The sequence below is a fragment of the Globicephala melas genome, chromosome 4, assembly GCF_963455315.2.
Source record: "Globicephala melas chromosome 4, mGloMel1.2, whole genome shotgun sequence".
NCBI lineage: Eukaryota > Metazoa > Chordata > Mammalia > Artiodactyla > Delphinidae > Globicephala > Globicephala melas.
In genome coordinates, this window is record NC_083317.1 from 124,453,017 (window position 1) to 124,525,105 (window position 72,089).

The following is a 72,089-nucleotide window of genomic DNA, read 5'->3' on the forward strand; positions in this document are numbered from 1 at the left end:
AAGCCAAAGGAATGTATTTCTAACAATAAAATATCAGGCATTGTGGAAGGTTGGTAGGGGAGACATTTTGGGGTAAGAAGCATAACTCCTTGTTCCAGGTAGAAAATGATCTCATCCCATAATAATTAAATGTAAGGGACCACCGCTTTTCATATCTTTTTTTTTTTCGTTTCATCCTTACAGCACTTACTGGCTATGCCATCCTACATGAGCACCAAGGTCCTGGCTATATGAGTGTGACCATCAATGCACAGGGTTCAACACCAGTTACAGGCTTGCAGAACTGGGCCAAATAACCACCACCCACAGCAAGAATAGCAGTTTAAAAATTCCAGGCACTGGTCTAAGCGTTCTATACATATTATCTTGTGTGATTCTCACAACAGCTCCAAAAGGTAAGTACTGGTATTACTGTCATTTTGCAGCTGAGAAAACTGAGGCTCAAAGAAGTTGAGTCAGTTGTTCACAGTTACATGCTAAAATGTGGTGGTTTTGAACCCAGGTAATGGGATTCCAACTGCTCTGCTCTCTGCATTCTGCTAAATTGACTTTGGTTAACACACCACATTCTAGGTCAACGACATGATCCTCTGGGTGGAGACTCGCTTATGTGGGTTGCATGTGGCATCTCCATATGTTCTATGGAAATGGCAGATGGATACTATCGTGAACTCCCCACGACCCCTGCGCCCCGCCCGGGAACATTTTGTTCTCCGTGAATCTCCAGGCAAAGTCAGGATTTCAACCACTGTCACTCTCCTGGGAAATATCTTACAAGAAATAGCAAAGTAAATCTTAGCAAAAAAAAAAAAAAAATGCAGCATATTAGAACAGGAGAATATAGCATAACCGCGTGCATTTTCTCTCTGCATCTTCATACAGGTGCACTGCACTGAGGAGGGGCTCTGAGCCCCTTCCTGGAGCAGCATCCTGGGAAAGGCCACCCCAAATGTGGTCATTAGGAATGCGGTTCTCTGACTTTCCTCTTTCTGGGGCATGGCAAGGTCAAAGCTGCACACACCTGCCCCTTTGAGGTCAGGTGTGGCCGTGTGGCTTGCATTGGCCGGTAGAATGTGAGTGGAGGTGACATGTCTCACTTCTGGGTGGAAGCTGTGCTCCCTCTCTCTGCTGCAGGGCTGGCCAGGCTGCAGATGACACATGTTCTGTCAGCCTGGGTCTCAGAGCGGCACAGCCCAGTGGGCAAGTGATAGGCATGCAGTGAGAGAGAGAGTTACACTTTTCTTAAGCCATTGATTTTGGAGTTGTTGGCTACTAGATCATGATCTGGTAAGTCATGACTGATGCTTCAAGTCTGTCTGTCCCCCTGCTGAAGGAATTACCCTAGGTCTCTAATTGATCTAAGGGACAGATCATGCTTTGGGGACTGCTGTAGCTGGATTTGGGATGGACCCATTGCTCACCTCAAAGTCACACTAACCGAAGTAGATTAAAAATGGAAAATTGAAATGAGGATCATAATGGCCCTTGATAGATGCATGGACATTTAATTTTTCAAAGACTTTCTGCATTGATCATAATTTTTGCCCAGAATAACAACAAAAACTATATGTGACAGATTCTCTTTTTCAATATCTACCATCCCATTTGCTCCTCTGCAATGTGACCTTGCCCTTCCTCCATCAAGAGATGAGGTTGATTTCCCAATCCTTGATTCTAGGCTGGACTTAGAGGACTTTGAGTACTTTGACCGATAGAATAAATCCAGTGGACTTTGTGCTTTGCCTGTTCTGGGAGTAGCACTTAATTGACTGCATCTTGTCTGCTGTGTTTAAGCTCTGAGATGAGATACCATGTGGGGGGGGGGGGGAGGGAGGGAGGGAGGGAGGGAGGGGGAGAGAGAGAGAGAGAGAGGGAAAAGATATATTAAGAGGTACTATTGTGCCAGATATGTGAGTGAAGAAGCATCGTAGAACTGGATTCTCCAGCCCCAGAGGCCCCAGCTGATGCCACGTAGGGCTAAGATGAACCACCCAGCTGGATCCTTCCCCAGATGCGTGACCCATATAATCGTGAGCAAAACAGATGGTTGTCTTTAGCCACTATGTTTTGTGGTGGTATGTTATGCAGGATTAGACAACCACAGCTTGAAAACCACAGGAAAACCTGGAGATAGCTAAGGCATGAGTTATTTTCTTCTTTTAAGGGTAAGGAAACTGACATTAAATGACGCTAACTCCTTTGCATGGGATAACAGTGCTCCTTGGTGCAGTGAAAAGGGCTAGAACACACATCTTCTGATTATCAGCCTTGTCCAGGGTTTTTCCACAACAAAAGACATCCTGGCACATAGGATGCTTGGAGCGTATTTTGCAGAGGATCTACGTGACAGGAAAATGAAGCTCAGAGAGACTGAGGGCCTAGCTCAAGCTCACCTGGGGAGTCTGGGCCACTGACCAGACATAATCCCCCGCCTTTTGACTCCAGGGTCCAGTTCGCTGCCCTACAGTCTTCTGATTTCTCTATTATCCGAAAGAAGAAGAGCGAATTGCTTGAACAATTAAAATGTGTTTTTTTGCCTTTGTTTCTTGGTAACACCCTGTAAAAGCAAGATCATTCTCAGGGGGGATGGTAAATAAAAAGCTATGAAAGTATCTCGTGGCCACAGGCTGAACATTTGAAGGGAAATTTGCTGAGTGTGAGCTGTACTTGAAGCCAAGGGAACCGAGGAGACAAGGCAGCAGTCTGTTCCCACAGCCGGAGACCCCAGCCTCACTCAGACCCCCCTTGGCCATTTGTTTTCTCAAGATAGAAATAAAAATATAAATATCTTGACATGCTTCATATATAATATTTAATAATAACATATATTATAATTTATAAATTATATAGTTTATATAATGGTGCAACCATTTTATCGAGTGGTTTAAAGCCCGTTACTGTCTCCAATATGTTCTCTCACATCTTTCTCTCTCAATAATGTTACCTCTAGAAGATTTTATAGCTTTCTGGTCACTTCTTGGTCACAAGAACCCTGTTTTCAGGTGTTAAAAGGTCTAGTCAGATCTAAATAAAACCCCTAATCTCTCATCTCACTTCTCTTCTTCCAGGTTAGAATGAGCCAGACTGAGGGATCCACAGCGGGAAAGGAGGGTACAGGGACCTTGTCCTGCTCCCTTGATGTCCTTCCATGGCCCTGCTGCTGGCTCCCGCTCCCACTACTTTTTCCCCCAAAGGTACACCCACAGCATCTTACTCCACCTGGCAGTCACTGCTTTTGAATGAGATTCCATCAGACTGACTCAAGCCCACTAACTCCTGTGTCCACTGGACACATGGGAATCTCATACATCCTTGTCCCACCAAATGGTGGCAGTGCAGCCACCAACTCTGTCCCATTTCTCCTTGTTCTGACATTATGGGCAGCTACTGTCAGGCTCTGCCCTTATATTTCCAGGCATGAGTCTCTAGGCTCACGTATCACAAATCCCAGAGTAAATTATCAAGGTGTATCAGTTAGCTAGTGGTGCAATAATGCTGTGTAACAAACCACCCGCCAAACTCAGCAACATGTAGCAATAAGCACTTATTCTCACAGTCGTGGGACTTCAGTTCAACTGATACAACTTTGCCTTGTCTGGCAGCTCAGCTTCAAGTGATGGTTCTAGGTGGTCTTGGCTCCTTGCTGCTGGTTGGGCTCAGGTTTGGTTCATGTGTGTTCCTTCAGGGCCAAAACTAAAGGGGGAGCAGCTTCCCTGGGGAAGCTAAACCCGGGAGATGACAGAAGTACAAGAGAACAAACCATGCACACTTCAAATCTCTCCTAATTACCATGTCTGCTAATATCTTGTTGGTCAGAACAAGTCCCATGACTGAGTGCAAATCCAGAGGTGAGGAGGTAGGTGTACTCTGCTCACCATGGGGTCAAAACAAGTCACATGACCAAGTCCAAAATCAGTGGGGTAGGAAAGAACACCCCCATGGAGACGGTTGATTGGAAGGAATATTTGCTCAATAGAAATCTAGTTTACTACAGTCACTAAGATGGGATTTCGTTTCTGCAGCTCAGCTTCTAGCTGGAGAGCAAACTACCAGCCCTCCTTCTTGCAAGCACCTTCAGCCTCTCCAAAGAGTTCTCCTCTTCCTGTCTTGAGCGGGGGCACATCTTCCCCTCCACAGCAGAGGAAGGGAGGAGACCAGTTCTCGAATCCTACTTCATGTTCAATGAGCTCTCTTTGAATGACTCATCTTCTCAGTTATAAGCAGGATGGAGTATTGGTTACTGGACTGGTTTTGCTGTCCTTTAACTAGTCCTGCATGGATGTGTCTAGGGATTCTCTTTAGAATGGGTGTATATGTACCACGTTTTGTTCTAGCTTTGGAGCTTCAGCCAAGCAGAAGAAAAGTCCAATTAGCTGGTCTCTTTCCACAGGATTATCTGTTTCTCCCCCTACTCCCCTGCAACACCAATCAGTGGACACCTTTCCGTGCCAACATATAAACTCTCATTCCTTTTAATGACCTTAGAGTATTTTAAAGTATGGAGATATCATTATTTAAATACCCAAGTTCTTAAATGGTAGGCATTTAATTTGTTTTTATTGTTTTGTTATTTTGAACAGCTTTACAAGAAGTATTCCTGACATGCATCTTTATACGCTTGTTTATTTCCATAGAATATACTTCTAATAGTGGGATTGCTGAATTAGCAATAAACTCCAAAAAATAATTTGTGTTTTTTTCATGGGGAAATTAAAAGCTAACATAATTTTTCCATGCAACATTTCCTTACAACCACTACTGCCAGAGGCATTACTTTTTTACATTTGTGTATACTGGCAATTCTGATGTGAAAGTGGAAAGTCCCAATGGTAAATCTGATTTAGAGTTGAGAAGATACAGGCAAGAAAAACACCTCAGTTACTCCCTTTTCCTTTCTCTAAATTTTGTTGTATACATGCTTGAAAGAATGTATTGCCAGGTTGTAGTGCCAGGTTGAAAGAATATCTTAAGACCCAAGGAGAGACCAGTCACTGGAGTTTCTGGTTCTTTGCAGGATCTCCAGATTCTTTGCTGCAGCAGCATTTTGTGTCTTCTGAGCCAGACTAACCTGTCAAATGCAGGAGTGACAAGGAGGACTGTTCAGATAATACCTAGCCACTTAATGGGATGGACAAGCTAAAGATCATGATTGCATCCAGATTCCCTGAATTCATCATGTACACCATGGAACATAAACTCTTATATTGAATGGTAATAAAAGGTAATATCCCAGCATCTATTCTTCTATCTTTGTTATTTGAGTAATACTATTACATTGTAATAAATTTAAAATATTTTAAACATTTCTTTTCTGATTATTAAAGAAATACAGTCTCTTTAGAAAGTAGAAGAAATGTATAAAGATGCAGAGAAAGATTTACCCCATAATCTCACCACTTCGAGGCCTATAGAATAAATTTGGTGTTTTGGCCCTGATTCATACAAATATTATTGCTTGGTCTGCAAAAAAGGAGTATCACCCCCTGGTGGGAGCTTCCTGAATTGCAGGTAATGCAGGTGATCGATCATTTACTAAGAAAGAAACAACGGAGAAAAGGAAGTGTTAGATTTGTTCACCTTTATTTCAAGACAAACGGCCTTGGAAGATTCAGCAAGAGCTGGGGAGAGGGGATGGAAGAAGCACAGGCTTGTAATCAGAGGAGGAACACAGAGGTGACGGAGAGGGTTTCCAAAAAAGATTCATTTATTCAACTCTCTTGTCCTAAGGCACCTCTGCTTGTTACTATTATTAAATTTCTTCATATTTCATTGGCTACAGTATAGTAAGTTGAAGACAGTGTAAACCTGCTGTTTTTGTTTTTGTTTTTTTTTTGCGGTACGCGGGCCTCTCACTGTTGTGGCCTCTCCCGTTGTGGAGCACAGGCTCCGGACACGCAGGCTCAGCAGCCATGGCTCACGGGCCCAGCCACTCCACGGCATGTGGGATCTTCCCAGACTGGGGCACGAACCGATGTCCCCTGCATCAGCAGGCAGACTCTCAACCACTGCTCCACCAGGGAAGCCCAAACCTGCTGTTTTGATTGAGTAGCTCTTTGGAAGCAAATTGAAACATAGGCTTTCCACATTTGAAAATCAGGCAAAACTATTTAATCTTTCTAACGTTAGTTTCTATAACTTTAAGAGAGCAAGATGAAAGAAAAAAGTAACAAAGACAAACCAACCAACCTAACCACAACCTTTTTCTTTGGGTATTAGATAACTGGCAAAGTGGCTGTGAGGAGAATCTGTGACCCAGGGACCCTGGAAATGGGATTTATTTGCAGGAGCTAAATAAAAGGGGCATGATTCTCTTCCATTTAAACCGTGCTCTAAAAGGTTTCCACTTTAATTATATTAGTCACCACAGGAGGCCCAATGCTCAGGCATTGCCTAGGCAACCCTCTGTCACAGATGCTGATGCTGCACTGGGGGCTGGGGAAGGGCAGCTAGACCATAGCAGGGATTTCTGACCTTGTCAAGTTTGAGGGTCTCCCTAAATGTCGAGCTATTTCTGGTACCTCCACAGGCTAGTGCTTGTGCTTTCAGAAGCTCTTTCTATATTGCATTTGTTCATTGCCACAGCAGCATCAAATTTGAAAAATGCAAGCTCGTGTGTGGAACAGGTGCTGCTACTTTCTTAGGCTGAGCTCACTGCTTGGTGAACATGCCAATTCCAGGGGCTCTTTGGTCGCTCTGTGGCCCAAATACTGGGCCTTTCTAGGCCAGGAGACCTCTGTAAGCCTTTCATGGCAGTGATGGTGACAGCCCTCCCAAGACTGTCCTGGGAAAAACAGCAAAGAGGCCCTCTTACCCTCATCTCAGTGTAAAATTAAAGAGCTCATAGATGGGCAAATTCTCCTAAATGCAGGGCCTTTGATCTTGGAACCCCTGGACTCCCGCAGGGCAGGGCATGGAGGTTGGATGAGGGGCTTCTGGACTGCATCGAAATCCTGTACCAGATCTTGTGTATGTGTGCTTTTCGCTAGGGTCTGTCATTTCTCCAGATTCTCAAAGAGAGTCTAGGAATTTGGGAAAAGTTCAGAACTGCTCTGCCTTAAAAGATGCAGGTCTCACCAAGACACGGCTGAATGGAATGATGGCAATCGCGTGGATTTTCATTGCAATTGTAGCAACAACTCCCAATTACTGGGCATCTGCGTCAGTCTGGCACTGTGCTTGAGGCTGTGGGGATGTATTCTCCTTCTGTAACCCGTGGTCCTCATGAGTGTCCTTCCCGGTGGGTGTTACTCTCCCCTTTCACAGAGCGAACTCCTGAGGCTCAGAGAGTGTCAACACCCCGCCAGGGTCCTGCAGAGACAGAGTGGCAGAGACTGGACAGGGGCCCAGGTCTGGTGCCTTGATGCTGGTGCTTCTCTGGGAAATCACCCTGGGAAGGTGACAATGGCTCAAATGAGGTGTCCTCCTGGGAATCCCTGCAAATGTGTGAGAGATTTCGCCTTCCTATCCTGTCTCTTCCTGGAGAGCTGGGAGGGAGACCTTGTTTTTAGAGTTGGTGTCAATCTCCTGAGAAAATCCACATGTCACAGGCAAAGTCTCAGGTGAGGTCCCTCCAATCAGCAGGTGGGGACTTCCCTGGTGGCGCAGTGGTTAAGAATCTGCCTGCCAATGCAGGGAACACTGGTTCGAGCCCTGGTCCGGGGAGATCTCACATGCCATGGAGCAACTAAGCCATTGCGCCACAACTACTGGCCTGCACTCTAGAGCCCATGAGCCACAACTACTGAGCCCGTGCGCCACAACTTCTGAAGCCCGCATGCCTAGAGCCCGTGCTCTGCAACAAGAGAAGGCACCGCAATGAGAAGCCCGTGCACCGCAACGAAGAGTAGCCCCTGCTCACCGCAACTAGAGAAAGCCCGTGAGCAGCAACAAAGACCCAAGGCAGCCAAAATTTAAAAAAATTAAAAAGAAATCAGCAGGTGGATTCTCACCTGCAAACCCACAGAGTGCTGGGCTGATCCCAAGGGAAGGTGCCTCATTCATTTCTCTAAAGCTTAGCCATTCAATTTTGCCCACACAAGACCTCAGCTGCTTTTAAAGTGGGAAACAAACACTTGAGTTCAGGGTGCTAATGTCCGACACTGGACATCAGTGGCTCTTCTGTCACTGGGGGACAGGGGCCCAAAGCCTCTGCTGAGATGAGACAACAGCACAGAGGAAGAGCCTGTCTAGACCTTGTCACAGGGTCTTGGTTGGTGTCTCTGGGTCCAGGTGAGGACTTGGGCCCCTCTTTCAGTGTCTTTGTCCTGAAGGCCATCTGGATGACTTCACTCACCCTCCATGCCATCCCTCGGGTATCATCTGTCTCCTCTGAGACCCTTTCCCGATTCCCAGGGCGTCTCAGCCCTCCTCCCAACACGACCCAGCCTGCCCTGCACGTGCTGTGCCTTTTTCACCAGGTTTCTCTCCTGAGGGCGGAACAGTGCCCCCCTCATCTCTGTGTCCCCAGCACCCTCCCCCTCCCCCCTCCCCCTACCAACCTCTCACCTTTCAGCTTCATTCTCAGACTAGCTGTTCGTGAGAAAAGGGTGTGGGGTGAAGGCAGAGCCCTCACCTATCACAGCCTCCAGGGCAAGGCTGCGTTCTGTCTCAACCTCTCTGTGCCACTTACAAGCTGTGTGACCTCAGGCAAGTTACTTAACCTCTCTGTGGCTCAGTTTCCTCACCAGTAAAATGGAGATAATAATAGCGCCTACGTCATAGGGTTTTGTGAAAAGTAAATGAGTTCGTACATGTAAAATGCTTGGTACGGTGTCTGGAATAGAGTCATAAATGTTAGCTCTTTTGGTTATAATTACTATTATTCATTTTCAGCTCAACAACATATATATGCTCCTCATTAACCACAGGATAAACTTAAAATTTGTTTTTCATTGACCCCTCTAATCTGGCCACAAATCCCCACTTAGGCTTATCACTCATTGGAGATGAAAAACACATCCCTGTGTATTTTTCCTTCTGACGCTTCTGGTCACCAAATGTGTGAGGGTTTTCCCACACCAGGCAATTGTGCATGACACCAGCTGGGTGTCCTTTAATTCACTTCAAATCTGACATTGTCTACCTGGAGTCAGCTTCAGATCCCACCAGGGAAGGGCTTGGTCCCACAAAACTGTCCCCACTTCAGACCTGTCACAATACCCAGGTCTTTACCTGCATTTCTGAGCCACTGGCTACACATCAGCGTTCCTAAAACCCCTCCTTGGATTTGATCATTTGCTAAAACAGCTCACAGAACTCAGGGAAACAATCACCTATGTTTACTAGTTTATTATATAATAAAGGATACAGTTGAACAGCCAGAGGAAGAGATACAATAGGTGAGGTCTGGGAGGGTCCCCAGTTCAGGAGCTTCTGTCCCCATGGAGCTGGGGTGCACCACGCTCCAAGCACACGGATGTATTCACTAGCCCAGAAGCTCCTAGAACCTGTACTTTTGGGATTTTTATGGGGCGTCATCATGAAGGCATGATTGATTGTTAACTCCATTTCCAGACCCTCTCCCCTCTCTGGAGGATGGAAGGTGTGGTGCTGAAAAATTGCAAGCTTCCAGTCACGGTTTGGCCTTTCTGGTGACCAACCCCCATCCAAGAGCCACGTAGGAGCCCACCCAGAGTCACCTCAATAGAACAGAAGATGCTCTCATCCCTTAGGAAATTACAAGCGTTTTAGGAGCTCTGCATCAGAAACTGGGGTCAAAGGCTAAATGTTAGAACAAAAGATTCTCCTAGAGCCCCTATTTACAAGGGTTTTAGAAGTTCTGTATCAGGAACCGAGGGCAGAGACTAATGTATATATTTCTTTTTGTTTTACACTCATGCATTTGACACACTAGTCCAGCTTCTACCTCCTTCTTTGTGCTGTTCCACTGCCTACTTCTCGTTTCTCTGCCCCTTTAATTCCCTTCAACTTCTGTGACCCCAGCGATGTTGCGTGCCTTCCATGAAACTTGGTCTGGACACAGAGCCCAGTAGGGGTGGCCTTGACTTTCTCCCACTGCTTCAGCTGTGGAAGCCCACGGAGGGCAAAGCCTGCTCTGTCTGCTCCTCTATTTGGCTGGTGCAGTACTTGGTCAATTTTTATGGAGTGAATTTGTGGTCTACTTTGGTGTTCGGAAAGAAACTTCCTAGGCCTGGTTTTATTAAGATGAAAGACTCCCTTTATCTTGATTTTCTTGGAAGGCAAAAAAAAAAAAAAAAAAAAAAAATCAAAGAAATAAACCCTGAAACATCTACAGTTTTATATAAAAGGCATTATTTCTGAGCTAAATGATTTTTTTCCTAAAGGAAAATTTAGAAATTGTAGCTCCTGGTGGAATTAAAGGAATGAAAATGTAGTCATGCATAGATTCGCAGCAGCTGAAGAACTCTGGGACTCTATTTTGCTACCTTGTACACTTTGGTAAAAAATTCAAGCTTCTGGGCTCGGTTCAGCTTTGCAGTAGCCCGTGTCCCTTGGGCTTCTCCCCAAATTGCATCTTTTCCTAGATTCAGTCAATTATTTGCCTTGGAGTGCATTCGTTTTTCTGAGAACTTCTACACAAGCTGACTCTTCCGGTTGTTCACTGGCAAAGAAATCCTTTGATTTCAAACCAGAATGTCCTCACAAATCATTTGGAACCCAGGGTGACAGGGAAATGTCCCACCTTATCCCTTCCATCACGTCAGCCCTTCCTTTCCTCCCTGTTCCTTTCCTGTCACAGAGCTGTGCCTCTTTATTTTTTATTGGAGTAGAGTTGATTTACAATGTTGTGTTGGTTTCAGGTGTACAGCAAAATGATTCAGTTCTATGTGTATATATTCTTTTTTCAGATTCTTTTCATTATAGGTTATCACAAGATATTGAATACTGTTCCCTGTGCTATACAGTAGGTCCTTGTTGTTTATCTATTTTATATACAGTAGTGTATATCTGCTAATCCCAAACTCCTAATTTATCCTCACCCCTCGCCAACTTTCCCCTTTGGTCGCCATAAATTTGTTTTCTATGTCTGTGAGTCTGTTTGTTTTGCAAATAAGTTCATTTGTATCATTTAAAAAATACTTTGAATTTTATTTAATTTATTTTTTTATACAGCAGGTCCTTATTAGTCATCAATTTTATACACATCAGTGTAAACATGTCAATCCCAATCACCCAATTATCACACCCCCACCCCCACCACCCCCTCGCCACTCTCCCTCCTTGGTGTCCATATGTTTGTTCTCTACATCTGTGTCTCAATTTCTGCCCTGCAAACCAGTTCATCTGTACCATTTTTCTAGGTTCCACATATATGTGTTAATATATAATATTTGTTTTTCTCTTTCTGACTTACTTCACTCTGTATGACAGTCTCTAGATCCATCCACGTCTCAACAAATGAACCAATTTTGTTCCTTTTTATGGCTGAGTAGTATTCCATGGTATATATGTACCATACCTTTATCCATTCTTCTGTTGATGGGCATGTATGTGGCTTTCATGACCTGGATATTGTAAATAGTGCTGCAATGAATATTGGGGTGCATATGTCTTTTTGAATTATGGTTTTCTCTGGGTATATGCCCAGTAGTGGGATTGCTGGGTCATATGGTAATTCAATTTTTAGTTTTTTAAGGAACCTCCATACTGTTCTCCATAATGGTTGTATCCATTTACATTCCCACCAACAGTGCAAGAGGGCTCCCTTTTCTCCACACCCTCTCCAGCATTTGTTGTTTGTAGATTTTCTGATGATGCCCATTCTAACTGGTGTGAGGTGATACCTCATTGTAGTTTTGATTTGCATTTCTCTAATAATTAGTGATGTTGAGGAGCTTTTCATGTGCTTCTTGGCCATCTGTATATCTTCTTTGGAGAAATGTCTATTTAGGTCTTCTGCCCAATTTTGGATTGGGTTGTTTGCTTTTTTAATGTGGAGTTGTATGAGCTGTTTATATATTTTGGAGATTAATATTTTGTCCATTGATTTGTTTGCAAATATTTTCTCCCATTCTGAGGTTTGTCTTGTTGTCCTGTTTATGGTTTCCTTTGCTGTGCAAAAGCTTTGAAGTTTCATTAGGTCCCATTTGCTTATTTTTGTTTTTATTTCCATTACTCTAGGAGGTGGATCAAAAAAGATCTTGCTGTGATTTATGTCAAAGCATGTTCTTCTTATGTTTTCCTCTAAGAGTTTTATAGTTTCCAGTCTTACATTTAGGTCTCTAATCCATTTTGAGTTTATTTTTGTGTATGGTGTTAGGCAGTGTTCTAATTTCATTCTTTTACATACAGCTGTCCAGTTTTCCCAGCACCACTTATTGAAGAGACGGTCTTTTCTCCATTGCATATCCTTGCCTCCTTTGTCATAGATTAGTTGACCATAGGCGTGTGGGTATATCTCTGGGCTTTCTACCTTGTTCCACTGATCTATGTTTCTGTTTTTGTGCCAGTACCATATTGTCTTGATTACTGTAGCTTTGTAGTGTACTCTGAAGTCAGGGAGTCTGATTCCTCCAGCTCCATTTTATTCCCTCAAGACTGCTTTGGCTATTCGGGGTCTTTTGTGTCTCCAAACAAACTTTAAGATTTTTTGTTCTAGTTCCATAAAAAATGCCATTGGTAATTTGATAGGGATTGCACTGAGTTTGTAGATTGCTTTGGATAGTAGAGTCATTTTCACAATATTGATTCTTCCAATCCAAGAACATGGTATACCTCTCCATCTGTTGGTATCATGTTTAATTTCTTTCATCAGTGTCTTATAGTTTTCTGAATACAGGTCTTTTGTCTCCCTAGGTAGGTTTATTCCTAGGTATTTTATTCTTTTTGTTGCAATGGTAAGTGGGAGTGTTTCCTTAATCTCTCTTTCAGATTTTTCATCATTAGTGTATAGGAATGCAAGAGATTTCTGTGCATTAATTTTGTATCCTGCAACTTTACCAAATTCATTGATTAGCTCTAATAGTTTTCTGGTGACATCTTTAGGATTCTCTATGTATAGTATCATGTCATCTGCAAACAGTGACAGTGTTACTTCTTCTTTTCCAATTTGTATTCCTTTTATTTCTTCTTCTTTCCTGATTTCCATGGCTAGGACTTCCAAAACTATGTTGAAAAATAGTGGTGAGAGTGGACAACGTTGTCTTTTTCCTGATCTTAGAGAAAATGCTTTCCGTTTTTCACCATTGATAATGATGCTTGCTGTGGGTTTGTTGTATATGGCCTTTATTATGTTGAGGTAGATTCCCTCTATGCCCACTTTCTGGAGAGTTTTTATCATAAATAGATGTTGAATTTTGTCAAAAGATTTTTCTGCATCTATTGAGATGATCATATGGCTTTTATTCTTCAATTCGTTAATATGGTGTATCACATTGATTGATTTACGTATATTGAAGAATCCTTGAATCCCTGGGATAAATCCCACTTGATCATGGTGTATGAGCCTTTTAATGTGTTGTTGGATTCTGTTTGCTAGTATTCTGTTGAGGATTTTTGCGTCTATATTCATCAGTGATATTGGTCTGTAATTTTCTTTTTTTGTAGTATCTTTGTCTGGTTTTGGTATCAGGGTGATGGTGGCCTCATAGAATGAGTTTGGGAGTGTTCCTTCCTCCGCAAATTTTTGGAAGCGTTTGAGAAGGATGGGTGTTAGTTCTTCTCTAAATGTTTGATAGAATTCACCTGTGAAGCCATCTGGTCCTGGAATTTTGTTTGTTGGAAGATTTTAAATCACAGTTTCAATTTCATTACTTGTGATTGGTCTGTTCATATTTTCTATTTCCTCCTGGTTCAGTCTTGGAAGGTTATACCTTTCTAAGAATTTGTCCATTTCTTCCAGGTTGTCCATTTTATTGGTGTAGAGTTGCTTGTAGCAGTCTCTTAGGATGCCTTATATTTCTGTGGTGTCTGTTGTAACTTCTCCTTTTTCATTTCTAATTTTATTGATTTGAGTCCTCTCCCTTTTTTTCTTGATGAGTCTGGATAATGGTTTATCAATTTTGTTTATCTTCTCAAAGAACCAGCTTTTAGTTTTATTGATCCTTGCTATTGTTTTCTTTGTTTCTATTTCATTTATTTCTGCTCTGATCTTTATGATTTCTTTCCTTCTGCTAACTTTGGGTTTTGTTTGTTCTTCTTTCTCTAGTTCCTTTAGGTGTAAGGTTAGATTGTTTATTTGAGATTTTTCTTGTTTCTTGAGGTAGACTTGTATAGCTATAAACTTCCCTCTTAGAACTGCTTTTGCTGCATCCCATAGGTTTTGAATCGTCATTTTTTCATTGTCATGTGTCTGTAGGTATTTTTTGATTTCCTCTTTTATTTCTTCAGTGATCTCTTGGTTATTTAGTAACATATTATTTAGCCTCCATGTGTTTGTGTTTTTTATGTTTTTTCCCTATAATTCATTTCTAGTCTCATGGCCTTGTGGTCATAAATGATGTTTGATATGATTTCAATTTTCTTAAATTTACTGTGGCTTGATTTGTTACCCAAGATGTGATCTATCCTGGAGAATGTTCCATGTGCACTTGAGAAGAAAGTGTAATCTGCTGTTTCTGGATAGAATGTCCTATAAATATCAATTAAATCTATCTGGTCTATTGTGCCATTTAAAGCTTCTTTTTCCTTAATTATTTTCATTTTGGATTATCTGTCTATTGGTGTGAGGTGTTAAAGTCCCCCACTATTACTATGTTACTGTCAATTTCCTCTTTTATAACTGTTAGCAGTTGCCTTATGTATTGAGGTGCTCCTATGTTGGGTGCATATATATTTATAATTGTTATATCTTCTTCTTGGGTTGATCCCTTGATCATTATGTAGTGTCCTTCTTGTGTCTTATAACATTCTTTATTTTAAAGTCATTTTATCTGATACAAGTATTGCTATTCCAGCTTTCTTTTGATTTCCATTTGCATGGAATATCTTTTTCCATCCCCTCACTTTCAGTGTGTATGTGTCCCTAGTTCTGAAGTGGGTCTCTTGTAGATAGCATATAGATGGGTGTTGTTTTTGTATCCATTCAGCAAGCCTGTGTCTTTTGATTGGAGCATTTAATCCATTCACGTTTAAGGTAATTATTGATTTGTATGTTCCTATGACCATTTTCTTAATTGTTTTGGGTTTGTTTTTGTAGGTTCTTTTCTTCTCTTGTGTTTCCCAATTAGAGAAGTTCTTTTACCATTTGTTGTAGAGCTGGTTTGGTGGTGCTGAATTCTCTTAGGTTTTGCTTGTCTTTTGATTTCTCCATCGAATCTGAATGAGATCCTTGCTGGGTAGAGTAATCTTGGTTGTAGGTTCTTCCCTTTCATCACTTTAAGTGTATCATGCCACTCCCTTCTGGCTTGTACATTTTCTGCTGAGAAATCAGCTGTTAACCTTATGGGAGTTCCCTTGCATGTTATTTGTCATTTTTCCCTTGTTGCTTTCGATAATTTTTCTTTGTCTTTAATTTTTGCCAATTTGATTACTATGTGTCTCGGCATGTTTCTCCTTGCGCTTATCCTGTATGGGACTCTCTGTGCTTCTTGGACTTGGGTAGCTATTTCCTTTCCCATGTTAGGGAAGTTTTTGACTATAATCTCTTCAAATATTTTCTCGGGTCCTTTCTCTCTCTCTTCTCCTTCTGGGACCCCTATAATGCGAATGTTGTTGCGTTTAATATTGTCCCAGAGGTCTCTTAGGCTGTCTTCATTTGTTTTCATTCTTTTTTCTTTATTTTATTCTGCAGCAGTGAATTGCACCATTCTGTCTTCCAGGTCACGTATCCGTTCTTCTGCCTCAATTACTCTGCTATTGATTCCTTCTAGTGTAGTTTTCATTTCAGTTATTGTATTGTTCATCTCTGTTTGTTTGTTCTTTAATTCTTCTAGGTCTTTGTTAAACATTTCTTACATCTTCTCGATCTTTGCCTCCATTCTTTTTCCGAGGTCCTCAATCATCTTCACTATCATTATTCTGAATTCTTTTTCTGGAAGGTTGCCTATCTCCACTTCATTTAGTTGTTTTTCTGGGGTTTTATCTTGTTCCTTCATCTGGTACATAGCCCACTGACTTTTCATCTTGTCTATCTTTCTGTGAATGTGGTCTTTGTTCCACAGGCTGCAGGATTGTAGCTCTTCTTGCTTCTGCTGTCTGCCCTCTGGTGGATGAGGCTGTCTAAGAGGCTTGTGTAAGTTTCCTGATGGGAGGGACTGATGGTGGGTAGAGCTGACTGTTGCTCTGGTGGCAGAGCTCAGTAAAACTTTACTCCACTTGACTGCTGATGGGTGGGGCTGGGTTCCCTCCCTGTTGGTTGTTTGGCCTGAGGGAACCCAACACTGGAGCCTACCTGGGCTCTTTGGTGGGGCTAATGACAGACTCTGGGAGGGCTCATGCCAAGGAGTACTTCCCAGAACTTCTGCTGCCAGTGTCCTTGTCCCCACTGTGAATCACAGCCACCTCCCGCCTCTGCAGGAGATCCTCCAACACTAGCAGGTAGGTCTGGTTCAGTCTCCCCTGAGGTCACTGCTCCTTCCCCTGGGTTCCAATGCACACACTACTTTGTGTGTGCCCTCCAAGAGTGGAGTCTCTGTTTCCCACAGTCCTGTCGAAGTCCTGCAGTCAAATCCCACTAGGCTTCAAAATCTGATTGTCTAGGAATTCCTCCTCCCTTTGCCGGACGCCCAGCTTGAGAAGCCTGACGTGGGACTGAGAACCTTCACGCCAGTGGGTGGACTTCTGTGGTATAAGTGTTCTCCAGTCTGTGAGTCACCCACCCAGCAGTTATGGGATTTGATTTTACTGTGATTGCGCCCTTTGTACCGTCTCACTGTGGCTTTTCCTTTGTCTTTGGATGTGAGATATTTTTTTGGTGAGTTCCAGTGTCTTCCTGTTGATGATTGTCCAGCAGCTAGTTGTGATTCTGGTGTTCTCACAGAAGGAGTGAGAACATGTCCTTCTACTCCACTATTTTGGTTCCTAATCTCTCACTGATTCTTATTGAGGCCTTTCTTATATATTTTGCCACCAGGTGACTCCTAAACTGCTTGTTCCAAGTGGAAGGTAGTGTGGGACTGTCAAATGGGGGTCACGTGCATGATGCCCTGCTTTTCCAGCTTCTAGGGGATGCTCGCATTATGTGTTCTGTGACCCCCTTCCAGGCAATGGTTGTGTCACTCCAACCTCTATCTTCACATCTCCTGCTTCTCCATTTGTATCATTTTTAAAGATTTCACATATAAGTGATATCATGATATTTGTCTTTGTCTGTCTGACTTACTTCACTTAGTACAGTATGATAATCTCTAGGTCCACACTTGTTGATGCAAATGGAATTATTTTGTTCTTTTTTATGGCTGAATAATATTCCATTCCATTAATATTTGATTACATACACGCATATATAGTACATTGTGTGTGTGTGTGTGTGTGTGTGTGTGTAAAATTTCACTGACCTTGGAATGGATGACATGGTTCAGATGCAGTGAATGTGGAGCACTTGTGTGCATATATGTGTGTGCCCATATGTGTGTGCATGAGTGTGAGTATATTAGTGTATATGTGTGTGTGTGTGCATGACACAGCTGAGTGTGTGGGTCTGGGTGCTGCTGAGAGTTTGTACCAGGAAGACATGGCAGTGGGCAGAAAGAGGGGTACTTGTGGGTAGCAGTGCTCCTGCCAATTTGGGGTTCATATTATCTCTCCGTTCCCTGCATATACCCCTTTATTTATCTCAGAGCAGAGCAACTGTTGAAATGATATCAATAATTTAAATGATATCAACATTTCCCCACATACCCTGTTTTTCATTATCTCTCAAAGCAAAAAGAGAGACATATAGCACAGGGTAAACTCAGAGTTTAACAACTCAAATCAATGAGCATTTTCTGAGGACCTGTGGTGCCCAGCTCCCCATTCATTCCTGTCTCCCTGCCCTTTTGCAAGCCATCCTTGTGGTGCCCTTTCCTCTGGCCTGTGCCTTGTCCAATTCCTGCCCATTCTTCAAAGGCTAGCTCTGGTCCTACTGCAGCCAGGAACCATCTTCCCACAACTCAGGTCACCATCTAGTGGGTCCCAAATGTTTGCTGGTCTGGGAGAGCGCTGCTCCTCATGATCACCCAGAGGCTTTTAGGAAACACCAGTGCCCAGGCCCCTGTGCTATATAATCTGATCAGTGGCTCTGGGGCGGGCCCAGGGCATCTGTATTTTTAAAACACTCCATCAGTGATTCCAATGCTCACTTGGGGTGGGGGTAGCTCTAGAGACCAAGCAATATGCCCAGTTGCTTTTCAGTTGGCCTTGTGGTTAGGAAGCAACCTGAAGGTGGGAACTAGCTTTATGTCTCTCTGGTCTCTCCTGAAGAGCCTAGCTGAGCTGGGGACAGTTGATGTCATTAGCATTCTAGCAAATCACAGAATCACATTCACTGATGACTCGAGTTTGTGCCCCTAGCCCAGGCCTATCCTTTGGGTCCTAGTCTTACAAAATTGTGCCAATTATTAAGCTCGTGTCTCCCAGCCCCTACCCTGCCTTTCTGGACTCAGTCTCTGATGCTGAGGGTGGGGCTCTGCAGATATAGCTTTTTTTTGCTTTTTTTTTTTTTTTTGCCAACTGTCTCCTTGTGGTTCTGCTACTAGGGGACACCAGAGGAAGACTGGATGCCTTGAAGGGGGTGAAGGCAAGAGCTTCTTTCTCTCTTGCTCCCTTTTCTGGGTGGCATCACTGCCCTTCCCAGTGATGGTCCTTCCCAGCCTGTGGCAGTTTAGCTGTTACTGTCAGTTTCCAGATCTTTTCCCCACTCTCCTAGAACTGGCCTCCTGGAACTCTCCCAGAGACACCAGCACCAGTCTGGCAGTGACCCTCGCTCAGAGATCTGGGCCCCAGCTCAGCAGGGCTCCTCCTCTGAGCCTCTGGTTCTGATAACCCCATCCTCTTCCCTTCATTTCCCCAGTCCTAGGGGTGACAGTGGCTCCTAGGGGTGATAGTTGCCACCTCTGTGTTATCCCAGTGTCCCTTTTCTGTCCTGGGTCCTCCAACATCTATTGAACCAATTCTCATATTCAGTTCTCTCTGTTAAATGGACTGGTGTGTTTTCTGTTTTCCAGACTGAATCAGGCTGATACAATAACCAGCTGCTGCTGTTTGATTCTGCTCACTAGTCCCTCAAGTATCTCCATCCATCCAAGGCAGAACTCTAACATTTCCCCAAACTGAAACTTGTCCATTCTCTCCTGTTTGGATCCATCACCCACCTGGTGCTCAATTCAGAATCTTCGACACCATCCTTGATTACTCTCTCCTGCTCACTCATACACACCCCACTGGTCCAAAAGGGCTCTTGATTCCACCTCGAATCTGTCCCCTCAGCCCAGGTAACCACACTTGTGCTAACAGTCCTCCTGCCTTTTCTCTTGGCTCCCTGCAACTCACTGCCCATACAAAACCAAAAGTAACACTACTGAAATATAAATAGGGTTGTGACATTGCCTGGCTTACAGCTTCCTGAGATGCATGACCTCTGTGATGGCCCACAAGTTCTGCCAAGGCCACTTACCCATCCTTCTCTCCTCCTTGTTTCTTGCAATGCAGCCTCTGGGACTGTGTTCCTGTTTTTCTTCCTGCCACAGGACCTTGGCACCTGCTGCAGCTCTATCAAAAATGCTTTTCTCCTCTGCTTGTCACATGACTGGTTCCTCTCCTTTCTTAAGGAGACAGGTTTAAATTCACCTCTTGGGAGCCCTTCACTGACAGCCTCTGTTTTAGTCCGTTTGGTTGGCTATAACAAAGTATCATAGACTGGGTGTCTTATAACAACAGAAATTTATTTCTCACAGTTTTAGGGGCTGGAAGTCCAAGATAGGGTGCCAGCATAATCAAGTTCTGGCGAGGACCCTCTTCTGGGGTGCGGATGGCTGTCTTCTCATTGTGGTGGAAAGAGAGTGAGCTAACTCTCTGGCTTCATCTTATAAAGGCACTAATTCCATTCTTGAGGGCCCCACTCTCATGGCCTAATTACCTCCCAAGGTAATTAGGAAACACCATCACTTTGGGGTTAGGGTTTCAGCACATGAATTTTGGAGAACACAACATTCAGGCCATTGCACCCTCTTTAGAATCGATACCTCCCAGCTCCATGCTCCTTTCCTCCCTAGCACTTTTCATCATTTCTAGTCATCTATATACTTATAGCTTCACCTGTCTTCCTCATTAGACTATAAAATATGTGGGGCAGGGACCATGCCTGTTGAATTTCCCACTGTGTTCCTTGCACCCAAGTCTCATTACAGGTGTGTTAAATGAATGAATGAATCTAGAGTGAATATAAAAAGAAAAAGAGAAAAAGTAAGAAGAGGAGAGGTGCCAGAAAACTACCATTTTCTTAGCTATCAACTGCACTAATATACTATAAGCTCTTTTCAAGTAGACACTGCACCTAATTATCTGTTCCTATAGCCATACACTGTTGTCTAAAGAAAGACTGATAGAGATGCTGAAATACGTAGATATACAGAGAGATTATGGCTGGACAGAGTGGTGTATATAGATGAATCTCTTTGTTATATTTGGCACATAAATATATATATATATATATATATACACACATACAAACATATATGTACTACTGTGTACATGCAGAATTACAAATCACTATATTGTATGCCTGTAACTTACATAATATTGTACATTAACTATACTTCAATTAAAAAACTTTCCTCCTTAACAGTATTTTCCACTTTGTAACATGCTTTCGTGTATATTACTCATTTGAATTTGACAACAATCCGAAGAAGCAGGGAAAGAAACATTATTCTTATTTAATTAAAGATCAGCTCTAAAATACCTAATCAAACCACATCATCATATAGACAAAGAAACTGACATCCAGGGTGAGAGAGGGACTCACTCAAGGCCATGCAACTGGTTAGTAAAGATAAAGTGCTGGTATTACACCAGATCCTTGCCTCCCTTTTTATACCACAGGAAGGGTCCTGGGAGGGTACACTCTGTGTGAATCATAACCCCAGGGAACAAATGATGTGCAAGGGTTTCTGCATCATTAAAAAATTTCACCTTGTGTTTGGAAGAACAGCTCCGCTACTGCTTAAATGGGCCTCTCAGAGAATCCCACTAACTTCTTGGTTGCTGAATGCAAGTTTACACATTCTCTAGAGAGGCAAGATCAGGGTGCTGGTGCTTCTCTGATTCTGGCCATCCTACTTGGCTCTGTGAGTAAGTGTGATCATTGTAATGCAAAATTCATATCATTCTTTTTTTTCTTTAGTTTAATTTCCTTTTAGTTTATCAGTAGTAAGATCCCTGCTGGCATGTCATTTAATTTGCTCCCCGTGCTAATGATGATTTTGAAGGCTTTTACAGAAATGATTATATGGTAATACCAAATCTGATGGTGGATCCAAGCCATCATTTATAGTAATAGGATCATAACGAAGCTCCCGCGGGTATTCCTTCTTGCAGTGCTGTTTGGGGGTGGGGCAGGAATCTGCTTGGCTTCATCTCACATTATTAAAAGATCATCACTAAGGATCCTTCACAGGGAATGGGGCTTTTCTGGCTCTGATGCTGAGTCTCCGGGCAAAATAATGGGTTGCAAAGCCATGGTCCTCCGGGTGAAGCCAGATGAGCTGGCCACACCCGCCATGGGGCAGCTCATGAAAAGGATGGGATTAGAGGAGGTGGAGACCACTGACCACCGGTCCCTTTCCATGCCCACTCCCACTTCTGTGTGTAGACCCTCATGGTGCAAACTGACCTGTCGGGGATGAGTTCACAGGAAGGTGACTCTGTGTGCCTGCCTTCCAGCAGTAGTTCCTCTGTCCCTGTTATTAATGTGCAATGTGAGTTTCACTGAGCCAGCCACTGGGACAGAATGAATGAGATGCCATCTCTGTCCTAAAGACTGGGGACCAATGAGAGCTCCTGAGCATCACGGGCTGGAAGAGGTGTCTCTGTGGGGGATGGGGTGGGGGAGGAGGGCTCGGGGTTTAGTGAGAACCCAGGAGAGGAAGGAGGTATCATCCCCACTTAAACCACCTGGAGAATCAGCAAAGACTTCACACAAGTGGTTGAGCTAGGTCTTGAAAGACTGGTGGTATTTTCTAGGCAGCAGTGGGGTGGGGTTCAGGAGTGGGTCGTTCCAGGCAGATGGGGCCTTTTCAAGCTTGGGTACTTCACATTGTCTGAAGGGCCTGGCCAAGTTCAGTGAGGCTGGAGCTGACACACGACTCTGCCATTCTTTCCTGCCATGCTTCAAAGAACCATAGGAGGGTGCCTCCCACCAGCCCTTCTACTGCTCTTCCTTTGTCTGGGGATCAGAAAGAGTGAGAAGAGGGAGTACTCTCCTTCTTATGGCTCTGGGGCAGACCTCAGACCATGGGGTTAAAGTTATGGGAAGGCAAGTTCAGGCTCAATAACGAGGAAGCGCATTCTAACAACGTTGGCCTTTTCATATTAAAATAGTCTGCATAGTGAGGGAATGAGCTCCCCATCAATCAGTGACTTGCCCAAACACCGACAGCTAGTTAGACCAGGGTCAACATGCATACCCAGGGAGCCTGACTTCAAAGAGAGTGCCTTTTTAATTTTTTTCAACCAACGCTACCTCATACAAAACACCACAGAATTCTGAGCCTAGGATTAGGTCCGAGCTCATGGAAACGTAGCCACTTGCTGACTTTTGTATCTTAGTTTCTATTTAATGAGCAAACAGCAAGCCATGACATCAGGCATTTCCTTTTATTAGCTCTTAGTAGACTTCTGCTGAAATGGCTCAGATGTCCCGGGAACATGGTCTACAACCTCGTTGAAGAATGTGGGGAGAAAGATACATATACACACGTGTGTGTGTCTACATATGTCTATTCTGTGATATGTCTCTGAGGTTGCTGCCTGCCCTGCGGGGGGCACTCAGAAGCGTTTCTGGAGGGCAATCCGGATATTCTTCAGCAGGCCCCACTTAGCTCGGCTCTTCCCACTCCCATCCGGTGTTACCACCTGCAATCAGAAGCAGAGAGCCATGGCACCAGCCACAAGGGAAGCAGCAGCTCCCAGGAGCCCGGCCCCGGCTGCGGGCCAGGCGCTACACACATCAGAGCATTAGCTCCTCATGTCGACAGCCACATGAGGCCGGTGCCATGGACCCCATTTTACCAATGAAAAAACGAAGGCACAGAAGAACCAGGTAGCTTTCCTGAAGTCCCGCAGCTAATATGTGGTGGCGTTGGGATTTCACAGACAAGGTCCCACTTTTTAAGGCAGTTCAAGGACTGACTGCTGATTACCGTGTTGTGGTTGTGACCCCAGGTGGGCTTCACCAGAGATTAGCCCCAGGGGTCCTCCCCCCAGTCCCTAGAAATTGCTTCTGTCACAGCTCTTATCATTTGTAAATTTCACTGAATGTGTTTAATTAATTTTCTTACCAGACGGTGAGCACCTTAAATGGGGTGTGGAGGCAATGACAGTCTTTCCTCTCTGTAATCCCAACAGTGGTTATGGGACAGAGAAGTTTCTTAGAAAAGTGAATGAAAGGTGAATAGAACCATTATTTGTACATCTGCCAACTGTTTCTCTTCGCAGCATCATACTATCTCTGATCACAGTGAATAGTCAATGCTCCCTAGAAAAGGCAGCTTACATTGGGTAGCAGAACCCTCCTAGAGGTCTCACCAACTCAGCTTAGATGTGGAGCTCCGTGCCTTACCTTGAAGGCGGTGGACTTCTCCACAACTCTGGTCTGGCACCATTCCTATTCCTTCCTAATACACATTTACTGAGAAGGCATTTAGGGAGTGAGGTTAAGATCCAGGTATGAGAGACAGCCCACAGGATCAATCAGGATTCATGGGGCAGATGGGGCTAGGGGTGCAGTTTGGATGAGGAAGAGCGATGTTTGTACAAAGTGTATGCAAAGGCTTTTATGTTTGTTTTCAAAGGGAAAGGGCAAAAAATAGACACCGTTATTATTATGCTCTCTAGTTTTACAAAATTTACTTTTAGTTTTAGAGAAAACAGGGCTTCATGCAAGATAAAGATTATGTTATACCTACGATGTTAGATTATTCATTGCTGGATAAAAATGGACATAACACATAGAGATAATCCTGATAAGGGTGGTATAAATGTGTAAGATATACACACAGAGCTATCAAGGGGCAATGAGGAAGGAATAACAGTGTTATGGTGGGTTGGGAATTGACTCATAAAAATAGGGAATTGAAGTTCTGCCTTAAAGTATAGTCAGGATCTCCAGAGATAAAGACTTGAGTGGGACATGTGAATGGGCCAGTGGGGAATGAGGTGTGTCTGTGAATCAGAGGATCAGATGAAACAGGACAGAAGAAACAGAGAACAGAACTTGAGATACTAAAGAAATTGAAATGATAGTTGGCATTCCCTCCCCTGCCCAAAAGGCTCAGATGGTTTTTCAAATGAATTCTACCAAACTTTTAAGAAAGAGTTGTTCTAGAAAATAGAAAAAGAGCAATAGTTTCCTAGTTCATTTTTCAAGCTAGTAAAATATTGACTCCAGAACCAGACAAAAGAAATATAAGCAAAATATTATAGGTCTGGTTCACGAATGATGAGAGATGCAGTACTCCAAAACAAAATATGAGCTAACTAAAACCAAGTATATTAAAAAAATAATACATCATGATCACATAGGGTTTAGTCCATGAATGCAAGTAGAGTTTAACATCAGAAAAATCAGTGTCATTAATTTCATTAATGCCTAAAGGAGAAAAGTCATATGATTATCTCAAATAATACAAAAAATTCACAAAGTTGCACAAGCTCTCAGAAATTTAGAAGTAGAAACAATTTTCCTTAACTTAATAAGGTTTATATATAAAATTTATCACTGAATTATACAGTTCAAAGGAGTGAATTTCTTAGTATGTGAACTATATTTTAATAAAGCTTTAATAAAAAATGAAAAGTCAGAGCACTGTTAAAAAAAACTAAATCAAAAATCATCATGGCTCAATGGAGAAACATTAAGATCAGGAATAAGACAAGGATATTAACTCTCACAGCCACCATTTTCTGTAGGACCAATAGCCCTGGCCAAAGCTATAAGGAAAGAAAAAGAAATAGTGGTTCAAGACTTGTAAGGAAAGAGGTAAAACTATCATTATTTATAGATGATAGGATCATATGCCTGGAAAAACAAGCAGAATCAACAGAGAGACTCTCAGAATAATGAGATATTATTGATATTGCTGGAATCAAGATTATCCTAAAAACACAGTAGTTTTTATTCTAAACCAGCAGTACATTAGAAAGTATAATCAGATATAAAAATAACATTAATAATATCAACTAAATCTGTAAAATATCTGGTTTAACCAGGAATATATAGTACCTCTATGGGAAGAGTTTAAAAGCTCCATACTATTCTCCATAGTGGTTGTACCAATTCACATTCCCAACAGTGCAAGAGGGTTCCCTTTTCGCCACACCCTCTCCAGCATTTATTGTTTCTAGATTTTTTGATGATGGCCATTCTGACCGGTGTGAAATGATATCTCATTGTAGTTTTGATTTGCATTTCTCTAATGATTAATGACGTTGAGCATTCTTTCATGTGTTTGTTGGCAATCTGTATATCTTCTTTGGGGAAATGTCTATTTAGGTCTTCTGCTTATCTTTGGATTGGGCTATTTGTTTTTTTGATATTGAGCTGCATGGGCTGCTTGTAAATTTTGGAGATTAATCCTTTGTCAGTTGCTTCATTTGCAAATATTTTCTCCCATTCTGAGGGTTGTCTTTTCATCTTGTTTATGGTTTCTTTTGCTGTGCAAAAGCTTTTAAGTTTCATTAGGTCCCATTTTGTTTATTTTTGTTTTTATTTCCATTTCTCTAGGAGGTAGGTCAAAAAGGATCTTGCTGTGATTTATGTCATAGAGTGTTCTACGTACGTTTTCCTCTAAGAGTTTTAAAGTGTCTGGCCTTACATTTAGGTATTTAATCCATTTTGAGTTAATTTTTGTGTATGGTGGTAGGGAGTGTTCTAATTTCATTCTTTTACATGTAGCTGTCCAGTTTTCCCAGCACAACTTATTGAAGAGACTGTCTTTTCTCCATTGTATATCCTTGCCTCCTTTATCAAAGATAAGGTGTCCATATGTGTGTGGGTTTATCTCTGGGCTTTCTATCCTGTTCCATTGATCTATATTTCTGTTTTTGTGTCAGTACCATACTCTCTTTATTACTGTAGCTTTGTAGTGTAGTCTGAAGACAGGGAGTCTGATTCCTCCAGCTCCATTTTTCTTTCTCAAGATTGCTTTGGCTATTTGGGGTCTTTTGTGTTTCCATACAAATTGTGAGACTTTTTGTTCTAGTTCTGTGAAAAATGCCAGTGGTAGTTTGATAGGGATTGCACTGAATCTGTAGATTGGTTTGGGTAGTAGAGTCATTTTCACAGTGTTGATTCTTCCAAGCCAGGAACATGGTATATCTTTCCATCTATTTGTATCATCTTTAATTTCTTTCATCAGTGTCTTATAATTTTCTGCATACAGGTCTTTTGTCTCCTTAGGTAGGTTTATTCCTAGATATTTTATTCTTTTTGTTGCAATGGTAAATGGGAGTGTTTTCTTAATTTCACTTTCAGATTTTTCATCATTAGTGTATCGGAATGCCAGAGATTTCTGTGCATTAATTTTGTATCCTGCAACTTTACCAAATTCATTGATTAGCTCTAATAGTTTTCTGGTAGCATCTTTAAGATTCTCCATGTATAGTATCATGTCATCTACAAACAGTGGCAACTTTACTTCTTTTCCGACTTGGATTCCCTTCATTTCTTTTTCTTCTCTTATTGCTGTGAGTAAAACTTCCAAAACTATGCTGAATAATAGTGGTGAGAGTGGGCAACCTTGTCTTGTTCCTGATCTTAGTGGAAATGGTTTCAGTTTTTCACCATTGAGGATGATGTTGGCTGTGGGTTTGTCATATATGGTCTTTTATTATGTTGAGGTAAATTTCCTCTTTGCCTACTTTCTGGAGGGTTTTTATCATATATGGGTTTTGAATTTTGTCAAAAGCTTTTTCTGGATCTATTGAGATGATCATATGGTTTTTATACTTCAATTTGTTAATATGGTGTATCACATTGATTGATTTGAGTATACAGAAGAATCCTTGCATTCCTGGGATAAACCCCACTTGATCATGGTGTATGATGCTTTTAATGGGCTGTTGGATTCTGTTTGCTAGTATTTTGTTGAGGATTTTTGTATCTATGTTCATCAGTGATATTGGCCTGTAGTTTTCTTTCTTTGTGACATCTTTGTCTGGTTTTGGTATCAGGGTGATGGTGGCCTTGTAGAATGAGTTTGGGAGTGTTCCTCTCTCTGCTATATTTTGGAAGAGTTTGAGAAAGTTAGGTGTTAGCTCTTCTCTAAATGTTTGATAGAATGCACTGTGAAGCCATCTGGTCCTTGGCTTTTGTTTCTTGGAAGATTTTTAATCACAGTTTCAATTTCAGTGCTTGTGATTGGTCTGTTTGTATTTTCTATTTCTTCCTGGTTCAGTCTCGGAAGGTTGTGCATTTCTAAGAATTTGCCCATTTCTTTCAGGTTGTCCATTTTATTGGCATATAGTTGCTTGTAGTAATCTCTCATGATCCTTTGTATTTGTGCAGTGTCAGTTTTTACTTCTCCTTTTTCATTTCTAATTCTATTGATTTGAGTCTTCTCCCTTTTTTTCTTGGTAAGTCTGGCTAATGTTTTATCAATTTTGTTTATCTTCTCAAAGAATCAGCTTTTAGTTTTATTGACCTTTGCTATCATTTCCTTCATTTCCTTTTCATTTACTTCTGATCTGATCTTTATGATTTCCTTCCTTCTGCTAACTTTGGGTTTTTTTTTTTTCTTCTTTCTCTAATTGCTTTAGCTGTAAGGTTATTTTTTTTTTTTTTGAGATGTTTCTTGTTTCTTAAGGTAGGACTGTATTGCTATAAACTTCCCTGATAAAACTGCTTTTGCTGCATCCCATAGGTTTTGGGTCATCATGTTTTCATTGTCATTTGTTTCTAGGTATTTTTTGATTTCCTCTTTGATTTCTTCAGTAATCTCTTGGTTATTAAGTAGTGTATTGTTTAGTCTCCATGTGTTTGTATTTTTTACAGATTTTTTTCCTGTAATTGATATCTAGTCTCATAGCGTTGTGGTCGGAAAAGATACTTGATATGATTTCAATTTTCTTAAATTTACCAGGGCTTGATTTATGACCCAAGATATGGTCTATCCTGAAGAATGTTCCATTTGCACTTTAGAAGAAAATGTATTCTGTTGTTTTTGGATGGAATGTCCTATAAATATCAATTAAGTCCATCTTGTTTATTGTATCATTTAAAGCTTGTGTTTCCTTATTTATTTTCATTTTAGATGATCTGTCCATTGGTGAAAGTGGAGTGTTGAAGTCCCCTACTATGATTGTGTTACTGTCAATTTCCCCTTTTATGGCTGTTAGTATTTGCCTTATGTATTGAAGGTGCTCCTATGTTGGGTGCATAAATTTTACAATTGTTATATCTTCTTCTTGGATTGATCCCTTGATCATTATATAGTGTCCTTCTTTGTCTCTTGTAATAGTCTTTTTTTAGTCTATTTTGTCTGATATGAGAATTGCTACTCCAGCTTTCTTTTGATTTCCATCTGCATGGAATATCTTTCTCCATCCCCTCTCTTTCAGTCTGTATGTGTCCCTAGGTCTGAAGTGGGTCTCTTGTAGACAGCACATATATGGGTCTTGTTTTTGTATGCATTCAGGCAGTCTATGTCTTTTGGTTGGAGCATTTAATCCATTTACATTTAAGGAAATTATCAATATGTATGCTCCTATTACCATTTTCTTAATTGTTTTGGGTTTGTTATTGTCTTTTCCTTCTCTTGTGTTTCCTGCCTAGAGAAGTTCCTTTAGCATTTACTGTAAAGCTGATTTGGTGGTGCTGAATTCTCTTAGCTTTTGCTTGCCTGTAAAGGTTTTAGTTTCTCTGTCAAATCTGAATGAGATTCTTGCTGGATAGAGTGATCTTCGTTGTAGGTTTTTCTCCTTCATCACTTTAAATATGTCCTGCCACTCCCTTCTGGCTTGCAGAGTTTCTGCTGAAAGGTCAGCTGTTAACCGTATGGTGATTCCCTTGTATGTTATTTGTTGTTTTTCCCTTGCTACTTTTAATATTTTTTCTTTGTATTTAACTTTCGATAGTTTGATTAATATGTGTCTTGGCGTGTTTCTCCTTGGATTTTCCTGTATGGGACTCTCTGTGCTTCCTGGACTTGATTAACTATTTCCTTTCCCATATTAGGGAAGTTTTCAACTATAATCTCTTCAAATGTTTTGTCAGTCCCTTTCTTTTCTCTTCTTCTTCTGGAACCCCTATAATTCGAATGTTGGTGCGTTTAGTGTTGTCCCAGATGTCTCAGAGACTGTCCTCAATTCTTTTCATTTTTTTTTCTTTATTCTGCTCTGCAGTAGTTATTTCCACTATTTTATCTTCCAGGTCACTTATCAGTTCTTCTGCCTCAGTTATTATGCTATTGGTCCCTTCTAGAGAATTTTTAATTTCATTTATTGTGTTGTTCATCACTGTTTGTTTGCTCTTTAGTTTTTCTAGGTCCTTGTTGAACGTTTCTTGTATTTTCTCCATTCTATTTCCAAGATGTGGGATCATCTTTACTATCATTATTCTGAATTCTTTTTCATGTAGACTGCCTATTTCCTCTTCATTTGTTAAGTCTGGTGGGTTTTTACCTTGCTCCTTCATCTGCTGTGTGTTTCTCTGTCTTCTCATTTGGTTAACTTATGGTGTTTGGGGTCTCCCTTTCACAGGCTGCAGGTTCGTAGTTCCCGTTGTTTTTAGTGTCTGCCCCCAGCAGCTAAGGTTGGTTCTGTGGGTTGTGTAGGCTTCCTGGTGGAGGGGACTTGTGCCTGTGTTCTGGTGGGTGAGGCTGGATCTTGTCTTTCTGGTGGGTAGGTCCACGTCTGGTGGTGTGTCTTAGAGTATTTGTGGGCTTATTATGATTTTAGGCAGCCTCTCTGTTAATGGGTGGATTGTGTTCCTGTCTTGCTAGTTGTTTGGCATAGGGTGTCCCGCACTGGAGCTTGCTGGTCGTTGAGTGGAGCTGGGTCTTGGCATTGAGATGGAGATCTCTGGGAGATTATCGCCATTTGATATTAAGTGGAGCTGGGAGGTCTCTGGTGGACCAATGTCCTGAACTTGGCTCTCCCACCTCAGAGGCACAGCCCTCACACCTGGCTGGAGCACCAAGATCCTGTCATCCACATGGCTCAGAATAAAAGGGAGAAAAAGAAAGAATGAAAGAAAGAAAGAAAGAAAGAAGAATATAAAATAAAATAAAGTTATTAAATTAAAAATAATTATTAAAATAATTTTTTAAGTAATTTTAAAAAAAAAAGAAAGAAAGAAGAGAGCAACCAAACCAAAACACAAATCCACCAATGAGAACAAGTGGTAAAAACTATACTAAAAAACAAAACAAAACAGAAAAACCAAATAAACGGAAAAAAGACGGACAGACAGAACCCTAGGACAAATGGTAAAAGCAAAGCTATACAGACAAAATCACACTAAGAAGCATACACATACACATTCACAAAAAGAGGAAAAGGGGAAAAAAAATGTATCGTTGCTCCCAAAGTCCACCTCCTCAATTTGGGATGATTTGTTGTCTATTCAGGTATTCCACAGATGCAGGATACATCAAGTTGATTGTGGAGATTTAATCTGCTGTCCTGAGGCTGCTGGGAGAGATTTTCCTTTCTCTTCTTTGTTCGCACAGCTCCCGGGGTTCAGCTTTGGATTTGGACCCGCCTCTGCGTGTAGGTCGCTGGAGGGCGTCTGTTCTTCGCTCAGACAGGACGGGGTTAAAGGAGCCGCCGATTCGGGAGCTCTGGCTCACTGAGGCTGGGGGGGGGAGGGGTATGGATGCGGGGTGAGCAGAGGCCGACGTGACATTACAGCAGCGTGAGGCCCACCATGCGTTCTCCCCGGGAAGTTGTCCCTGGATCCCGGGGCCCTGGCAGTGGCGGGCTGCACAGCCTCCCTGGAAGGGAGGTGTGGAGAGTGACCTGTGCTCGCACACAGGCTTCTTGGTGGCGGCAGCAGCAGCCTGAGCGTCCCATGCCAGTCTCTGGGGTCCGCGCTGATAGCTGCGGCTCGCGCCCGTCCCTGGAGCTCCTTTAAGCAGCACTCTTAATGCCCTCTCCTCGTGCACCAGCAAACAAAGAGGCAAGAAAAAGTCTCTTGCCTCTTCGGCAGGTCCAGACTTTTCCCCGGACTCCCTCCCGGCTAGCCGTGGTGCACTAACCCCCTGCAGGCTGTGTTCACGCTGCAAACCCCAGTCCTCTCCCTGTGCTCCGACCGAAGCCCGAGCCTCAGCTCCCAGCCCTGCCCGCCCCGGCGGGTGAGCAGACAAGCCTCTTGGGCTGGTGAGTGCTGGTCAGCACTGATCCTCTGTGCGGGAATCTCTCCGCTTTGCCCTCTGCACCCCTGTTGCTGCGCTCTCCTCCACACCTCTGAAGCTTCCCCCCCTCTGCCACCCGCAGTCTCCGCCCACGAAGGGGCTTCCTAGTGTGTGGAAACCTTTCCTCCTTCACAGCTCCCTCCCACAGGTGCAGGTCCGTCCCTATTCTTTTGTCTCTGTTTTTTCTTTTTTCTTTTGCTCTACCCAGGTACGTGGGGAGTTTCTTGCCTTTTGCGAGGTCTGAAGTCTTCTGCCAGCATTCAGCAGGTGTTCTGTAGGAGTTGTTCCACATGTAGATGTATTTCTGATGTATTTGTGGGAAGGTGATCTCCATGTCTTACTCTTCCTCCATCTTCAGAAATTCTCCATTTTAAGGATTTTTAAAACAAAACTTCAAAAGGTCAAACCATGAAAAAAATAATTGATGACTTTGATAACATCAAAATTGAAGATTTCTGCTGTTTCATGACATACACGATGAACAAAGTTATAGACAAATGTCAGAATGGAGAAGATATTATCAATGTCTAAAGCCATTATCTAGAATATATAAGGTCATACTACAAATCACCTAGGAAAAGAAAAATGCAATAGGAAAATGGGCAAAAGATATTTAGCAGGCTATTTACAGAAGAGGAAATCCTGAAAACAACCATATGAAATGAAATTTTAAACAATAAGGAGATAGTACTTTATACCTATTGGGCTAGCAAAATAGTAAAAGCTGGATCATGTCAAATGTAGGTGGGGCTTAAGATATGGGGTCCTCATTCATTCCTTATGGAAGAGTACATGCGTGCAGTCCAATCAAGTACGCACACACTCTACCCCCCCAGCAATTTCACTCATGGTGTACGTCTGATAAGGGCTGAATTGTGTCCTCCCAAAATTCTTGTGTTGAAGTCCTATTCCCAGTACTTCAGAATGTGACTTATTTAGAGATAGTGCCTTTAAAGAGATGATTAAGTTAAAATGAGGTCATTATGGAGGGTCCTAATCCAATCTGACTGTTATCCTTATAAGGAGAGGAAGTTTGGACACACAGAGACACACCAGAGGTGCACTCACACAAGAAAGGGCCCTGTGAGGGCACAGGGAGAAGGCAGATGTCTGCAAGCCAAGGGGAGAAGCCTCAGAAGAAAGCAGACCCACCAAAACCTTGACCTTAGACTCCTGGCCTCCAGAACTGTGAGAAAATACATTTCTGTTGTTTATGCCACTGAGTCTGCAGCATTTTGATGTGGCAGCCCTAGCAAACTAATACAATGTCCCAGAGAAAGTCCCACGTCCCTATCCCACCCACAAAATGTCAGGAATGAGGCTGTTTACTGCAGCATTATTGGAGGTCACCTGGGTGTCCATCCTGGCTGAATAGACAGGTAAAACTTGGTGAACAAACGCACACTGTAAAGGATGAGGCAGCATTAGGAGTTAGGGACTAAATGTGCCCAGTGACATGGATGGATCATTAAAAACACAGTGTTCAGGGGAAAACGGTAAGACACAGTAAGTTATGTAACAATACTAGCATTTGTGCAAATTAATAACACATTCAAAACAATACACGCCATGTAAGAACACATAAAGGCAGCAAGCTGCACATAAAACATATTAGAATGGATATCTAGGGAGGGTCACAAAAGGAAACAAATACATAAACAAGAAAAGGGCCCTGCATGTACCAGTACTGGCAAAGGACCATGAATTGAGGTGTCTGACTAATTCAACCTTCTGTGTATGAGGTTAAAAATGATAGGTCCAGCTTGAGCCTGAATTAGACTCATTCCAGGGTTCTAACCTATTGGCAGGGCAAGTAGGGAGGGACCAATAGGGTTCTATTTACGTGAACGATCAAGAGGCCTTTGGGAAAAGAATGAATTCTAAGGAGATGACTGCAAACCACTTTGATTTCGTTTCAGGGCATGGAGTCACGGTGAGTATGTGGGTAGGTGAGCGGGTAGTTTTGGGGTAGTTATTCCAAATGTGGACTAGTGTTGGTCACTCAAATTCCTCTAACCCCAACCCCTGAAGATGTGTGTCTCAGCCTAAGGTGGAGTGTCTGCAGTAGGGACAGAAGAAAAACCAGAGGGGGATTTCATGAAACTGAAGTAAGATGCCCAGGAAGGCCAAGCAGCCCTGCTCTGTGGCTGGAGTTCCAGCCTGAGTGTGGCCTGAGCAGGTAGGAAGAAGTACTGCAGATGCTCAGTTTATCTGGCAGGACCACTTCCTGAGCACATGTGAGGCACTGTTGGGGAGTGGGATCCAGTATAGACTGAGAAGGAATTTGAGAGAATGGGTGGGGCGAAGGGTGGGTGCCTTTCCTGAAGAGCTATAGGGAAAGACCCAGAACAGTACCAGTTTGTGAGTATTCTGGGGCCTGAATGTTTACCTCCAAGTCAGATGTAACCTGAGATATCTGGTCTACCTCAGATTGTGGTAGGCAGAATAATGGTCCCCCAAGTCCATGTCCTCCTCCCAGGAACCGGTGAACATTTTATGTTACATGGCAAAGGGGGATTAAGGTTGCTAGTCAGCTGGCTTGAAGATAGGGAGATTATCCTGAATCATCAGGTGGATCCAGTATGATCCCAAGAGCCCTTCAAAGTCGAAGAGGAGGCAGAATCGAACCAGAGAGATGATGGTGTGAGAAGGACTCAGCCTAGCGTTATTGGCTTTGGATATGGAAGAAGAGGCCATGAGCCAAGGTATGTGGGCAGCTGCGTGAAGCCGGAAAAGGGGAGGAAATGAACTTTCCCCTAGAGCCTCCGGAAAGCACACAGCCCTGCTCACACCTTAGATTTCTGATCTCCGGAATTGTTAAGTTAATAGGTAAAATTGTATTGTGTAAGCTACTAATTTGTTACAGCGGCAACAGGAAACCAGTGCGCATGTGGAAAGTTAGATATTTCATAGGAAGACTTCCTGGAAGTTAGCAGAGATTTGCAGTCAGAGGGAGACATCAAGGTGAGGAGGCTGTTTTCAAAAATGGGGGCCGTGGTCATCAGGTACACTGAGGTTTAGATGAAAAGCAGGAGGAGGAACTGAGGTCACAGGGTATGTGATTTGCCTAAAAACACATCTCCATTCCTTCAAAAAATATCAACAAGGCACTGGGGCATTAGAAGCTCTCAGCTGGGGACTTGGGAGCCAAGAGAGGTGAGGAAGGCCGGCACGATGTCCTCGCTGAGCTTGCCGCCTAGCAGACTGGGGGCTTGGACCCAGGTACACCCGCCCAAGTCCAAAGATCTTCCCAACGCATGATCTTGCCTCGCAAGAAAAATAAAAGTGCCGCTCTCACGGCTGTTGCTCTGACAACTTTCTCCCAGAGAGTGGTGCCAGGTCCCTAAGGCTGAGCCCACTCTGCCTAGACTTTGCTGCATCTGATTATCTGATTATGGTACAGGGGACGAAGAGCTCCTGCCTTAGATGAGACCTAGGTTCCCACTCAACTCCTTTGAGTTACACGAGTAACTCCTTTGAGTTACATGAGTTCCTCTCTGAGCCTCAGTTTCCTCATCTGTAAAATGGAGGCAATAACTCCCTGCCTTCCGAGCGGTTGGGATGATCAGTGATAATGAATATACAGTGTCTGACACAGAGTCAGCCTTCAATAAGTGAGACCTTTAAAAAGCATTAAAGTTAATTTTCATGCTTTGTCTATTAGACTACATATAAAATCTCTTAAAAAAAATCAAGCGACAGACTATGAAAATCAAATATAAAAGGTGTTATTTCACTTCCTTTACAAAAGGATGTATGGTGGAAATATTGCATTTTGGATAAGAAATGATTCTGCTGCCTTGTTACAGCATTTTAAATGAAACCTTTCAGGAATACCTGCTTAGAACTGATGCTGAAGGAAAAATACTTCGATTTTATAGGAAGGAGCTAAAGTCATTACTTTTATGAAGCTTTATAAATGTCATTCAAACACACCATCTTCTTTTCATTTGCTATTGAAGCCTTTACTTATGCAAATCATGACAAATGTGAAGGAAAGCCAAGCTTCCCCTGGAATGCTAATATAATCACAAAGAGGGAGGAAGAATTACTTCTGAAGGAAAAATCTATATTGCAGCTCTGTGAGTCAGATGAAAATGAAGCTTCCAGAAAACCTCATTAGTTAGTGCTCTGCTCATTAAGAAATTGTGTTAAAAAGCAAAGAAACTGGAATGAGTTTCCTTCCCTTATAGGGAGCGCAAATTCATCACATAAACACAATTTCAGGGGGATTGTTATTTCTTGATTGATGGTAAAAAACACTTAACAGCTCTCAGGCATCTTATGGTACTTTGTAATTATTAATTTTATTTATTTAGACGTTCGTTCATAGATTCATTTGTTTGGTCACGTTTTCACTCATGTATTAATTCAATAACCATTAAGAACCATTAAGCTATGTGCACAGTGCTGGTAAAGCATTGTGGCAGAAGGAAAGATGAATTAGACGTGAATTTTGTTTTCAAGGGGTTCAAAATTTAAGATGGATGACAAAATATCTACCTGAGAAAGGCTGACACACTCCTGTCTCTCCACCCCCGTCCTTAGCCCTAGCATCTAAAAATGACTTAAGATACACACAAAAAAATATTAGTAACAGCACCGAGTGCGCCCTTCATGAGGAATTAAAAAAAAAATGAGAAGGCAGATGGAATTGGATTGAAGGAAAACTCCATAGTCAAAAGGACCTGCTGTCAAACATGGTAGCAACTGTGGGTGTTCCATGCTCTGGAGAGAAGAGTATCAACAAGAATTGGTCTATGGGGCAACTGACGGACAGGGTACCTGGCTGGGGTCTAACACGAGGAGTAACCAGGCGACTTTCTCATCCCACGTCCTTCCCGTGTGAGTGTCTGACCTCCGTGGAGGGGGAGGGGATGCACATGGGTGCCAGGCTCCAGAAGCAGAGCATCGGGATGGAGTAGAGAGCCCCCTCCGCCTGCCTCCAGGAGACTTGCTTCTGGTATAATGACCAAGAGCATAATCCTGCCCCACCCTACATCCTGCTTCCCTTTATCACCAGAGGTAGCAACCAATCAGATTCTCTTCTGCAAACATGTGACCAGAGCCCAAGGGCGTGAAGCTAGTCAGATTGTGTTGGTCGCACAGAGCATGGGCCAGGAACCTCCAAAACCACATGCAAGCTGCATTTAGGGGAGGAGAAACAATGGGCTAGCTGAAAATGGTGCAGATTTAGAGAGAAGCAGAGATGGAAGGAGGGGCTGTGGGCGACACAGAGGGAGGGAATAGCGAGAGAGGGATTGATTGAGAGATTGAGAATAAACTGATGGCTTTCCAGTTTTTTTGGGTATCAGATGTATGTCCTGGCTGGAAGGGGTCTCATGAGACTCCCTTCTCTCTCGGGCTTTTCAATAGCTGAAATGAATGGATTTATTCTCTTTACTTCTAAAGAATCCCTGATTAAGACTTAATCTACTCTGATTCCTAAGAACACCATCATGGCTGTACAGTAAGATAGCTCTAGGCAGTCTTGACATTTTTCTTCCCTTTCTCCTTTGAATATCAATAAAATTATACCCATGAATGTATTTCCCCTGGGGATATAAAGCAGAATCAACCTTGCATCACAAAAAAGATAGGAATAATCTTGTCCCTTCCATTATTTGGAGTCCATCCTGGCTTACTCACTGGCTATTCCTTAACTTTCAGATAAACAATAAATAAATTTTTTTAGTATTATAAGTATATCCTAAATACTGCATGAGACATACTAACACTAAAAATTTATTCACTGCATTGTATAATTATAAATTATAAATTTATAATTAAATTTAGATTAATTATAATTTATATTGCTTAAATCTGATACCCTATCCTTGCTTTGATTCACCACTGACGTTAATACTTAACTCTTTTTTTGTCCTTCTCACACCACAATTATTTGTTTGCTAGACCCTGAGCTCCGTGAAGGCAAGAATTACGTCTTATTTTCCTCGGAACTCTACATACTAACACAATACCTGGCACAAATGTTTTCTGAATCAAAGCGAACTGACGATTCTCATTTGCAAAGTTGGCTGAGGCCAGAGGCCCTCCCTGTGCCCTTGAGTTAATGAGTTTTCTGGGAGTAGAGAGGAAGGTCATATGGTGGGTTCCATGACCTCATGATCAATCCTAACAGAGCTGCATCCATAGTGGATGAAGAACTTCCAACTGAGAAATAAAGTGCCTGGTACCTTGCAGATGTCACTCCACTGCCCAGGACCGTTATCGTTGACGGCTCTCACTTTAAACAGATACTCGGTGTTGGGGGTCAGGTTGTGCAGCTCCAGGTTCTGCTGCGTTATATCCCGAATTTGTGCACAGAGCTCTGCCTGCACATTGTTAGGAGGGGAATTAATGAGTTCGTAGAATTCCATCTCAAAAGAGTCCACGTCTTCTATTGGGCATGTCCAGTAAACCTAGGAAGAAATGAACATGTCAGTGGGTTACTAGCACACACCATTCAGCTTTCTTTCCCATGAAGATCTGTGTCGTGGACTCTCTGGGGTGAGTTTAAGCTGACTTATCCCCTCTAGCTGCTGAAGACTTTGAATTAGACCTTGTGCAACAGTCCTGAAAGGCTTCGTGATGAATCCTGACGTGAGGCTTTCAATGCGTTTCAAGAACAGAAGAATGCTCCTCTGGCTTCTGCTCCTGTCACTGTGGAGGTGAACTTGTCCTCCTGACACCACTAACCAAAGTGGCTACCATTTATTGAACACATATTATGCACCAGATTCTGTGTCAGACATTGCCTGCCTCGTTTAGTCCTCACAGTTCCCTAGGAGGGAGATTTCATTATCCCATTTTACAGTGGAGGCTCAGCAGGCTTACATTCAGCGATTCCAATGGAACCACAGACTACTAAAGTTGAACAGTGTATCTAGTTCAACTCTCTGTTTCATACACGAGGAAGTAGAGTCCCAAAGAGGTGAAGTGACTTATCCAACTCATGGAGAATATATGTTCACACTCAAAGCATAAAATGTCACCTCTTGGGAAGAGGTATATTAACAAGTGTCAATTAGCAGAGTGTGCCTGGCATATAAATATTTTATAATAATTGCATTTTTAAACAGATATTGCATGGTTTATTTAAATGTTAATAAATTTAAATGTTATTGTGTATAAAGTTAATTTATAATTACTCATAAGTATATAAATTTTAAAATTTGTATTGATTTGTATAATTAATTTATAATTTTTTTATGAATTTACACTTTTAAAACTGTACATGTACGTGACTTGTTAATAAAAATTAACTTATCTTTTCTGATTATCAAAACATACTCATTTAAAATACATACCTGGAAAATACAGAAAAATTATAAGGAAAGAAAGAAAATAAACATCTCTTTTAATCCCACAATTCAGTTAATAATTCATTATATTTCTTTCCAATTTTGGAATATACACAAGCACACAAATACATATAATTTGGATTATTATTGCTCTGATTCCTGCTTTCTTTCACTTATTACATTTTATATATGTCCCTATATCATTAAAAATTCAGCAAAGCACCATTTTAATAACTGCCCTGTAAGTGATTTACTCCTTCTATAGCTGAACATTTAGGTTGTTTCTAATTTTACACTCTAATAAGTAATGATGCATTGACCACTTTGGGGCATGAATCTTCATTGAATTTTTAATCACTTCCTTGGGAACGAGTTCTAGAAATAAAGTTGAGTTTTTATGAAAAAACTCTTTAGGATTTTTAAGGTACAGAGTGACAAGTATAAGGCTAACTTAAAGAATATTTCCCATGCCAAAAGGACACTGTTAGTCAACCGTCACTTGAGAGAGATGCCAACACAGATTTCGGCTCCTGCATTACTGAGTACTATGATTCCTGTGCGAATTACATCCCGTGATCCTGAAATACGGATCAATGATATTTTTACACCAAATACCACTGTTTGGCAGTAGGTTTAGGTGTCTTATCTTGAGAGTCAATAACTTGACTGGATTTTTTCTGTGTAGGGTCCTTTCTTGAGCTCATCAAGGGACCATTTATAGGTGGCATAGGGTGACTGTTCTCCAAGCCCAAGTACAGAGCAGGTATCACCAGTCCTTCCCCTACAGAGCAAGATCCCGCCCACCTCCCAAGTGGTCTGAGTTGTGTGAGATGGGACCTAATGCCATCCCTGATATAATATCACATACACTGCAGGTTTTGCTGATCTATGATCATTTGGAAATGTAGGTTCAGCTGCTCCGTTGCGGGCATCTGTTATGTGAAGGGCAGAGATACTTTTGCTGTGTCTGACAGCCTATGGGAGGGTATGTTGTACATGTTCTACCTTGCAACATAAGGTCATTCTTGGGGTCAATTATAAATGCCAAGACATAGATTATAATGTCTCAGGAGAATAGAAAAGTAAGGCTTGGTCAGTGTCTGGGTTTCATTTTCTTGTTTTTAGACCCTTGATACTAAATTGTGGTCTGCAGACCGGCAGCAATGCCAACATCTGGAAGTTTGTTAGAAGCGTAGAATCTCAGGCCCCACTGAGACCCACTGAAGCAGAATCTGCATTTTAACCAGATCCTCAGGTGCATATTAATGTTTGAGAACCACTAGTTTAGGATTCAAGGATGCTAAAAGTCTTTGTGAGTGTTCTCGGATCATGGAGACAAAAGATGGGCTCTGCCACATGGAAGCAGGCAGTGGGTTGGCTTGGGAGATATCCCTGTAGGACCCCAAGAGGAGGCAAGATATGCTCTGATAGAATATCTTTTTTCCTCCCTGGACTTTAATAAAACATTCTAGAAACAATTCAATTTAGGTTCAGCTGGATTTGAAAGGAATGTTGAGAGATGCGCCATTTGTTCATGTTAGGCCTAGAAGGTCAAAGAACAGCCATGTCCCCTGAAGCTGGGTGATGGTAGCTGTAGAGGTCTGTGAGACATCCACACACCTCCAATGCCACCCCCACCCCCTTCCCCAAAAAGCTGAATCTCGGGAGATAAGGAATGGAATTCCATTGGGGATTATCCTTCTAATCTTTCCAAATCATGAAGAGTCTGGATAGTTTCTTTAGAAGAAGTAGCAGTTTAGAGGAATCACAGCTGATAGACAATGGAGCCTGCTTTTCTAATTCCAATTTCTGTGCTCCCTCTACTGCTACACGTTCTCCTCTGGAAAATATTACCCTCTCCAAGAAGTCTCTTCAAATTACTTTGTTTCCCAAATTGTGCTCTCTTTCAATAGAGAAGCTGCCTTTGAAGTGGAGTTGGGGCTTTCAGATGTACTTCTGGCTATGAGTTAAATACATTGTTTGGTTTAAAACAATCTTGGGCTACTTAAGATTTCGGGAACTTATCCCTTTTGAATGGACTGACCACAAAGAGTTTAGAGGGACAGATTTGAGTGACTGGACCCTAGAGGTCAAACAAGTAAGTGCAACCTTTCCTGACTACCCCGCTCCATTCCATAGCCCACACCCTCCTATCTTCCCTACAGGGCCCAGAGCCTTTCTTACCTTGGCAGCTCTCGGATACACCAGAGTCTGGTAGATAAGAATTGGGCCTGGAGTCTTCAGGGAGCTATCATTGAACGAGTACCAGTTGTGGAAGCTGCTGCTGTCCTGCACAGGCTGGTTTTCTACCCCTGCACTCCAGTAAGTGTAGAGGCTGTCTGTGGGCTTGGCAGGTCCAGCGGACTGGGCTCGCCCGTAGGCCTCCAGACCCATCTCGGTCTTCTCACAGTTGGGGCCATTAAAGGACAATAGCGAGGAGCTCCGCTGGCATATCTGCTGGTTGCCGAAGCTGTGGGTGCTGCAAGTGACCTTCCTGGCAATCATCGTTTCTGAGTGCAGGGGGTAGGGTGATGGCAGGGAGTTCCCCGAGGAACACACCTTCTTGGGCCCTGCGGGGAAGAGTTCGTGGATGGCATTGGAGAGCTCAGCAAAGTCCAAGGGCATGCAGTTCAAGGAGTGGAACCGGAGCTGTGGGTCTGGCCTGTAGGTATTCTGGATGCCGTCCTCGATCTGGTCCACCAGAATCTTGGCCGACTGCAGGAACGCCACTTGGCCTGTCTCCTTCAGGGCTTCCTTGGAGTAGGCGATCAGGCCACCCATCTCGTTCACTTTCATGGTGGTGACGTACACATAGTGTTCAATCTCCTTCTGCCTGGACACTTCCAGGTTCTCTATCTGCTCCATGATGGTTTTCTCTTTCTCCTGGAGAATGCTACGCAGCTTGAGGAATCCATTTCTGATCTCTTTGCGCTTTACCTCCTTGTCAGCTTTGAAGCTGTTTTTTAAAATGTTGAATTCCATGAGGTCATTATCAATTTCGTATCGGACTGCAAAACAACCAAGTGAGTTACTTCGGTTAAATTTTTCATTTCTCCAGATGTCAAAGCCAGTGGCAAACTGGAGCAAACTAACTTGGGCTCCAAAGATGTGGGTGGAAAGGGAGGGAAACCACTTGTTGCTGGGCTGAAAGATGCTAGCATAGGTTTATAAAATGAATGTGGCCTCTCTCCATACACCCCTCTCTTTCTCCTTGTGTAATACTTCCCTTGGGTAGGACAGCCATCCTTCCCTGGCATACTTCTATCTAGTAATCCCTGCAGCCTTGGGTCTAAAGTTGGGAGTTCAAGGCCACCTTTGATGTTAGTTTTCACCAGACTTCACTTGTCAGCAAGTTTTACTTGAGAAGAGATGATGTCACAAAGTGATGGATTTCCCCTGTGTGAAAACTTAAGCTTTTGCAGGGGTGGGAGAAAGAACTAAATTTCTGATGACTGCTTCTAAATACTGCCTTGCCTTGTTCATCAAAACCCAGCCCTAGACAATGGTGGCAGATCAGCAAAGTTCCCCTTCACTGTGTTTGCTCTTTAACATGTTCCTTTTCTCTGCTGGGGACTTTGACTCCCTTGGGTTCAGCTGGGCTCCCTCTCTTACTTACTCCCCACTTACTTTCCAGAAAGCATCTGCTGTTACACTTCAAGGAAAACCGAGTTTATCCTGCCGCCTCTCACGTGGCATTTGGATTTTAAGTTCACTCAGTCATTCAACAAACATGTGACACCTGTTCCATGTCACATGCTTTTCTAGGCTCTAGGGATACAGATATGAGTGTGAGAGGTCACTGATGTTCCAGGCACGCATAAACCCAACGATACTGCAGTGTGGAAGATGCTGGGGCAGGATGAGCATGTGGGCCACCTCTGTCTGTGAAATGGCAACTTCACAGTTGCCATTTATAGGGTCTTAGGCAATAGACAGTGGTTTATAGGGTCTTTATAGGCATTAGGCAGTGATTTCAAGACACGTCAACCTTCTGTGGCCTATGCTAGAGGTAAGGTCCTCCCCATGAAAGGCTGACTCTGCAGTGATTTGATGGGCTATAATCCTCTCCAAATTTTACTCAGCAGTGGGGGTGACCAAGTCATGTTTCTTAACATAGCCCTGGGTCCACAGTAAGTTGGATCTCTGTGGGTGGTGGCACAGAGATGTGCATTACAATAAGAGAAACCCTCGGGTTCTGGCAGACCATGAGAACAGGACCACAGCTGTCTCAGTTACCACCATGACTAGGATGTGTAGAAGTGCTAGAATGGTGTTTGTTGAGTGAAAGCCATTCTGTCCTGTTTTCTAACATCTTTGGGGTGAACGTCAGCAGTGTTGCTCTCTGGCCTGCTTTCTGAAGCCCCCATTTCCTCTGCTCACCTCCTCCCTCACACTGGCCCAGAAGGGATGGGGAGGCAATACAGATGGGGGCTGAACAGGAGACTGTCAGGATGTGATTGCAGTGGTGCTGAGAAATGCTCCCTGCCCTCTCCACGTGCAAGCCCTGCTGTGACTTAGGGCTCCTGAAATTCCACGTTATACATTAATTCCTTTGACTCTTCAATAGTTACTCACTGTTAGAAGAAATCTGAATAGGAAATTCCTTGCTTTATTAGGGATTAGTTAGGCTCCTTAGAGCTGAGTCTGGAGAGGTAGGATAAAAATGTCTTAGATGAGGGGGAAGATGCCCCTTACAAATAAGGCAGTTTTGCAAGAGCTGGTCTTAGAACAAAGTCAAAGCAAGGTCTCTTTCAGGCACTATATTTAAAACTAGCTACTATTTTTTTTTTTTTTTTTTTTGAGGTACGTGGGCCTCTCACTGTTGCGGCCTCTCCCATTGCGGAGCACAGGCTCCGGACGCGCAGGCTCAGCGGCCATGGCTCACGGGCCCAGCCGCTCCGCGGCACGTGGGATCTTCCCTGACTGGGGCACGAACCCGCGTCCCCTGCATCGGCAGGCAGACTCTCAACCACTGCACCACCAGGGAAGCCCAAAACTAGCTACTCTTTATTAAATGTTTATATAGATCCAATCCATACATTATCATGTATCACACATATGGATCATATCTATATATTATCATACATTACATATAACTTCAGAAGAGGAAGATGTTGTTTCCATTTATAGATGAAGACACTAAGGCTCAGAGAGGTTAAGTGACTGCCCAGTGTCACACAGCAAGTAACTAGAAGGACCCAGGGCCTGTCCCTAATTCTATTTGTCTAACTCCAGAGCCTATGTTCTTAATTGCTCCAGTTGCCCTTCTCAGTCTTCTGTGACATCAGAATCACCTGGGGTACTTAAAAAGGAATCCAGCCAAGCTCAGGCCACGGGTTCCGCCTTAAGAAAACCCTCTAGGAACCAATGGGGGCTTCCATTGGCCTGGCAACGTGGCTCCTGTAGGCTTGCTTTAATATAGGGGCTTCCCTGGTGCTGTTCCCAAATTGAATAAGTGTCAATTGACAAACAATGTTTCTAGGCATGGAGCAATTGAGAAATCAAGTTATTCCTGAAATATTCATGCTGGTGAGAGGCCCTGGGGGACATATTTAGCAAAGTCTGCCCCGACCCACTTCTATGTCCAATGGGACCTTCCTGTGCAGCTCAGCGGAAAGCTGCCTCCTTGTCGATCTGTTCAGACCTGTTTGTATGGACACTGACATTTCTGACAGGGGAGAGGCTGGGTTGATCTGGAGCACGCTGGTCATTTGACTCTAGGCCACCACGTAGGGAAACAGACCACAGGTGTGGTGGTGGTTCCCATTGTTTTTCAATCTCTTTATCTTTAGATTCTGGTCACTGTTTAGCAGAATAGGTTGTCAAATGAATGTTGTGGAATTAACATGGACTTCGGAGTCAGAGAGACCGGCTCTGCCATTTACTAGGGGACTTGTGCCAGTTCCTTCTTGGAATCCCAGTTGTCTATCCTGGGGTTGGGGTGGAATATTAGTGCCTGTACTGTAGGATTATGGAGAGGATTAGACATAAGTCCTCTAAAAGGCCCCGGTAAAATAGGTCTCTGTTCAAGGAAGCTATTCCCAGGGGCAAAGAGCCTAAAAGGATCCCTGAGATCCTCATGTCTAACCTGGTGGATATACACCCAGAAATTATTGGGCTCTTTGCCGAACCCTGTGAAATATCACTGTACTGGGTTCCATCACGAAAACCTGAGTCAGTTTCCCTTATAGAAACTATAACTATATTATATGTAGCCAACATAAAATAACCATGAGCAGGCGTGCAGAGGAAAAGTGAGCTGTTGACTACAACCTTACTGGCTATTTCTGGGTTTTCCCATTATTATGTATTTGCTATCAGTTCCTTTACTGTGCTGCTTGCAACTTCAAGGGAAATTTAAAACTGTGGTAACTCTCAGCATCGACTTAATTCTTTTCCCCTTTAAATTGGGAAGATACTGAAGAAATCCATCTTTAGGGACAAAACACCTTAGAAAGGCTCACAGAACTTCAGGATACTACAGGGTCAATCTCTTCCTTCTCCAAAGGAGGACATGAGGCCCAAGGTCATGAAAATTATAACCAAGATTATAGAATCTTTATGTACTTATTATGGGCTAGATCGTTTTTTGCATGCTTCAGTTAGAGTATCTCATTTAATCCTCACAACCACCCAATGAGGAAAGAACAAATTGTTCAGGGAAGAACAAATCTGACGTCGTATTAGATCTGTTCCTTTTGCTTTAACCTTTGTGCTTTGTTAACATGTGGTTAGTCCTGCAGGCTCTGCACCTTTTGTAAAAGAATGTTGCCTATAGCCTGAAATATACGGGATAGCCTATTCTCAAGGCTCTCATCTTTAAAAGTCCATTCACATAGAGATAAAAAGTTGCAGAACAGAGAATAACATTTGTCTTGTTGGAGGTTTGCAGGAACATCGTGACCTGACCTATGTGGACAGCTGCAAGAACAAAGGATACAGACACCAAGAAGCTTGCAGCAACCAACCTGACCCCTCCCTCACCTTGCTTTTAAAAGTGCCTTGCTGAACCCCCTCCCAGAGCTTGGGGTTTTGGGGGACAGGAGCCACCTGTCTCCTTGCCTGACCCTGCAATAAATCTTTCTCTGGTCCAAACTCCAATCTATTGTCAGTTTGTTTGGCCCCACTGTGTGCCGGGCACACGAACTTGCATTGGGTAACACCATTATCCCCATTTTATAGATGAGAAAACCAAGGCACAGGGAGGTTAAGTGGCTGGCGGTAGATGCCAGATGTGGATTCCAGGCCACTGACTTGCAGCCTGGCTCAGTGTCTCCCAGGGCTTGGACTGCCCCACCAGGTGGAGGTAAGGCTCTCTCTAAACAGATCCTCCCAAATCACCTTCCCCATCAGTTCCTGAGCTAGGAGTGCTGGAGGGAGAAGAGGGGACCAGGACCTGCTTTGAACTTGGCGATGGCGCTGAAGAGCGCGGCAGCCCTCTCAGAGCAGGCATCGATGAGGCTGATGGTGTCGTGGTCATTGTGTAGGGCAGTCTTGCAGAAGCTGCAGAGCAACGCGTGGTCGTTCCGGCAGTACTCAATGACGCGGCTGGACGGGTGGTGGATGCAGATCTTCTCGTCCTGGTCCTCGGTGCTGGTGTCCACGAACACGTGGTCCTGCATGGCCACGTCCGAGTGGAAGGTCTTGAGGCACTCGTTGCACAGGTTGAGGCGGCAGGTGATGCAGCGCTTGTAGGCGATGCTCTGGCTGCGGCAGACCTGGCAGACGATAGGCCCGCTGGAGCGGTCGAAGCGCCACCTGAGGTAGCCATGCTGCTGCATGTAGCGCTTGGTGAGGCGTCCGCGCAGGTAGTTCTCGGGCAGCAGCATCTTGTGGCTGTAGGGCATGCAGTGCGAGCGGTTGCACACGGGGCAGATGAGGATGAAGAAGTTCTCGGTGACCTCGGCGTGCTTCTGCAGCTGCCGCAGGCACTTCTCGCACAGGCTGTGGTGGCAGGGTAGTATGAAGGAGTGCAGGCGCAGCTGGCTGCAGATGGGGCACAACAGGTGGCTGACCAGGTTGCTTTTCGCGGGCATCATCTTCACCTTATCCAGTTGCGTGTCGCTGCTCCCGATGCGCAGGGCCATCTTGGAGCTGCAAGGGGAAGCAAACACGGGACCTCAGGAGGAGAGCTCCGTTTCTCCACCTCGGAAGGAACCGGGGTGTCACTGAGCTGCTTTGTGGTGTGATGGGGAGGGGCATGGCTGTGCCGGGGTGGGGTGGGGAGCGGGCGGATGGTGCCTGGGTTCTAAACCCCCCTCCACCATCCTTTAGCTGGGCGACACCAAGTAAGTTAATTAACCTCTCTCTGCCTCTCTCCTCGTTATAAAATTCGTACTCGCCTGATAGAGTTTCTTGAGAAAATTAAAATTGATTTGAATACCTGCATGGCCTTAGAGCAGTCCCTGGAACACAGTAAGTGCGATACAACTGCTTGTTAATTTTTGAGCAAGAGAAAAACAGTCCAGAGGGGCTGGCACTGTCAGCTGGGTCTTGGGGTTCTGTTGGCCCTGGATAATATCACAGAACACCCACAACAGACAAGGCCATTCTGGGACTGTGATGGAGCAAAACAGAAACAAGACCACTTCTTCATGTTTGAACTCAGACAAAAGTAAGAACATCCAAACCACAAAAATGATCAAACATCCCCTGTCCTGGTTAAGGACAGTGACTGCTGCTTTTTCACCAGTTGCAGCATCAGGCTCAACTCTGTTCTTCCCACCTTCTAGGCAAGATTTATTAAGATACCTAATAGGAGATTTACCCCTGCGTCCTCACCTAACATGCGCCTAAATCCTGTAATCACTTAGTGATGCCTTCTTACGGAGACACCTCACACTTGCTCGTGGTGTATCTCTCAGTTGTTGCACTGGGCCAGTAAATCCAGTCTCCTCTGGGCACTGACATTACTATTGTGTGTGAGATGGAACATAGAAGAAGGTGGGCAAAGTGTTCTTCACAGGACACCAGGAGGTTAGTTGCCCAGCCAAGCCCAGCCCCCGTGTGTTCTGATCACCAGACCTCAACTATGACCTAAGGGGCTAGGTGTTAGGGGCGGGTTGCACATGATGAAATGCGCTTTAGAGTTGCACTTTTGAGATAAGTTTCTTCACCTCTCTCACCCTCAGTAAATCAAAGCTCACAATACTACTTCCTTCATGAGGATTTTCAAGTCCCCATGAGATAATCCACGATAAGTGCTTAACTCCCTGGACATAGTAAGCATTCAATGAATGGCCACTATAGTGACTCCCCTCTGTTCCTAGCCAGCTCATGTCCACAGCAGGGGAAAACAGTGGTCAAGTCTATGAAAAATATGTGCTTGTACGGTGTGTGTGTGTGTGTGTGTTGAATCTTTCTCTAATATCTGAGGCTGATTTCATATATTGTAAGAACTATGGATGAAGTAAGTGCATACTTGTAAACTTTCAAGTGCATGTTCTAAGAAGCTACAATCAGGGCAAAAGCAGTTTATGAAAATAAATGAATTAGCCATGGGGATGGAGGTATAAAACATACTTATTTGGACCTAGAGTCTGTCATACAGCGTGAAGTAAGTCAGAAAGAGGAAAACAAATACTGTATGTTAACACATATATATGGGATCTAAAAAAAAAACAATGGTTCTGAAGAACCTAGGGGCAGGACAGGAATAAAGACACAGATGTAGAGAATGGACTTGAGGACATGGGGAGGGGGAAGGGTAAGCTGGGACGAAGTGAGAGAGTGGCATGGACATATATACACTACCAAATGTAAAATAGATAGCTAGTGGGAAGCAGCTTTGTAGCACAGGGAGATCAGCTAGGTGCTTTGTGACCACCTAGAGGGGTGGGATAGGGAGGGTGGGAGGGAGACGCAAGAGGGAAGGGATGTGGGGATATATGTATATGTATAGCTGATTCACTTTGTTATACAGCAGAAACTAACACACATTGTAAAGCAATTATACTCCAATAAAGATGTTTAAAAAGAAAACATACTGATTTTGTGACTATTCCTATCCTTTCTTCTCTGTTTGTATTAGCGATGTCTAGGGGTTGCATTTGGCATTCTGCCTGTGTTCTCTTTTGCGTTCTTGCAGTCCCTATAAGCCTCTGGATCCTTCCCCATTCCCTTGGCCAGGGACCCAGGTCTCAGAGCCCAGGCAGTCAAGGGTGATACCCGAACATGTTGGAAGGGAGTGGCACCATGGGGACAGTGCCGGTTATGGAGACGCGGGCACCTGGATAGCTCATCCCTTAGAGATCTGCATGCTGGTGTCCAAGCCTGCCAGACTCAATGTTCTCAGCTCTCTTCCTTCTCTGCTTTCTCAGCCTCTCTGCTTTCTCCTGCTCCAGCTTTGGAGGGGTCATCTGGAGGGGGGAGGGCAGATGTATACATGAGAGCTGGGTGGATTTCTCTAGTTTCATAAGGTGGGGCTATGAGAATCAGTGTGTAATATAAAGGGAGACAGCACGAGAAATCAGAAAGAAGGAGGGAGAGAGGAGGGTGCTGGGGAAAGAGAAAGACAGAACAGGGAGAAGAGACAGGTGTTAATGGCCCAGGGAGTTGGGGTGAAGGTGAAAAAGGAAGTGAGAAAAAGAGATGAGTAAAGGCAAAGGGGGATGAATGAGATCAGACTGAGGCAGGATGAGGAAAATGCTGAGAAGGAAGCAGTGACGAGGAACAGGGGAGGCGGTGGGCCAGACACCAGGAGAGAGGCCAGGTGGAAGATAAGCCTCAGCGGACCCAGCACCAACCCCCTGACACTTGCAATAGCATCTCTGATCATCGTCAGAAAGCCTCAGGCTTGGACTTGGGCATTCAGTGGTCATGATTCCACGCCACAACCATCACCAAGCCCAGCAGCCTTGTCTTTTTGTTGAGATAACTGGCCTCTGCTCCTCTGTACCGTGGCAGCCTCCTCGCAAATTTAGGCCTGTTCCCCTTGTACTTGGGTTCCCATATATCACCTGGCAAGTCTCCTGGCTTCCCTTCTTTTTCCCTCCAGGCCATTCTGTACTTTAGCGCCACCTGGGGGCAGGAGAGTTTTTTAAAAATTCTGATGCCCAGGACATACCTGAAGCCAATGAAATCAGAATGTCTGGGGGTGGAGGCCAGGCATCAGTAGTTTTTAAAGATCCCCAGGTGATTCTAATGCAAAACAAGGTTTGGGAGCTACTGGTCTAAGCATCTCCAAAACACCAGTGTCATCCTTCCCCTGTTGAAATGGGCTTGGTGACTCTTCATTGCTGATGTGCAGGAAATGGGGCAGTTGAGAGGAGAGAGGGGTGTGAGAGTTACTTTCTGCACCTTAGAACTTCTGCACTTGAATCCAGAACCCCTGGGTTCTCTGTTCGTGCAAACACCATGGGAGGTCCATGAACTGAGAGTAATTTTTATTAACCAGCTACAAAGGGCTGAACTGTGAGAGAGATCATATCCTTCCCCTGAATTCACGGAGCGTTTGCTCACAAAATTGTTTTTCCAGCCTCGAAAGGCTTCCAACCTGCCTCTCATCTTTCCGCCTCTCCAAGTGCTGTCATCTTAGAATGCTGAGTTTTGGTCTTTCCCCTCTAAGAAGTCTGCCTCTGCTCTTCCAGATGCCCCTCATGTGTGACATGAAGAGACCGCCTTGGTCAGGGCAGGAAGAGGCTATGCAGTGCCTGACACAGAGGGTTAATGCCCTAAGTGAGAAATTGCGACCCTCAGTGCCATGACTTCTGGGTAGGAACAAAGAGAAGGCTGGCAGGAGCTCATGGCCACCTGGGGTACTTACACAAGCCATAGGGGTCGAAAGCGGCCTGTGGAAGTTACTCTTTTCCAATGAGTGTTGCAGATATCAAGGGTTCAGAGGAGGAAGGGCAATTTATATTTTTATATCACATAACAGATTTCAAAGCAATATTAAGCCCCTGAATCATCGCAGGTACCATACTGTCTATTTTGCAGGACAGCATTTTAATTTAAGCATACAGACTCTAGGTTCAAATTCTGACTGCATCTTACTAGTTGTGTGATCTTGGGCCACTCAACCTCTCAAATGCTCAGTTTCTTCACTGGTGTGATGGGCATGAGGTAGGGGTTACCTGGGGTCACGCACGTGGTTCCCGGCAAGTTGCTTACACACTAAGTATTAGCTATTAGTATTTTGTAGAGGTGAGAGTGGTGGGGTTCAGGAGAGCTCAGCACTCACTCACACAGCTGAGGGAGCTTGGGTTTGGAACTCAGGTCTATACTGATTAGTGACTGTTTAGGACACGTACACTTAATTGCTACAAAGTGTAGTTTTTTTTTTTTCTTGCAGTTGAGGTAAATTTTATTGCTACATTTTGAAACACAAAAAATATTTAAAATAATAGCACCATTGAATATACGTTTTTACTGTTACATCAAGTGCAAAACAGACTTTATAGTATTTTTAGCTCTTTTTTTCTTCTAGTTTTATTGAGATGTAATTGACATATAGCACTGTATAAGTTTAAGGTGTACAACATAATGATTTGATTTACAAATACCACACAGTGATTATCACAGTAAGTTTAATGAGCATCTATCAACTCGTACAGATACAAAATTAAAGAAATAGAAAAAAATTAAAAATTAAAAAAATTTTTCTTAGGCTAAGAACTCAGGATTTATTCTCTTAACTTTCATATGTAACTGACAGCAGCGTTCATTATATATATCCTGTGGTACATCACATCCCTAGTAACCTATCTATCATAACTGGAAGTCTGTGCCTTTTGGCTGCCTCATCCAATGCCCCACCCCTACCCCCTGCCTCTGGTAATCACACATCTGATCTTTTCCTATGAGTTTTTTTGTTTTTGAAGAGTAATTGACCTACAACACTATGTTAGTTCCCGTTACACAACGTGTAGTGAGTTGCTATTTCTATACATTTCAAAAAGAATATCGCGATGTCTAGTTACCAACTCTCACCATACGATGACTGTGTGATATATTTGCACCAAGACATATTGTAACGAGAGTTAATTGCTCCCAAGTTCCTGGCCTCCCTTTTTCAGATAAAGAGGTGGAATTGGGGCGGGGCTGCTGACCTGCCCTGTCCCCACAGCTGGCAGGGGCCCCCCGCCCCCAGTTTTCCTGAGCCCCGGCGGCCCGCGTCGGGCGCGCGGCACTTACAAGGTACGGATGCTGGGGAGGCGGCTCCTGCGGAACGTGATGGCGGCATAGCGGCAGCAGCGGCTCTCATAGTACTGGCAATTGCGGTTGCTGCTGGTTGTACAGCAACACTTACAGTCGGGGTCATTGGCCCAGGAGCAGCAGCAGAAGTGGCAGTTGGGGCTCTCGGAGAAGGTGCAGTGGCAGCATTGGCAGTCGCGCTCATCCTTGTAAGGACAGGGAAAGCAGGTGCAGTTCCGCTCCGAGGTGAAGAGGAACTTGAAGCACAGACAGGAGCATAAGCGGGGACACCTCTGCCATGTGAAACATGGAGCGCAAAGACACGTGGCAGTCTCCATGGCGCCTACACGATTGCCACCCGCTCCCTGGAGCTCTTGGTGCCTCCTCTACCAGGATCCTGCTGTCCGTTCTCCCGTGGAGGGGTCCCTCCTCCCCTGGATGAGGCAGTCAGCTTGGAGGTTTCAAGAGGTTGGCTGTTGTGAGGCCTTCACAGGCGGTGTCCCTGCTAGGAATCTCACGGGCTGGCATTTACATAGATCAGTTCCAGGCCATTTGCTTATGTCACAATCCCTGTCTCCCCACCATATCTCACCACACAGGATAAGAGGGAGGGTGGGATCTGGGGGGTAGTGGCAGGTGGGCTGACAGATACTCCCTGTTTCCAGAGGACCAGCTCCAGAGGAGTGTCAATGAAGACAGCATCCTGTCCTGTATCACACTTTGGGTTATTGGCTGGATTTCCGAAGCTATTTCTCTTTGCTTGGTCCTTTTCCTGCAACTTGGGCAAGTTGACTTCAGGGTATGTCTTCATGGGCTGAAAGCCTGGGTATGATGCATTGGAAAATACAGACTGACATGATATTCCTCTCCTTGGGCTTTTTTTTTGTATTGATAGAACCTTTATTTGATGAACAAAGTGCAGTGTTTACAAACAATAATACCACATATAAAGGGAATCACCATTTGGAGAAAGAATTAAAGGAAAAACAGATATAGGTTCTTTAAAGCACTTCTGTCAGTAGTGATTGAGTTTGTCAGTTGCTGCATAGTCACTGCTGATTTTTATGAGGCTTCAGGCGTTAGTCACTGTGAATATTTCTTGGCATTTTTTGCAGCCTCATGGGGTTAGACTGAGACTCAAGCTCTGTTTCCTACGCCCCTGCACTCTTCCCCAGTTCTATCTCACTGTATCCCTTTTATTAAGAGGCTGGAACTCTACATGAGACTCTTTATCTCTTCTTTTAGTATATGCTCAGCATCTCTAGAAATGACCTTCTATTTTAGGAGAGAATTTTGCTTTCCACTTTATGCAGCTTGCAAAGATCGAAAGAGCAGAAATTTCATTATCATACCATATATATAATATGAACACTGTCTTATTTTTTCCAGAAAGAAGCAGAGGTGGGAGCTGAATTTGGCTGTAGGAATTTATTGCATAATATATTCTCTCTTCCTATGATTATCAACTTTATAATAAGAAAGAACATTCACTGAGTGCTAACTGTTCCAGCCACACTTTGATTTTAGATTCCTACAGATGAGAATTTTGGATCATAGGCTATATACTTTATTTATGTATTTATTTATAATTACTAAATTGCTTACTTAAATGAATGTGACAGTTCATACTGACAGCAGTGGTGTATGAGAGACACTTTTTCCACACATGCTTTCTCAAACAGAGTTTTATCAATATTCCTATCTGTTCTCTAGACACAGAGGTTTGAGTTTCACTCCTGAATTTATTTTCATCATTGGTCTGTGCAAGACTTCCTCTTTTTAAAAGAAAAATAAAATTTTTATTAAGATATAATTCACTATTTAAAAAAATTATTTATTTTAATTAATTAATTTTTAAAATTTTGGCTGTGTTGGGTCTTTGTTGCTGCGCGAGAGCTTTTCTCTAGTTGCAGCGAGCGGGGGTACTCTTCGTTGCGGTGCGCAGGCTTCTCATTGCGGTGGCTTCTCTTGTTGCAGAGCTTGTGGGCTTGTGGGCTTCAGTAGCTGTGGCTCTCGGGCTCTAGAGCACAGGCTCAGTAGCTGTGGCACACGGGCTTAGCTGCTCTGCGGTATGTGGGATCTTCCTGCACCAGGGCTCGAACCCACGTCCCCTGCATTGGCAGGTGGATTCTTAACCACTGCACCACCAGGGAAGTCCCATAATTCATTGACTATTAAACCCACTGTTTTAAAGTGAACAGTTCAATGGTTTTTAATATATTATATAATATATTATAATATATTATATATATTATATTTTAATATAATATATTATATATAAAATATATTGTGAATATATTTTAATATATTCACAATTCACAAGATTGTGTAACTATCACCAAGATTTATTTCCAGAACATTTTCATCACCCCAAAAAGACACACTGTACTCATTAGCTATCATTCTCTATACAGAGACTGTGCCCCATCCCCACAGTCTCTGGCAGATATTAATCTATTTTCTGTGTCTATAGATTTGTCTATTCTGGACATTTCATATAAATGGAATCATATAATATGTGGTCGTTTGAATCTGGTTTCTTTCATTTAACTTAATGTTTTCAAGGTTCACGCATGTATCGATATTTCCCTTTTTTATGACTGAATAATACCTTTATAATAATACATTTGGATTGTTTCCACTTTTTGGCCAATATGAATAATGTTACTGTGAACATTTGTGTACAAGTTTTTGTATGAACATGTGTTTTCATTTCTCTTGAGTGTATACCTAGCAGTGGAATTGCTGGGTTATATGGTAACTCTATGTTTAACTTTTTGAGGAAATTCCAAACTGTTTCCAAAACAGCTGCACCATCTTACATTTTTACATTCCCACCAACAATATTATGAGGGTTACAATTCCTCTACATCCTTACCAAAACTTGTTATCATTTTTTAAAAATAATAATTATTAGCCATCATGGTGGGTATGAAGTGGAATCTCATTGTGGTTTAGACTTGAATTTCCCTGATGACTAATGATGTTGAGAACATTTTGATGTGCTTACTGGCCATTTGTATATCTTCTTTGGAGAAATGTCTACTCAAATCCTTTGTCCATTTTATTTTATTTATTTTTTTAATTAATTAATTAATTATTTTTTGGCTGCATTGGGTCTTCGTTGCTGCACATGGGCTTTCTCTAGTTGCGGTGAGTGGGCTCTAGTTCGTTGCAGTGCGTGGGCTTCTCATTGCAGTGGCTTCTCTTGTTGTGGAGCATGGGCTCTAGGCACATGGGCTTCAGTAGTTGTGGCTCGTGGGCTCTAGGGCACAGGCTCCATAGTTGTGGTGCATGGGCTTATTTGCTCCGCAGCACGTGGGATCTTCCCTGACCAGGGCTCGAACCTGTGTCCCCTGCACAGGCAGGCAGATTCTTAACCACTTTGCCACGAGGGAAGTCCCCCTTTGCCCATTTCAAAATTGAGTTGTCTTTTTTATTGTTGAGTTGTAACAGAGTTCTTTGAATAATATAGATACTACACCATTACCAGATATATGATTTGTAAATATTTTTTTCCATTCTGTTTTTAGTCTTTTCACTTTTTTTCACAGTGTCCTTTTTAAAAATTGTTTTCTTTTTTTACGGTACGCAGGCCTCTCACTGTCGTGGCCTCTTCCGTTGCAGAGCACAGGCTCTGGACGCGCAGGCTTGGTGGCCATGGCTCACAGGCCCAGCTGCTCCACGGCATGTGGGATCCTCCCAGACCGGGGCACGAACCCATGTCCCCTGCATTGGCAGGTGGACTCCCAACCACCGCACCACCAGGGAAGCCAAAAAAAATTTTTATTGGAGTATAGTTGACTTACAATATTGTGTTAGTTTCAGGTGTACAGCAAGTTCATAGTGTCCTTTGAAGGACAAAAGCTTTAATTTTGATGAAGTCTAATTTATCTATATTTTTGTTGTTATTGCTTGCTCTTTTGGTGTCATTTATGAAACCTTTGCCTAATGCAAGATCATGAAGATTTATACCTATGTTCTCTCTTAACACTTTATAGTTTGAGCTATTATACTTAGATCTTTGATCCATTTTGAATTAATTTTTAAATTTGATTTGAGAAAATCCATTGACCACAGATGTACAGTTTACTACTGGACTCTATTCTATTCCTTTGATCTATATGTCTATCCTTATGTTGACCACACTGTTTTGACATTGCAGCTTTGTAGTAGGTTTTAAAATTGGGAAATGTGAGCTCTCCACATTCTTTTTTCTTGTAAAGATTATCTTGGATCTTCTGAACCTCATGTATTTCAGTATAAATTTTAGGATCAGCTTTTCTATTTTTTCACAAGAGGCCATTAGAATCTTGACAGGGATTGCATTTAATCTTTAGATGACTCTGGGGAGTACTGCCATCGTAACAATATTAAGTTTTCCAATCCTTGAACACAGGATGCTCTTCCATTTATTTAGGTCTTTTAAGATTTCTGTCAACAATGTTTTTTAGTTTTCAGTGTACAAATCTGGCACTTATATGGTTAAGTTTATTCCTAAGTATCTTTTTTGGATACTACTGTAAATGAAATTGTTTCTTAATTTTATTTTTGTACCGTTCATTGTTAGTGCATAGAAATATAACTGATTTTTCTATATTGGTCTTGTATCCCGCAATGTTGATGAATTCATTATTAGCTCTAATCTTTAAAAACATTTTTTAAATTTTTTTAAACTTCATGCCATCTGTGAATAGAGATACTTTTAAATGATGTTTTTGAATATGACACCAAAAGCATAGGCAACAAAAGCACAAATAGATGAGTGGGACTACATCAAACTAAAAACTTCTGCACAGCAAAGGGAATAATCAATAGCATGAAGAGGCAACCTATGAAATGGGAGAAAATATTTGCAAACCATATATTTGATAAGGGGTTAATTTCTAAAATATATGAAGAACTCATACAACTCAAGAACAAAAAAAAGACCCAGATCGTCCAACTAAAAAGTGGGCAAAAGACCCTAATGAACGTTCTTTTTCCAAAGAAGACATACGGACAGTCAACAGGTACATAAAAAGGTGCTCAACATCACTGATCGTCAGGTAAATGCCAATTAAATCCACAATGAGATATCACCTCAGGAAGTGGAGAAAAGGGAAGCCTTGTGCACTGTTGGTGGGACTGTGAAATTTTACAGCCACTGTCGAAACAGTATGGCAGTTTCTCAAAAAATTAAAAATAGAACTAACATATGATCCAGAAATCCCACTTCTGGTTATATAGCTAAAGGAAAAGAAATCAGTATCTTGAAGAGATGTCTGCCCTCCTATGTTCATTGCAGCATTAGTCACAATAGTCAAGATATGGAAAAAACTTAAGTGTTCACTGAAAAAAGTGGAAAAAGAAAATGTGATCCGCACACACACACTCGTACTGGAATATTCAGTCATAAAAAAGGAAATCCTGCCATTTGTGCGACAACATGGGTGAGCCTGCAGGATATTATGCTATGTGAAATAAGTCAGGCAGAGAAAGACAATTATTGCATTACCTCACTTATATGTGGATTCTGAAAAAAGAAGTCAAACTCATAGAAACAGAGAGTAGAATGGTGGTTTCCATGGGGGTTGGGGGATATGGACAGATGTTGGTTAGGGAGTACAACCTCCATTTATAAGGTGTATAAGTTCTAGGGATCTTATGTACAGCATGGTGAATAGAGTTAATATTATAGACTTGAAATTCGCTAAAAGAGTAGATCTTAAGCATTCTCACCATACCAAAGGTTATGGATGTATTAATTAACTTGATTGTAGTAATCGTTTCACAGTTTATATGTATATCAAGTCATCAAGTTGTATACTTTAAATATATACAATTTTACCTCTTAATTATTCCTCATGTAAAGCTGGGGGGAAAAAATCAACATACAAAAATCAATGACCAAATGTCATGAAGAACCTAGGGGTAAGACAGGAATAAAGACACAGACTTACTGGAGAATGGACTTGAGGATGTGGGGAGGGGGAAGGGTGAGCTGTGATGAAGCGAGAGAGAGGCATGGACATATATACACTACCAAACGTAAAATAGATAGCTAGTGGGAATCAGCTGCATAGCACAGGGATATCAGCTCGGTGCTTTGTGACCGCCTGGAGGGGTGGGATAGGGAAGGTGGGAAGGAGGGAGACACAAGAGGGAAGAGATTTGGGAACATATGTATATGTATAACTGATTCACTTTGTTATACAGCAGAAACTAACACACCATTGTAAAGCAATTATACCCCAATAAAGATGTTAAAAAAAAATCAATGACCTTCATATACACAAACAAAAACAGAAGATGTAAAAGGAAAAAATACCCATTTACATTCACAAACAAAACAAAAGCAAAAACCAAAGTATATAGGTATAAACTTGACCAGAAAAGTTCAAAATCTATATCAGGAAAGCTCTAAAACACCCTTGAAAGACTTAAATGTAGACTTGAGCAAATGGAAATATGTACCATATTTATGGATAGGAAAACTCAACATCTTAAAGATGTCAGTCTCCCTAAATTAACACATTCAATGCAATTCTGATAAAAATAGAATTTTTTTCTGATGCTAGAAATGTTGATTACAATGTTTACTTAAAGAACAAATAAGCAAGAATAGTCAGGAAAATTCTGATGGAGAATAGAAATAAGGGGTGTACTTGTACTAAATATTTTTTAAAAATTTAATGCCTCTATAATTAAATAGCATTGGTGTTGGTGAAGAAATAGACTGACACTGAAAGATAAATAGAAAAATACAAATAGACCAAATTGCATATGGAAATTTAATATGTATATAAAGGCAGCATCTCAGGTCAATGGGGAAAAAACAAGGTACTTAAGCTATGTGGTTAGGAGGATTAGATAGTCTTCTGTAAAAAAATAAAATTTAATCCATTCTTCACACCAAGATAAATGCTGAGTGGATAAGAGATTTAAATGTGGTGAAAAACTAAATCATACAAATAATAAAAGGAAACATGGATTAATGGCTTTGTAACTTGGGAGTGGGGAAAACCTTCCTAATTATGACAAAAATGCAAAAGCAATAAAGGAGAAGATTGATAAATTTGATTATGTAAATAAAAATATTTTAAAGGACTGAAACAAAACACAAACAAAAAAGTGAAACAAAACCCTCACAAAAGTACCCAACCCACCCACCATTAACAAAGTAGAAAGACAATGAAAAATTGAAAGCAATGTGTAAACTATGGGCAAAGATTTGATATCTTTAACATCTAAGGAGCTTCTAAATATTGTAGATGGAAAAGATCAGGTTTCCTTCAGAAAAATGAGCTAAAAATATGAAGTTTAGAGTAAAAATGTTATTAGCCTTTAATCAATATAAAGGTTCTTACCTTTGTTCATCATAAGTGAAATGCAAAATAAATCAACACTGAGATACCATTTTCCACCCATCGGATTACCAAAATGGCAAAAAATTGAGAACATACTCTCTTGGCAAAGCTCTAGATGAACAGAAGTTCTCATGTATTATTGGTGAGAATGTTACAAATGGCACAAACACTAGGGAGGGAAATTTGACATAATTCTTGAAATCTCATCTACCTGTTCACTCAGCAATTCCAGTTCTAAGACTTTCTCCCAAAGATATACTGACAAAAATGCAGTAAAGTTTCATTCATGGTGTTATTTATTACAGCACTATTTGTAATAGCACAAGACTAGAAACAATCCAAATGTCCATCATCGAGGAATTGATAAACTGAAGTACATCCACACAGTGGTATCTAATGCAGTTATATAAAAGAATGAGAAAAGACCTCTGTTGATTGTTTGAAAATGATTTCCAAGGTATTCTTCTCAATGCAAAAAGGTGTAGAAATGTGCATATAATATCCTACCATTCATCTCAGAAAAGGTCTTAAGTCATTGGTTTATCCTGACATATGAGATAGAAGGATAAACCAGAAATTTAGATTTATGAGGGAGTGCAAGACCAAGGTTGAGGGGAAAATATATCTTAATTTATAGAATTGATTTAGAAACCACTTAAATATTTTAAATAATTATAGCACAAAATTAAACTAAAAAGAGCAATCCTAATACTAAAAGCAAAATGAAAACATGAGCCTGTGACTTGAGTTGGTGGCATAGCCATACAAAGAGGAATTGTCTTGTTAGTTTATTTTTTTATTCAAATTTTTTTAACATCTTTATTGGAGTATAATTGCTTTACAATGGTGTGTTAGTTTCTGCTTTCTAACAAAGTGAATCAGTTATACATATACATACATCCCCGTATCTCCTCCCTCTTGCGTCTCCCTCCCTCCCACCCTTTCTATCCCACCCCTCTTGGTGGTCACAGAGCACCGAGCTGATCTCCCTGTGCTATGCGGCTGCTTCCCTGTGCTATACTAGCTATCTAGTTTACATTTGGTAGCATATATAAGTCCATGCCACTCTCTCACTTTGTCCCAGCTTATCCTTCCTCCTCCTCGTGTCCTCAAGTCCATTCTCTAAGTTAGTTTAAAACACGGTAATTTGATTGTACATTCCCAGTGGGGTTTATCCCTAAGTAGAAGCAAAACAAAGCAAAGAGAAATCTTATGTTCCTTCAGTAATCATATTGTTAATGGTAGTGTTGGTATTGTTATTCTGAAAGGGTTGTGTGTGTATTTTTCAATAAAATAAATGAGAAATTTTGTTGATGTCAATGAGAAACACAATTTTTGGCATGGGAGAAAACATACAGATGGGTGACTGCTGAAGTTAAGAAAATCAGTAGTCCTGATTTCAATTAAAAATACCAATATCAACTCACGATGTATTTTACCTGAAAAAAAAATTTCTTAACTCTGGCCACTGAAAAGGTCAAGAAACCACAACTTATCCACTAATAATGAACCCCCTTGTGGTCTCTGAATTTCAGCAACACGAACCAGGGCTCTTTGGAGAAATGGATGATCCCAGGTCTGGGGCAGGAAATGTACAAGACAAATGTGGGTTTAGATCTACATTTTACAAAATTCCACAGGTCCCTTTTGGCACTAGTTCTTTTAGCTTTGCTAGAGAATATAGGACAAGAAGAACAGCATGCCAGCAGGGCAGGGGAAGGAGTGACAGCTCAGGTATAAAGGAATGAGACCAAATGAGTGGGTATAGTGATGCTGTGGTGCACCGTCCAGGTATCCTTGTTAAGTCTGAGATACTCACTCCTCTTGTTGTCTGGAGTGTTGGCTGCTCGCAGCGCACACCTGAATCTTTCTCTGGAAATTGCTTTCAGTGGAGGAGAGCTGCCTTGCTAAAGATTACACCCCTATTCAGGGAGCAGTCCTGCCTAAATTGGGACCACTTTAAAGGGCCATCCCAGCTACTGAGGAAGTCCTATTAGAATGGCTGAGGAGTCCAGTTGTAACTATATTACAGTTTAGCTCTTCCCGCTGCACAATCCTGTTTTCTTCACTCCCTAAGAACCCTCCCCAATAAACCTCTTGTGCATAAATCTCCACCTAGTAGTTTGTTTCTTGGGAAACCTGGCCCAAGAGATGGGTATGGGAGCCATTCTGGCTTATAAGCCCCACCCCCATATAAGCCAATATGTTTTGTTTCCTCCCAGGGGAATAACTTCCAGGGGTCCTAGCAAGGGGCATGCACAGTTACAAGAATGCATTGCATTCAGAGAAGCTCAAACTATGGATTTCCCCTAGGTATTTATTTATAGTTAATTCATAGTCCTCCAGGCAAGGTATAGTTTACTAACTAGAAGTCATTCCGTAAGCAAGGTTGCCTGGTAACATAGATGACTTCCACCTTTATTATGTTTCCAGGGGAACAGAGCTAGGAAGTTAACTCAAGGTCATTTTTCTCATAGAGAAAGAGAAAGAGTTTGTTAACCCTTCATTCACATTTAAAAACCTATGAATTCATAAAGATAACCAAAATAAAATAAAAATCCCAACGATCCTCTCTTAGAGGATACTAGGAAACTAACTTGTTACTTTGAAACCTTGTAATAAAGGGAGAGAATTTATTTAGACTCTGTTGTATGAACTATGCTTCAGGATAATGAGTTGATAAAGGGAATTTTCTCTTTATAGAAGTATCCCGGCTAATAAATGAAGAGGGATGGAATTGAATTATCATCCATTGCAACTCCTACTGAAAAGATGAATCTAGACAATATCACCAGGGACTGCTAATAGATGACTATATTAAACAGTAAATGTAGGGACTTCCCTGGTGGCACAGTGGTTAAAATTCTCCCTACCAATGCAGGGGACACGGGTTCTAGCCCTGGTTCGGGAAGATCCCACATGCCACGGAGCAACAAAGCCCGTGCGCCACAACTACCGAGCCCGTGTGTCACAACTACTGAAGCCCAGGCACCTAGAGCCCATGCTCTGCAACAAAAGGCACTGCAATGAGATGCCCGCAAAATGCAATGAAGAGTAGCCCCTGCCCGCCGCAAATAGAGAAAGCCCTCACACAGCAACAGAGACCCAACGACCCAGGAACTACTAATAGAGCCAAACCAGAGACCACCAGACATTGTTGGGTCATTATTTTTTTTTTAAAAAACCTCATTATTTAAAAAAAAAAAAAGACAAAAACTCTACCTGTGCATTTTTGTGTACTATGTGTATATGAGAGGGAGACCAGAGGGGTGTTGACATGGGTTCCTTGGGGTCGGGGGAGTGGGAAAGTGTTTGGGTGGATGCTGGAGAGATGAGGCTGCTGAAAAACGCTGGTAAAAATATGAGGAAGCTATGACGTGGCCCCTGGCAGGTGGGCTCTATAGCACGAGCATGGGTTGTGGGATCAGGCTGCGTTCCGGTTCAGCTTTGCCCCTTACCAGGGGTGTCAACGTGGAGAGTTCAACAGTGTTCATGGAGCACTTCCTGTGTGCCTGGCTGGCCTAAGAGCTGGTGATACAGCAGTAAAGATGCAGTTCCTGTCCCTTGGAAGCTGCCATGCTAACGAGGGAAGGAGAAAGGTCGACATGTATAAGTTGCACAGGGTGCAATGGGCATATTGCTTAACTTTTATGAACCTCAGTTTCCTTATCCATAAAATGAGTTACGACATCTGCTTCACAGGGTAACTATGAGGTTTAAATAGGTGCAACACGAGTCTCACTGCACCATCTTGGGCCACAGTCTTCTGCAACCTGTTGGTATTTCCTCCAGGGGCGGGAAGATGAGCCCTGAGAGTGGGTAAGGTGGGGCGGGGGCTTCGGTCAGGGAAAGGCAGTCTGAGAGCTAAGACAGAAGAGTGAGGTAGAACTGTATGATGGTTTCTTGAGAACACAGAAAAAAGGAGCCGAATGAGTGCATTTGTCCTTCACTTGAAATCATTCACTTCATGCTTACTACCTTATACAGCAGTGAACACAATAGACCAAGATCTGTGCCCCTTCAGAGGTAATAATCCAAAAAGCGGAGACAGACAATAGACATTAAAAGGAATAAATGAGTAAATTCTGTGATACATTAAAGTTCTATGGGAAAGAGGAAAAGCAGAGCAGGGGAAGTGTATTAGTTAGCTAGGGCTGCTGAACAAAATATCACAGACTGGGTGGCATAAACAGCAGAAATGTATTGTCTCACAGGTCTGGGGGCTGGAGGTCTGGGATCAAGACCAGGCTCCCCTGCAGGCTCTAGGGGAGGATTTGTACCAGGCACCTCTCCTAGCTTCTGGTAGTTCCCTGGTAGTTCCTGTGGCATCTTAACTTCAGTCTTCACGTGACATTCTCCCTCTCTGCATGTGTGTCTCAATGTCCAAATTTTACCTTTTTATAAGGAGACCAGTCATATTAGAGGCCACCCTACTCCAGTATGACCTCATCCTAACTAATTACACTGACAATGACCCTATTTCTAAATAAGATCAGATTTGGAGTTATTGGGGGTTGGGACTTTAACATGGATTTACAGAACAGGAAGGGAGATTGACGTGTCCAAGGGGTTGAGCAGCCTGCAGTGTTAAATAGGGAACCTTGTTGAGAAGGGGACACTGGAGAGAAGGTTTGCAGGAGGTAGGGAGTGAGCCATGTAGATATCTGGAGAAAAGAAGGGTGTCCCAAGTAGAGGGGACAACCAGTGCAAAGGCACCTTGGCAGGAAGGTGCTTGAGATTTTCCAGGAGCAGCAGGAAGGCAGCATGTCTGCAGCAGAGAGTATGTGGAGTGAACCAGGAGATGAAGTCAGATGGGATCAGGCCCAGATCATGCAGCCCTTGGAGGCCCGTGAAGGACTTTGGCTTTTATCAGGTATCAGTGGTTCTGGGCAGAGTGGCTATGTTGATAGGACACTGTGGATGGGTGGGGAAGTGGTTAGGAAGTCGTGGCTGTGACCCAGGTGGGAGATGACTGAGATAAGACTGGCATCCTCTACACCCACCCCACTGTTCTCCATTCCCCATCACTCATCTTAATCTCTAGCGGTTCTTTAATCCTTGAAGAATGTGAGCTGGTAGTGGCTTAAAGAAATGTTTTGAATGGTTGTCCAATGAATCCTAGGTTTTGGAGGCAGTGCCTTGGGGCCATGTGAGGGTGCAGGAAATCCTAAATGGAGGAACTCCCAGGTATTCCCACCCATTCCCCCTGCCTCTGCTTCATTGCCCATTTTATCCAGAAAATTCAATATCTATGGTTTGTATAGAGGGGCTCATTAAAGAGTTTTATTTGAAAGCAAGAAGATTCCTGCTTCTTAAAAATTACCCATTGTCTTACAGCATTTCTCCTGTCTGAGATATTTTAAAGCCCTCTAACTCCAAAGAAATGAATCTCTAACGGTGGAATTTTAGACAATGGTTCTACTTGTTTTGCTACAAATAGAATTTTTTACTTCATCAAATAATAATGATGATGACAACGATAACTAATATTAATTGAGGGCTAAACTTGCCCGTGTTTAGGATCCTGCCTAGGATTATAAAGAATGAAGCTATTCATAGTCATAGATTCGTGAAGTCATTCATGTTGGAGCCTGGAGAGCTTGTAACAATATTCTAGTTTCAACAGTCTCATTTTATTTACAAATAACTGAGAGAAATGTTGACTTGGTCGAGGTCATCCAAGAACAGCTGGGTCTAGAATCCAAGCGACCTATATCCCAGATCCCCAGTTTTCCCATTACATCCTGCTGGAAGGCAGGTGTCCTCAGACTAGGATAAGGAGTGCCATATCACAGCTGTTGAAACAAAGGGTAGACAGGAAATGAGTGCTGAAGACATTTGATGTGACATTTACCGTCCCTGGGAGTTCAGGTTTATAAGCTCCACCACATTTAAGAGCCTTTTAAAATCTCTAATTGCTCATTTATCTGATGTTACAAAAACAGTCTCCACAGATACAAACTGGTAGGTAAACAGCTTGTTGAGAATTTATTTAAAGTGATAAACTAACATAATGCATCTTCTCTTCAGAGAATTGTCAAAAGCACAGGATTGTACCACAGTTTGTAGTAATATTTCTTCTGGAATCATTATTGGCTGTGGCCTCCTAATTATCTGGGAGAATATTTCATTTCTTGATCCACGAGCTACTGCACTGTAAATAAACCTGCCAGTTCCCATGGGGACAGGTGGATCAGAGTAACCTGGTGAAGGGTAAAGAGGATAATTTGGGGGTTGGCCAGATCTGGGTGTGAGGTCTGTCTGCCCCTTAGATCTGTCTTACTTGGGGTAAGCACTTTAGTTCTCAATGCCTCATTTTTGTCTTTGGTTAAATGGGAATTATAATATCTACCTCACAGGCCGGTTGTAGGAATTAAGGGAGTAAAGGCTATAGGGCATCCTCTGCCATGCCTGGCTCTAGTAGGTGCTCAATAGTGATCCACTCTATTGGGAGGCAGAATAGAGATGTGACTTGAAGGCCAAGTGTAGTCCTTGGACCAGCAGCCTCAGCACACTCCAGTTGGGGGCTTTGGAGTCAGTCTGGTTGGGTTCAAGTTCCAGTGTGGTTACTAATTAGCTATGTGGCTTCGGATAAAATCACTTTCTCAAAGTTGCTGTTTGTTCATCTGTGAAATGGGAAGGATACCATAGGAGGACCCAATTTATGGGTCATTTTTATATATCAGTGAGATGCTGCAGAGTCTCTCGTCATGTCTGGCATGTGAGAAATCACTTTTAGGATTTTCTAGAGCCTGCCGTCCATAAGCAGCAAGGCTGTGGTAAATAAAAGTAATATGACAGTTTGGGATAAGGAAAGCTATTTCCATGCACCTGCTTCCAACCAAGGTATTAGGTGTCCAGACCACAACCTACCACCTGTTTGTCTCAGTACTAAATCTTATTAGCGGTTAGCACACTTTGGGAGCAGAAGAGGGGAGGGGAGAAGAGGGCTGGCAGCTGGCTCAAGCATCTGATAAGAGGGTCATACCAGCAGGATTGGAACAGACCTGACGGTCATCTGCTCCAGCCACTGTTGATACAGCAACACTCCACCAGCAACCTCGACTCAGGCACCCTCAGCCTTTCCTCGTACTTCTCTGGTGTTGGGAAGCTTCTTCCTTCTGTCTGAGGAAGCCCATTTCAGTTCAGTTTGGGAGATCTCTAGTTCTTGGGAAGCTCTTGAGTCAATATGCAGTAAGACTCAAGGAAACAGAGTCAGTTTGGAACTGCTCTAGACTGAATATTTGTGTGCCTGCCAAAGTTCATGTGTGGAAACCTAATCTCCAGTGGGATGGTATTTGGAAATGGGGTCTTTGGGAGGTGATTAGATCATGAGAGTGGAGCTCTCATGAGTGGGATTAGTGGCCTTAAAAAAGAGACCCAGGGCTTCCCTGGTGGCGCAGTGGTTGAGAGTCCGCCTGCCGATGCAGGGGACACGGGTTCGTGCTCCGGTCCGGGAAGATCCCACATGCCACGGAGCGGCTGGGCCCATGAGCCATGGCCGCTGGGCCTGTGCGTCCGGAGCCTGTGCTCTGCAACGGGAGAGGCCACAACAGTGAGAGGCCCGTGTACTGCAAAAAGAGACCCAAAGATTTCTTTGCCCCTTCTGCCATGTGGGGACCCAGCAAGAAGACTTCCATCAATAAACCAGGAATGAGTCCTCACCAGATCCCAAATCTGTACCTTGATTTTGAACTTCCCAGCCTCCAGAACTGTGACAAGATAAATTTTTTTTGTTTAAGCCACTCTGCCAGTGGCAGTGTGAATGGACTAAGACAGGAGCTATATCTCAGGGTTGGGAACAAGGTTCTTCAACGTATTACTTTCTTCTTATGAAATCATTTGGTTGATTTTTATTCATTAACCAATTTGGGGGACATTTATACTCCCAAACGGTAGACACATTTTTTTTTCTATGACATATTCACATGTTTAATTCTCAGTAAAAGATTTTTGAATTCCACAGGAAAATAAGTAGTTTCCTGATTGGATTAACTAAACAACCTATTTAATTTGTATTAGCTCCAAGCTACATTCAAAACCTCATAGGTCTCTTGTGCTAATTATATGACAGGGAACATTAGCCTTATTATTCAGAACTCTCATTTTATGACTGCCCTGAGTTAGCTTAACAGTAACTGGTCAATGTCATCTACTTGAACAATCTGAATCCTTGCCCCCCGGCGAATCCTGTCTTCACTGGGTAGAAAGCGTTCAGTAGTTGGGTTCCAGCCATCAGCACTCCCTGTAGCAACCAAATTTCCCCTCAATAGTTAGGATTAATCATCCCAGGCAGAAGAGTAATCCACTTCTTTGCTTGTTGGATCACTAGCACGCAGAGTCCAACTTGACCAGCTCTCAATCTTGACTTTCAATTCAAAGGACTTCCAGCGGCAAGTCATCCAGTGGCAAGACTTCCCTCTTGGATCTAAGACTTGTAAAACTAGTAGAGCCCAAAGGTATAGAGACAGCAAGTAAAAATTCTGCAAGTGGATTGTCAGGTGTAATCATGAGAAGGGCTACTCCTATTTTCACCTTGTGATTCTCAGACACATGTACACTAGCTCTAGGGAAAACTACCATATATTGGATATAGGTTCAAAAACATCCTTTAGGAGGGTACCCCAATCTTGCAAGGTATTGTTTCCCAACTGGCTCTGTGCTGAGTCCTCAGAAGGCTGTTCTCTGATTCTATGAGTCCAGTTGCTTCTAGGTGATGGGATAGGTGGTAGGACGGGTTGGAATTCCATGAGTGTGAGCCGGTGCTGTACTTCTTTTGCCGTGAAAATTAGTTATTTGGTCAGAAGCAGTGTTGTGAGGGGTAATGAGACAATGAATAAACATTTAAGTTCACGGATGGCTGTGCGCTCAGTAGGGCTGGTCCATATTCAGTAGAAGGACCTATTTCAGTGAAGTCAAACCGTTGCTCCTCTAGGATGGAAGGGCGGCACGGTAATCACTGTACCACCAGGTGACTGGATGGCTCCCCAGGGAGTGGTGCCAGGTTGGGCTTCCAGTATTGATCTCTGCTATTGGCAGGTCACCACTCAGCAGTGGTTAGGCAGGTTAGAATTGGTGGGGGAGGTCCATTTTGAGCTCACCTATAGTCTCCATCCCTGATGCTACATTCAGGAGCTCGTTGAGCAAGCACTGTGGTGAGTGGGGCAAGAGGTTGACTGACATCAACAGATTCTATTTTGTCCCCCTGATAATAACAACCTCCTTTGAATGAGCAATCAGATAGATACACATATCCAGATGTTATGTCCATTTTTAGAGGTCCATCCACACACTTTCCCTCCAGACTTCCTGGTCACCAATTCTTTTCTTTCCAAACACTGACCTTATAGCCAAACCTTTAGCCACTGTCTCTGAATCAATGTAGGCTCTAACCTTCTGTGAGTTGATTCATCATGCTTCATTCTGCCCAACCTAGAGTACTTGCAGCTATCTAGACACATTAATTCTTCAGTAGGTTGTCAACCTTTTTCAGTCCGAGGCATGCTGTGATCAATTATCCATTGCCCAAAGTCCCATGGAGTCAAAACTTTGATAGCGACTGTATCTAAGTTTCCCAACATGCTGGTTACACCAGCCTTGTTCCTGGTGATTAATTTCTACCACCTGGTCTCTCTGCTATTTCCAGATCCCATTATTTCCATTAAAATAATGGAGCCATTAAAATGGCGATGGTATTGCACGTCTTATGTTAACTTTATTCCTGAAAGAATAAGTTTGTTGACTGCACTGTAACTGAAAATTTAAATTTCATTTTCCATTTGTTTTCTGCTGAACTTGATTTTAGTGTATTGAATTCGTATGCTATGAACTTGCTAAATTCACTTATTAATCCTAATAATTTCATTGTAGATTTCTTAAGATTTTCTACACCATCATGTCATCTGTGCATAAATACTTTACTTTTTCCTTTCCATATTTTTTCTTACTTATTGTAATGGCTGGGAATTCCAGTTCAATGCTGAACAGAGGTGGTGATAGTGGACATGCTTGCTTTGTTCCCAATCATAGGGGAAAATTATTCTATCTTTTACCCTTGAGAGTGATGTTGACTGTAGTTTTATTGATATTGATTGTAGTTTTAAAATTATATTCCTTTTATAAATTCCTTCTGTTCATAGTTTTAAAATTATTAATGGATGTTACTTTATCAAATAATTTTCTGCTTTTATTGAGACAATCAAATGGTATTTTAAAAAATGTTCTTAATTCACAAATGAGACCATCTATCCTTTGAGTTTTCAATGCAGGAAATTTTTTTTTTTAATACAGATTCAATGTCTCTGATAGTTACAGGGCTATCTATATTATATATTAAGTCTTGTCAGTTTTGGTAGGTTGTGTTTCTAAAGGAACTTATCTATGTTTTTAACTTGTTGAATATATTGGCATAATATTCATAATCTCTTATTATTTAGTATTTACAAGATTTGTGGTGATGTTTGCGCTTCAATTTCTGAAATTGGCATTTTGTATTTGTTTCTATTTTTTCTTGTCATTCTTACTAGGGATTTTTAAATTTATTAATAAAAAAACCTTGGTTTTATTGATGTTACTTACTATTTGTTTTCAATTTTATTCATTTCTATTCTTATTTTTTATTGTATGGTAGTCAAGAATGTACTCTGTAAGATTTCAATTTTTTGAAATGTCTTAAGCCTTATATGATCCAACATAAGGTCTAGATTGGAGAACATCCCATGTTCATTCTTCAGTTGTCTATAAATATTAATTAGTCCAAGGCACTTGATAATGTTCTTATCATCTGTATTTTTAGTGATTTTTTTGACTAGTTCTTCTATAAATTACTCAGAGAGGTGTGTTGAAAATTTCCAACTATGTTTGTGGTTTTATCTATTTATTTCTTTAGTTCTGTCAGATTTTGCTTTATTTTGGAAGCTCAGATATTAGGCACATACACATATATTAGTACCTAATGAATTGGTTCTTTAAGCTCTCTTTTTTCTGTAATAGGTATATTTATTTACTTATTTTTATTTTTGGCTGTGTTGGGTCTTTGTTGCTGCATGTGGGCTTTCTCTAGCTGCGCGGTGAGCGGGGGCAACTCTTTGTTGTGGTGCGCGGCCTTCTCATTGCAGTGGCTTCTCTTGCTGCTGAGCACAGGCTCTAGGCACGCGAGCTTCAGTAGTTACAACCTGTGGGCTCATTGGTTGTGGCTCACAGGCTTAGTTGCTCTGCGGCACGTGCGATCTTCCCGGACCAGGGCTCAAACCTGTGTCCCTTGCATTGGCAGGCGAATTCTTAACCAGTGCGCCACCAGGGAGGTCCCTGTAATAGGTATTTTTAAAAATATGATTCCGTCATATTAATTAACCACCAATTTTTAAATATTCAGTATTTGATGTCTTTTTCAGGTCAGTATTCAGTATTTGAGTATTTTTTTGCTTTTAACTTATTTTTCCTTTATATTTAAAGTTCATCTCATGTTGACAGCATATAGTTGGTTCTTGCTTTTTTATTCAGTCTGACAACCTCTGGCTTTTTAAAAATTGAGGTATAGTTGATGTTTAATGTTATATAAGTTACAGGCATACAATATAGTGATTCACAATTTTAAAGGTTATACTCCATTTATAGTTATTATAAAATATTTGCTATATTCCCTGTGCTGTACAATATATCCTTGTAGCTTATTTTATACCTAATAGTTAGTACCTCTTAATCCTCTACCCCTATATAGCCCCTCCCCCCTTCCCTTTCCCACTGGTAACCACTAGTTTGTTCTCTGTATTTTTGAGGCTGCTTCTTTTTTGTTATATTCACTAGTTTGTTGTATTTTCTTAGTCCATTTATATTTAATGCAATTATTGAAGTTGGATTTAATTGTTGTATCTTATTGTTTTCTATTTGCCCCATCTGTTGTTTTTATCCTTTGTTCTCTCTTGCTTATCTTTTTTTGGGTTAATCAAATAGTTTTTAGTATTATACTTAAGTTCTTTAGTAAGATTATTATAACAGTTTTGTTCTATTTTATCCCCAGTCTTTTGTGCTATTCTTTTTCTTTTTTTTTTTTTTTTTGGTGGTACACGGGCCTCTTGTCACAGTTCTGGAGGCTGGGAAGTTCAAAATCAAGGTACAGATTTGGGATCTGGTGAGGACTCATTCCTGGTTTGTCGATGGAAGTCTTCTTGCTGGGTCCCCACATGGCAGAAGGGGCAAAGAAATCTTTGGGTCTCTTTTTGCTGTACACGGGCCTCTCACTGTTGTGGCCTCTCCCGTTGCAGAGCACAGGCTCCGGACGCGCAGGCTCAGCGGCCATGGCTCACGGGCCCAGCCACTCCGCGGCATGTGGGATCTTCCCGGACCGGGGCACAAACCCATGTCCCCTGCATCGGCAGGTGGACTCTCAACCACTGCGCCACCAGGGAAGCCCTATTCTTATATTATATTTACATATGTTAAAAGCCTGGAAAACAGTGTTATATTTTTGGTTTTAGTCATGTGTCTTTTAAAGGAATTAAGATTTGTATAATATCTTGTATTTACACACATCTTTATTTCAGTTCTCTTCAGCCTTTCTGTGTAGATTTGAATTTCTATCTGATATCAGTTCCTTTTAGTCGGAAGAACTTCATTTAGCATTTCTTGAAGTATTATTCTTACGACAGCAAATGTTCTCAATCTTAGTTTATCTAAAAATGTCTTTATTCACTTTTATTTTGGGGGGGAATATTTTCCACAGGCTATAGAATTCTGAGTTTTTCCTTTCAGCACTTTAAAGATACTACCTTTTTGTACTTTGATCTTGGTTGTTTTTAAAGAGAATTGGCCATTATTCATACATTTTCCCC

At 42.4% G+C, this 72,089-nt stretch overlaps 1 protein-coding gene and 1 long non-coding RNA gene across 2 annotated transcripts; one reads left to right on the forward strand and one right to left on the reverse strand.

Moving 5' to 3' along the window:
* The first annotated feature begins 218 nt into the window (after nt 1-218).
* LOC132597277 (uncharacterized) lies at nt 219-5,230 on the forward strand. Its single transcript, XR_009563822.1, has 3 exons — nt 219-395; nt 3,069-3,194; nt 5,015-5,230. It is a non-coding gene; the product is annotated as an uncharacterized lncRNA (long non-coding RNA).
* Nucleotides 5,231-22,887: 17,657 nt separating this feature from the next.
* TRIM42 (tripartite motif containing 42) lies at nt 22,888-52,248 on the reverse strand. The gene is made up of 5 exons (XM_030873526.2): nt 51,911-52,248; nt 46,173-46,870; nt 40,961-41,784; nt 37,670-37,894; nt 22,888-22,974 (listed from the first exon to the last, which is right to left on the reverse strand). Exons 1-5 carry the CDS (start codon nt 52,246-52,248, stop codon nt 22,888-22,890), a joined length of 2,172 nt encoding a protein of 723 aa, XP_030729386.1.
* Between the last annotated feature and the right edge of the window lie 19,841 nt (nt 52,249-72,089).

Excerpts from the sequence above, each read along its gene's own strand:
- TRIM42 (XM_030873526.2), bottom strand. The coding sequence starts at position 52,248 with ATGGAGACTGCCACGTGTCTTTGCGCTCCATGTTTCACATGGCAGAGG. Across the intron at positions 46,871-51,910 it reads CTCCCCAGCATCCGTACCTT|CTCCAAGATGGCCCTGCGCA; the intron begins GTAAGTGCCGCG and ends TTCCCCTTGCAG. Across the intron at positions 22,975-37,669 it reads AGTGGAGTGACATCTGCAAG|GTGGTAACACCGGATGGGAG; the intron begins GTACCAGGCACT and ends TTCTGATTGCAG.